A 72089-nucleotide genomic window follows, 5' to 3' on the forward strand; every position below is an offset into this window, starting at 1 on the left:
CATAATAAATAAATAAATATTTTAAAAAAAAAGAGGAAACAAATGCTTGAGAAGCACTTAAAGAAATATTCAATATGCTTAGTCATCAGTGAAATGCAAATCAAAACTACTTTGAAATTTCACCTTATACTAGTCAGAATGCCCAAGATCAATGAAACAAATATCAATTCATTCTGGTGAGGATGTGGGGTAGGAGGAACACTCATCAGTTACGAATGGGAGTGTAAACTTATACAGTCACTATGGAAGTCAACAGGATAATTCTTCAGGAAGCTTGGAGTAGAGCTGCCTCAAGATCCAGCTGTATCATTCCTGGGCACATGCCCACAGAGACACTTGTTCAAAGATGTTCATTGCTATTCTATTCACAATAGACAGAAACTGGAAACAGACTAGATGTCTGTCACTGAAAGAATGGAAAAAGAAAATGTGAATGGAATAATACACAGCTGTTTAAAAAGATAAATCATGAAATTCATAAGTACATGGTTAGAGCTAGAAAAAAAATCATCCTGAACAAAGTAAAACAGACCCAAAAACCACAGACATTAGGTGTACAGTAAGGGACAAAATGATTGAATAACCCCAAGGAGGGAAAATAGAATAGATAGTATAGATGAATTGGAGAGAGGCTAGAACAGGAGGACCAAATGAAGAGGGGCATGGAAGGAGGGGTAAGGGTAGGAATATGGGGAGGGACAGTTGAAACTAAGGGCCATTTGAGTTGCTTTATGGAACCCTAATAGAGTAGAAGTTTCCTAAAATATATACATATACATGCATAAAATTTATACAGAGAAATGTATAAATGGAAATCCCAAATAACAAGGGAGACAGAGCCCCAACCAACTGGACATATTTAGTTACCAAATAAAGCCTCCAGTTCCAAGAGTGGGTTACACATAAACAAGTTGTTGGCCAAAGGGGCCCCACAGGAAATTGCCAAGGCTGTAGGCTGCTTTCTATAAACTCACAGTAAGGTCCTATTGCTGAAGACAACACCTACATAACACACTGAACATGGAGACATTGGCCCGGTGCCTACCTAGAGCCATCACCCCTACTGACTAGTGTTCATGGTACTTGAAGGTACTTAGCATAGTACAAAGGAGAAACGAGAACACCAACTCAGCTACAAAACCTTCTGCCTGCAATGGAGAGTGACCTGCCTGCAAGATGCAATGGTCCAATAGTGATCAAAGCTTATATGACTAACCAAGCAATATCTGTGTGGACTTAAATCCGACCCCACAAGAGCGAACCCATCCCCAAATGTTGCTCAGACGTCCAAGAGCCTGAACTAGATAGCCCAGGGACCTAGGAGAAAATCAAACACTATTGTTCTGCTAAAGCAGTGGTTCTCAGCCTGTGGGTCACAAGTTCCATGGGGGTTGCATATCAGATAGCCTAAATGTCATATATTTACATATTTATTCATAGAAGTAGCAAAATTACAGTTATAAAGTAGTACAAAATAATATTACAGTTGGGGGTCACCACAACAAGAGGAACTCTGTTAGAGGATTATAGCATTAGAAATGTTGAGAACCACTGTGTTAAAGGAACACGGTTTTTAAAAAATGGCTCCTAATGACATTCTGCTATACCCATAGATCACTGAATTGCTTGGTCATTCTCATAGAGGCTTCCTCCTGCAGTTAATGGGAATAAATACAGAGACCCAGAACTGGATGATGTACAGAGAACAAGAGTCCTTAGAACACTTGGTCCTAAATGGGATGTCTCCATCAATTTTCTCCTCACAGCTTAAGGAACCCTGTGGAAGAGAAGGTGAAAAGATTGTAAGAGATAGAAGAGATGGAAGACACTAAGAAAAGAAGGTCTCGTAAGCCCAGCAGGACTGATGTACATATGAACTCCCAGAGACTGTGGCATGCACATGGCCCACACGGGTCTGGATCTGGTGGGTTCCACAAGCCCCCATCACCAACTCAGAAGCAATCTCTAGTTGATAACCACACGTGAGTGAAAAATCAGGTTTCTTCAACAGTCTCACTGGGTATACAGACTGCTTATAATAACATGTCTCGTGCCCAGCAGTAGATGGTCACCAGAAAATGAACACAGTGGTATTTCGGGAGACTTTTTTCTTTTGTCCCATAATATTTAGATTGGCTTCATTTTTCCTGTTTCTTCTTATAGTTTCTGATATTGTTTTGTGTTTCTAAGGGATTTCTATGTGTCCCAGTGTATGTGTCTCTATATCTATATGTTTTTCTTGTGTTTTTTCTTTGATTATGTTTTTTTTTCTATTCATTTGTTTTGCCCTATCAGGTTTGTTTATCTTTGTTTTATCTTATATTTTTTTCTTCTTTTAGATGTCTGTTGGTTTTCCATGAGATGAAGCAAGAAAGAATATGATTTGGGAGGATGGAGAGGTGAGGAGGATCTGGGAGAAATTTAAAAAAGAACTATCTTGTTTTCATAAGAAGTAGTCAAGAGCCAACTGGGGATCCCGAAATCCTTATTTCCCAGGCCAAAATCCTTTCAGGTTGAGGCAGATTATCTTTTCAGTCATGTTACATGGCCAATGGTAAAAGTAAACTTTTATTTATTTTATTTTTATTTTATGTGCATGTGTGTCCATGTAAGGGTGTAACATTCCCTGGAACTGGAGTTATAGACAGTTGTGAGCTGTCATGTGGATGCTGGGAATTGAACTCTGGTCCTGTAAAAAACAATTTGATCGATGGTTAGCAAATACCACTCATCTTAGGCTGCCTTTTCCTTTTTTTAATATTTATTTATTTATTTATTTATTATGTATACAATATTCTGTCTGTGTATGCCTGCAGGCCAGAAGAGGGCACCAGACCTCATTACAGATGGTTGTGAGCCACCATGTGGTTGCTGGGAATTGAACTCAGGACCTTTGGAAGAGCAGGCAATGCTCTTAACCACTGAGCCATCTCTCCAGCCCTAGACTGCCTTTTCTTATATTTGTTTAGATGAAATGTGTCTCTATTCAGAAAGACCAAGATCATTTTATCTTATAAAATAATGAAGATTACATTTATGGTATTGATGTGGAAGATTTCTGAGACCCCAAGGTACAGCAGAAAAACAAGAGACCCATCAGACAGGAAATCTTTCCTGCTAATCACCAACTATTTCACCCTTTCATTTCCTCCTAAAACCCTCGTCATTTGAAAGACTTTTGTCTACAAAGATAACACATTAAGAAATACCTCATTTTCCCTTGTCATTAATCTAACAAATACAGCTGCCAACTGTCAGATCTCTGAATAGATGAAGACAAATTTATTACAACAATGAACTTACATAATCCCAGCCCAAAGCAGACACTTGGTATTCTAGTCTATGTGACATTATTTTGAATGAATGTGTAATTTTCTTACAGTTTGTAAATCATCAAAAATAGCTCACAGGTCCACGTCAGCATCCTATGGACCACCTAAGTAAGAACAGAACCCCAGAAATCTCTCCCTGTACCTTCAAGCAATTCCCCCTGTTTTGGTGTTGGGTTCTAAAATAGTAACAGACCACACGGGTCCATCAAACTATTAAGGGTTATCGACTTCATTCCCTGTCTGTTCCCAACTGCTTCTTTCAATTATGCACTTGACCTTTCTAGCATGCTGATGCTCCCTCCTCTCATGAGCTCCTGATGCTTGCTTACTTCCAGATTATCTCATAAATAGTAATACCTGTCAAGCAGCCTCGACAGTGAATAAGTAAATCAGCCTTGGCTGTAGGTAAATGTACCAAGAATGCTCAGGTACTTCAATTTGATTAGCTTGCACTTTTGAATAATAAAACTTTATTAATTCAGTGAAGGAAATGTGATTGCTTCCAAGAATTAAGTGATTAGTTAAGGTTATATTTTCTCTTTTCTTTTAATGCTATTATATATCTGATTATTTGTTTGTTTGGGGCAGAAGAAGGAGCCAATGTATAAGCAAAACATCAGCTTATCAGCTTGTTAACTGTACCCAGATCTTTTCAAACTATTTAATCTGAATTGTTTTTCCTTTTTTTTTCTTTTTTTATTTCATTTTTTATTTTTTTTTATTTTTTTATTCTTTTTTAATTAAAATTTCCACCTTCTCCCCGTTTCCCATTTCCCTCCCCTCCTCCCAAATATTGCCCCCTCCCCCTAGTCCCCTCCCCTATCCCCACTCCTCTTCTCCTCCCCCCACACCATTCCCCCTCCCTCTCGATACTGAAGAGCAGTCCAAATTCTCTGCCCTGCGGGAAGACGAAGGTCTTCTATCTATGTCCAGGAAGGTGAGCGTCTAAACAGGCTAAGCACCCACAAAGCCAGTTCATGTATTAGGATCGAAACCTAGTGCCATTGTCCTTGGCTTCTCATCAGCCTTCATTGTCCGCCATGCTCAGAGAGTCCAGTTTCAACCCATGCTTATTCAGACCCAGACCAGCTGGCCTTGGTGGGCTCACAATAAATCAGTTCCACTGTCATAGTGGGTGGGTGCATCCCTCGTGGTCCTGGTTTCCTTGCTCATGTTCTCCCTCCTTCTGCTCCTCATTTGGACCTTAAGAGCTCAGACCGTTGCTCCAAACTGAGACTCTGTCTCTTCCTCGATCCATCGCCAGATGAAGTTTCTAAGGTGATATGCAAGATATTCATCAGTATAGGATAGGGTCATTTCAGGTTCCCTCTCCTTAGTTGCCCAAGGTACCAGCTGGGGACATCTCCCTGGACACCTGCTAACCCCTCTAGAGTCAAGTTTCTTGCCAACCCTAAGATGGCTCTCTTAGTTAGGATATATACTTCACTGCTCCCGTATCCTCCCTTCCTATATCCCAACCATCCTAATCCCCCAAGCTCCTCCCATCCTCCCCTTCTCATGTTTCTCATCCCATTTCCCCTTTGCCCCTTGCCACCTCACCCGCAAGTTCCCAGTTTTTGCCCTGCAATCTTGTCTACTTCCCCTCTCCAGGCGGATGACTATATGATTTTCTTTGAGAAATCTTCACCAACCCTGCAACAGACAAGGGTCTGATCTCCAAAATATATAAAGAACTCAAGAAACTAGACTTTAAAATGCTAATGAACCCAATAAAAAAATGAGGCACTGATCTGAACAGAGAATTCTCAACAGAAGAAATTCAAATGGCCAAAAGACACTTAAGGTCATGCTCAACCTCCTTAGCGATAAGGGAAATGCAAATTAAAACAACTTTGAGATACCATCTTACACCTGTCAGAATGGCTAAAATCAAAAACAGCAATGATAGCCTTTGCTGGAGAGGTTGTGGAGAAAGGGGCACACTCATTCATTGCCGGTGGGAATGCAAACTTGTGCAACCACTTTGGAAATCAGTGTGGCGATTTCTCAGGAAATTTGGGATCAACCTACCCCAAGATCCAGTAATACCACTATTGGGAATATACCCAAGAGATGCCCCATCAAATGACAAAAGTATCTGTTCAACTATGTTCATAGCAGCATTGTTTGTAATAGCCAAAACCTGGAAACAACCTAGATGCCCTTCAATGGAGGAATGGATGAAGAAAGTGTGGAATATATACATATTAGAGTACTACTCAGCGGTAAAAAACAATGACTTCTCGAATTTTGCGTGCAAATGGATGGAAATAGAAAACACTATCCTGAGTGAGGTATCCCAGACCCAAAAAGAGGAACATGGGATGTACTCACTCATAATCGGTTTCTAGCCATAAATAAAGGACATTGAGCATATAATTTATTTCATTTTTTTAAAGGAAAACAAACCATCTTTTTTTTTCATTTTACGTACCAATCCCAGTTCCCTCTCGCTCTCCTCCTCCCATTCTCTCCTCTTTCTCCCCCACCCCTAACCCCATCCACTCCTCAGAGAGGGTAAGGCACATTGCTCTGGGGAAAGTACCAGGCCCTCCCTACTATATCTAGGCTGAGCAAGGTATACATCTGAAGAGAATGGATTCCCAAAAAGCCAGTACATGCAGTAGGGATAAATCCTGGTCCTACTACCAGTGTGGCCCCACAGTCTGCCCCAGCCATACAACTATCATCCACATTCAGAGGGTCTAGTTTGGTCCTATGCTGGTTCCTTCCCTGTCTGGCTGGAGTTAGTGAGCTCCTGTTAGCTCAGGTAACTGTTTTAGTGGGTGTCCCCACCATGTTCTTGAACTCTGCTCATATTCTCACTCCTCCCACTCTTCACCAGGACTTTGGGAGCTCAGTCCAGTGCTCCACTTCAGATCTCTGCCTCTGTTTCCATCAGTTGCTAGATGAGGGTTCTATGGTGATATTTAAGATATTCATCAATCTCACTACATGACAAGGTCAGTTGAGGCACCTTCTCCTCTATTGCTTAGGGTCTTAGCTGGGGTCGTCCTTGTGGATTCCTGGGAATTTCTCTAGTGTCGGGTTTCTTGCTAGTCCCATAAGGGCTCCCTCAATCCAAGTATCTCTTTCCTTGCTCCCATCTCTGAGCTCTTCCATCTTGACTATCCTGTTCCCTCAAGTTCTCCTCCCCCCTCCCCTTATCCCTTCCTCCTCTGCTTCCACCCTCCCCCCCCCCACCCCTGTGCTCCCAATTTTGTCAGGCAATCTTGCCTATTTCCCCTTTCCAAGTCAATCTATATATGTTTTTCTTAGGGTTCATCTTGTTACTTAGCTCCTCTAGGGTCATGGACTATAGGCTCGTTATCCTTTGCTTTACAGTTAGTATCCACAAATGAGTGAGTACATATCATGAGCATCTTTCTGGGTCTGAGTTATATAACTCAGGATGGTTTTTTTTTCTAGTTCCATCCATTTGCATGCAAAATCCAAGATGTCATTGTTTTTTTACTGCTGAGTAGTACTCCATTGTGTAAACGTACCACATTTTTTTTATCCATTCTTCAATTGAGGGGCATCTGAGTTGTTTCCAACTTCTGGCTATTACAAATAATGCTACTATGAAAATAGTTGAAGAGACGTACTTGTAGTATGATTGATCATCCTTTGGGTATATGCCCAAGAATGGTGTTTCTGGGTCCTGAGGTAGGTTGATTCTGAATTTTCCAGTGTGGTTGTACAAGTTTGCTTCCAACAAGCAATGGTGAAATGTTCCCCTAGTCCACATCATCTCGAGCATAAGCTATCATTGCTGTTTTTGATTTTAGCCATTCTGACTGGTAATCTGCGTTGGTGGTATAGTGGTGAGCATAGCTGCCTTCCATTCTGACTGGTATAAGATGATATCTCAGAGTCGTTTTGATTTTCATTTGCCTGATGGCTAATTATATTGAACCTTTCCTTAAGTGTCTTTCAGCCATTTGAGATTCTTCTGTTGAGAATTCTCTGTTTAGCTCTGTATCCTATTTTCAAATTGGACTGTTTGGAATTTTGATGTCTAATTTCTTGAGTTCATTATATATTTTGGAGATCAATCCTCTGTTTGATGTGGGGTTGGTGAAAAATATGTGAGGTTGTTGAAAATCTTTTCCCATTCAGTAGGCCATCTTTTTGTCTTATTGACTGTGTCCTTTGCTTTACAGAAGCTTCTCAGTTTCAGGAGGCCCGATGTATTTATTGTTGCTCTCAGTGTCTGTACTACTGGTGTTACATTTAGGAAGTGCTCTCTTGTACCCGAGCATTGATGGTTCCTTCCCACTTTTTCTTCTATCAGGTTCAGTGTGATCAGATTTATATTGAGGTCTTTAATCCATTTGGACTTGAGTTTTGTGCTTGGGAATAGATATGAATCTTTTTCATTCTTTTACATGTTGACATCCAGTTATGCCAGCACCATTTGTTAAGGATGCTTTTTTTTTCTCCATTTTATAATTTTAGTTTAGTTCTTTGTCAAAAATCAGACATTCATAGGTGTATGGATTAATATCCGGGTCTTCAATTTGATTCCAATGGCCAACCTGTCTTGTTTTTATTCCAATACCAAGCTGTTTTTATTACTGTAGCTCTATAACGGAGCTTGATGTCAGAGATGGTGATGTCTCTGTAAGTTTCTTTATTGTACAGGATTATTTGGCTATCCTGGATTTTTTGCTTTTCCATATGAAGTTGAGTATTATCCTTTCAAGGTCTGTGAAGAGTTGTGCTGGGAATTTTATGGAGATTGCATTGAATCTACAGATTGCTTTTGGTATGATTGCCATTTTCATTATGTTGATCCTACCTTAGAAGAGCATTGGAGATCTTTCTATTTTCTGGTATCTTCTTCAATTTCTTTCTTCACATACTTAAAGTTCTTGATAAACTGGCCTTTCACTTCTTTGGTTAGTGTTACCCCAAGATATTTTTATGTTATTTGTGGCTAATGTGAAGGGTGATATTTCTCTGGTTTACATTCTCAGCTTCTTTATCATTTGTATATAGGAGGGTTACTGATGTTTGTGAGGTGATCTTGTATACTGCCACATTACTGAAGGTATTTATCAGCTCTAGGAATTCCCTGGTAGAATTTGTGGGGTCACTTATGTATACTATAGTATCATCTGCAAATAGCACAAGTTTATTTTCTTCCTTTCCGATTTGAATCCCCTTAGTGTCCTTTTGTTGTCTTATTGCTCTAACCAGAACTTTGAGAACTATCTTGAATAGATATGGTGAGAGAGGACAAACATGTCTTGTTCCTGATTTTAGTGGAATCGCTTTGAGTTTCTCTCCACTTAGTTTGATGTTGGCTGTTGGCTTGCTGTATATTGTTTTTATTATGTTTAGATATGTTTCTTGTATCCCTGATCTCTCCAAGACCTTTATCATGAAAGGGTGTTAGATTTTGTCGAATGCTTTTTCAGCATCTAATGAGATGATCAATGTTTTTTTTTCTTTCAGTTTATTTATATGATGAATGACATTGATAGATTTTCATATGTTGAACCATCCCTGCATCTTTGGGATGAAGCCGACTTAGATCATGGTGGATTATTTTGTTTTGTGTGTTCTTAATTTGGTTTGACAGTATGTTATTGAGTATTTTTGAATTTATGTTCACAAGTGGAATTGGTCTATAATCCTCTTTCTTGGTTGAGTCTGTGTGTGGTTTTGATATCAGGGTAATTGTAGCCTCATAGAAAGAGTTTTGGCAATGTTCCTTCTCTTTCTATTACATGGAACACTTTGAGGAGTATAGTTTTAGTTCTTCTTGGAAGTTCTGGTAGAATTCTGCACTGAAACCATCTGGCCCTGGACTTTTCTTGGTTGGGATACTTTTGCTGACTGCTTCTATTTTCTTGCAAGTTATAGGCCTATTTAAATTTTTGAAACTAGGGGGGCAAAGGCAGGTGGATCTCTGTGAGTTCGAGGCCAGCCTGGTCTACAGGAGCTCGTTCCAGGACAGACTCTTTTTAAAAAAAAAAAACTACAGTGAAACCCTGTCTCAAAAAACAAAACAAAAAAATTGTTCACCTGGTCTTTATTTAATTTTGGTATATGGTATCTATGCAGAAAATTGTCCATTTCTTCTACATTTTCCAGTTTTGTGGAGTACAGAATTTTGTAGTAGACCTAACTATTCTCTGGATTTCTTCAGTGTCTGTTGTTATGTTCCCCTTTTCATTTCTGATTTTGTTAATTTGGATGTTCTCTCTCTGCCTTTTGGTTAGTTTGTATAAGGGTTTGTCTATCTTGTTGATTTTCTCAAAGAATCAGCTCTTTGTTTCATTGATTCTTTGTATTGTTTTGTTTCTATTTAATTGATTTCAGCCCCCAATTTTATTATTTTCTGTCATCTACTTCTCCTGGCTGGGGCTGCTTCTTTTTGTTCTAGAGTTTTCAGGTGTGCTGTTAAGTCACCAGTGTGAGATTTCACCACTTTCTTTATGTGGGCACTTAGTGCTATGAACTTTCCTCCTAGCACTATTTCCATAGTGTCCCATAGGTATGGGTATGTTGTGCATTCATTTTCATTGAATTCTAGGAAGTCTTTAATTTCTTCCTTGGTCCAGGGGTGATTTTATTGAGCACTATTCAATTTCAGTGAGTTTGTAGGCTTTCTGCAATTAGTGTTGTTTTTTGTTTTGTTTTAAATCTGTTGAGGTTTGCTTTGTTGCCGAACATGTGGTCAATTTTAGAGAAGGTTCCATGAGGTGCTGAGAAGAAGGTATATTCTTTTGTGTTTGGGTGGAATGCTCTGTAGATGTCTATTAAGTCCATTTGACTCATGACATCCAATAGTTCTCTTATTTCTCTGTTAAGTTTCTGTCTGGTTGACCTGTCCATTGTGGAGAGTGGGGTGTTGAAATCTTCTACTATTAGGAGTTTGATGTGTGATTTAAGCTTTAGTAATGTTTCTTTTACAAATGTGGGTATTTGGGGCATAGATATTCAGGATTGAAACTTCATCTTGATGAATTGTTCTTGTTATGACTATAAAGTGTCTGCCATCTCTTCTGACTGGTTTTCGTTTAAAGTCTGTTTTGTTAGATATTAGGATAGCTATACCCACTTGTTTCTTATGTCCATTTGATTGGAGAATCTTTTCCCAACCTTTTACTCTGAGGTAATTTCTGTCTTTGAGGTTGAGATGTGTTTCTTATATACAACAGATGGCTGGATCCTGCTTTTGTATCCATTCTCTGCCTGTGTCTTTTTATAAGTGAATTGAACCATTGATATTAAGAGGTATTAATGATAAGTGATTGTTAATTCCTGTTATTTTTCAGTGGTAGTGTTTATGTGTTTCCTTTCTTTGTGGTTTGCTGGTGTGGAATTATCTGTTGCCTGTGTTTTTGTGGGTGCAGTTAGCTTCCTTGGGTTGGAGTTTTCCTTCTAGTACCTTCTGTAGAGCAGGATTTGTGGATAAGTATTGTTTGAAACTGGTTTTGTTATGGAGTATCTTGTTTTCTCCACTGATGGTGATTGAAAGCTTTGCTTGGTCTAGTAGTCTGTGCTTGCATCCGTGGTCTCTTAGTGTCTGCAGCACATCTGTCCAGGATCTTCTGGCTTTCATGGTTTCTATTGAGAAGTCGGATGTAATTCTGATAAGTCTGCCTTTATATGTTACTTGACCTCTTTTCTTTGCTGCTATTAATATTCTTTCTTTATTCTGTATGTTTTGCATTTTGATTATTATATGACAAGGGGACATTTTTGTTATTTTGTTTTGTTTTGCTTTGGTCTAGTCTATTTGGTATTCTGTTAGTTTCTTGTACCTTCATAGGGTTATCTCTTTTTAGGTTGGGAAAGTTTTTTCTGTGGTTTTGTTGAATATATTTTCTGTGCCTTTGAGCTGGAGTTCTTCTCCTTCTTCTATCTATTACCTATTGTTCTTAGACTTTGTCTTTTCATGGTATCCCAGATATCCTGGATGTTTTGTGTCAAGAATTTGTTGGCCTTAATGTTTTCTTTGATCGATGAATCTATTTCCTCTATAGTGTCTTCAACACCTGAGATTCTCTCTTCCATCTCTTATATTCTGTTGGTTATGCTTGCCTCTCTAGTTCCCATTCATTTACCCAGATTTTCCATATCCAGAATTCCCCCAGTTTGTGTTTTCTTTATTGCCTCTACTTCAGTGTTCATATTTTAAACCATTTGAACTGTTTGCTTCACCTCTTTGATTGTTTTTTCATATTTTTCTTGGGTTTCTTTGAAGGATTTTTTGATTTCATCCAATTTTTTGTTTGTCTTTTCCTACATTTCTTTAAGAGAATTTTTCACTCCTCTTTTAAGGTCTCCATCATTTTCATAAAGTTCCCTTTAAAATCGTCTTCTTCTGCTTCTTCTGGGTTAGAATGAACAAGTTTTCCTGTTGTATGACCACTGGATTCTGGTGCTACCATGTTGCTTTTTAGGTTCTTGAATAAATTTGTGCATTGGCGCCTACCCTTCTCTTCCTCCAGTTGGTGTCAGAAGTGTCTTAGCCTCTTGTTCCAATCCTTGCAGTGGCCGTCTGTGTCTTTAGGAACTGTTCTTGGTCTGCTCTGTACTGTCACTGTCTGTGACTCAGGGAGCCACTGAGGTCTCTCTTGGCCTGCTCTCTTGGTTCTCTCTCCTGGTCCACTCTCCGCAGTCCCAGCCTGTGCTTCAGAGTTTCTCTCTTGGTCTCTTTGTGTAGTCACAGCCTTGTGCTTAAGGATTCCTCTCTTGGTCTTCTCTCTTGGTCCTCTAGGCATAATTGCAGCCTGTGTTTCAGAGTTCCTCTCAGGTTTTGGGGGTATAGGAGGGCTTGGGGGGAGAGTGGAATTTGTAGCTTTCAGGGCCCAACTGATGGGATGGTGGTGTTGAAGCAGCCTATTTGCAGGTAACTTGCCTGCTGGCTGGCTAGAGGGGCTGAAGCAGGTTGGGGAGGGGCCCGGGGTTTTGCCCCCGGTATGGAGGGCCTAGAGAGTAGGATGTTCTGCCTGGTGGGTGGTCAATCACCTATTAGTTCTCTCTGTAGATTTGTAGCCTGTGTTTCAGAGCTCCTCTGAACTTGCGGAGGGGGGGGTGGGAGGGGGTAAGAGAGTTTGGGGGTAGAGTAGTACTTGTAGATTACAGGGTCCAATTGATGGGATGGGGGTGGTGCAGCAGCCTCAGTATTGATTTAACCTGAATTTAAGTGTTTGCAATCTGACAAAGTCATCCCACCAAGGGGCAGTGTAAATGTAACTCATCTGCCCTATAAACTCCAAAAATAAGCTAATTTTAAAAGACTCTTCTTAATTACACCTGGACATATGCTTGCAGTACAGATTTTAACATATTACTTTATTAAAATTTTATTATTTCAGGTTAAAGATTTAGCTATTGGTAGAGTGCTTGCCCAGCATTCAGAGAGCCCTGGTTGGTTCCCTGCTGTCACATAGAGACAGAGGCAGGAGCACCAAAAGTCATTGTCATCCTCAGATACATACTGAGTTTGAGGCCAACCTAAGCTGCATGAGACCCTGTTATAAACATGTGCATGTACGCATGTATATGTGTGTATTTGTATGTGTGTGTGTGTATGTATGTATGTATACCCATGTACATCATCATTTTCTATAAAATAAGGTAGGGGCTTGAACATTTGACCACTTTGGGACATATCTGCTTCCCTGAAGTCTCCTTTTAGAATGACTGTGCTTTGAACTGGAAATGGGCATTAAAGAGAGAACCCTTGTCTCTGCCGCACATAAAAAGGACTTGCCCATGTTATCTGCATGCCACCCACTAACAGGTCCTCTGGAAAGTCTTCCCCCTTTCCGGTGCACCTGTTTCCCCATATTCAGTGAGAGGAAAAACTGCTTCTTCTCTAACCTTCCTAAGGCTCTACCCAGACTAGCCAAAGAGTTAAAAAATCTCCTTCTCCAATACGCCAAATGAGTGAGGGCTATTGATTCCATCTCATGTATGGCCCTCAGGACTAAGCAAGTATCATAGAAGCAGAAAGAGGAAAGACAATGCAAATGAATTATTAACACTTCTATGATTCAGAGGAAGAGAAGGGCTCTTTGAGAATTAGTGAAAAAAACGCCCTGCATCAGCAACCAGACAGGGTTCTTTTCCAATGTTCAATATCCGTTACATCAGTTCCTTAAAGCCTATAAATCTAAGGGCAGTGTAATTTATGGTAAAACTCTAGCCAATACTTAAAGTAATTGCACTGAGGGTTGATGACACCGAGTCTTCTTTCCAAGACTTTTACACAGATTCATAACAGCAGACATGACAGGCAGATTTGTTTCCTCTGACAACAGAATAATACAGTGCCAGGAGGCCATTTTTCTTCGGGTACTACTGAACTCAGCACTTATCCCTCGGTTGCTGTGCTCTCCGTGCTGTGAAGCAGAGTTCAGGGTTTGCTTCCTGCTGCTGATTACCCTTGCTGGACATTGCAGGCACAACACTATTTTATAAAATGATCTGAGTGAGATAGTTATCGACAACCTCGCTAATTTAACCAATTAACAGCTTTGGGTTCTCTTATTCATGAGCCAGACAAAGAGCAGCCTCTTGCCTCTGAAAAGTCTCTTGGTGCCCAAATTCAGAAGTACAGGATATTTCTTTTTAATTTTAATTTATTTATTTATGTTTTTAAAGAGATCTTTTCTCATTTACATACCTATCCCAGTTCCCACTCCCTCTCCTCCTCACACTCCCCCCACCTCCCCCACACTGTTGTAGGAAGCCCTTTGTTCATTCCCAGCTGAACAGACCCAAAATAATCTCTCAGAAACTGTACTATTTAAATAACTACTTGATCACTAGCTCAAACATATTTCACTCTTACATCTTAATTTAATCCATTTCTATTAATCTGGGTATCACCACGTGGCTGTGACTTACCAGCAAGGTTCTGGCATGTCTGTTCCCAGCAGTGGCTACATGGCATCTCCTTGACTCCGCCTACTCTCTCTCTCTCTATATATATATATATATCTTTTTCAGCCTGTCTACACTCTGTTAAGCCATTGGCTGAAAACAGCTTCTTTATTCATTAACCAATAAAAGCAACACATAGACAGAAGGACTTCCCACATCACCCCCACTCCACCCCCATCCATTCCTCAGAGAGGGTAAGGCTTCCCATGGGGCATCAGCAAAGTCTGACACATCACTTTGAGGCAGGACCAAGGCCCTCCCCCTGTATGTAGGTTGACCAAGGCATCCCTCCAAAAAGAATGGGTTCCAAAAAGCCAATTCGAGCACCAGGGACAAATCCTGGTCCTACTGCCAGTGGCTCCACATACTACTCAGGCCACATGACCATCACCCATACTCAGAGGCCCCAGTCTGATTCTATGCAGGCTCCCCTATCCCCCCATTCCCCACCTCCTCCACCCCCCACCCCACTATCAGTCCTAGTCAGCTCCCACCAGCTGTTTCCGTGGGTATCCCCATCATGGTCTTGACCCCTTTACTCATATCATTGCTCCTCCCTCTCTTTGACTGGTCTCTAGGAGCTCTGCCCAGTGAATCTCTGCATCTGCCTCCATCAGTTGCTGGATGAAGGCTCCGTGGTGATATTTAAGATAGTCATCAATCTGACTATAGGGCAAGGCTAGTTCAGACACCCTCTTCACAACTGCTTAGGGTCTTAGCTAGGGTCATCCTTGTGGATTCCTGGGAATTTCTCTGGTGTCAGGTTTTATGCTAGCACCAAGATGGCTCCCTCAACCAAAATATCTCTTTTCTTGCTCTCCTTTTCTGTCCTTTTCCCATCTCAACATCCACTCCCTTGTGTTCTTCTCCTTTCTCCCCTCCACCTCTCATCTCCCTCCCCTTCCTCTCTTCTCCTCCACCCCACCCCTATACTCCCAATTTTCTCAGATCTTGTCTTCCCATGTATATCTCTCTTTTGGTTCTCCTTGCTACAAAGGTACATGGTTTTTAAAGACAAAACCACAATTACACCAGTGCTCAAGGTAGGGGAGGAGGGTCACATCAGTGAGGGATTTAGAGTGGCCTGCTAACATCTTATTTCTTGTGAAACTCGGCAGAATTTTCTATACAGTATATGACAATTATATTTGATTTATACTCTTAGTTATTTAGTTTCATATTTAAGTTTTCATAAACACCAATTATTTTGGTTTGAACCATAGTCAGGTCATGAGCAATCCCAAAGCAGATGCAGCTGTTGTAGGGGTGGAAGGCTAAGAAGTGTCTAGGCAGACATGCATTATCTTAGTCATTCCATTCAAGACATTCATGCCCAGGGATGGCAATAAAATTAAAGCAAGCAGGATGTGCTCAGCTGTTTCAAAACATGGGCTGCAGGTCAAAGCATCCTGTGTCAGCATTTAGTCTCTCTTAGAGCTGTCGTTCACTGTCAGGTTCCTGGTTTTCTATTTCTTGATGACCTCCAACCACCTTCCAAGAAACACTTTCTTACATTCATCCTTGCCTTTTATGTTACAAAATCTTACCCGATCACTGACATCCAGCAATCCCCGACGACCTGAGAGGACTGTAGGGACACCCTGTTCTTCTGACTCTAGCTCTCGGTCATTAACTCCCCCAAAGAAGTCCAGAACCATAAGGAAGCCCAATTGTCCTTTCTGAAAACTTAGGGTCATATTTGTGGAGGCTTGTCTATAGAAAACATAGCAATTCCCTGCCCCCGCATGGATTGGACTAATCAAATGGTTTTGCCAGATGTATCACCATGTATGTACCTGGTCCTTTCCAAATGAGAAATTCCCTTTAAGGGACACACCATGTCTTCATGTAGCTAGTCTCACCTAGAAGTACTTTTAGTAAACACAAGAGGAATGGTAGTCAAATCTAACTGAAACAAACATTTTAGATTTTTTTTAAGTGTAAAAAAATGGCTTTCACTACTCTAAGTGGAGCTGCTTTTGTGCAATGGGAATTGAAAGATTTAGCAGATTCCCCATGTGTGTGTACCAGCCATGGCAGGGAGGGAGAAAGCTTGCTGGGACCTCAGCAAACCACTTTGAAGCTCCACAGGCCTCCCCTCAGCGTCCAGATGTCCTTCCAGACTCCTTTGGAGAATCACTGCGTGCACAACATTACCAAAGGCTGCATGCAGCGATGCCCGTGTGCATTAGAGGAGACGTGCAGAAAGGGCTTCCCAACCACTCACTCTCTGATGGATTGTCTTAAAGGGATTTCAGAAATAACCATTTACCAGGAAATGTGATGCTGTGTGACAGGGAGATTTATCATCAGTCTGCAACTGATGACTTGAAAAGTAATGAAATGGGGAAATTGCGAAGGACTGAGAAATACCACGTAACCTGCCCACTACGGAAAGCTTAGCAGTCTGGCAGCCAGTCACCACAGCCCCTGCAGCATGGGTAAATCGCCAGCTGCAGAACCATAAAGGATGTGGGAGGATCTCTGCTCATGTTTGGAGGGAAGCACGAAATACAGGGACCTGCTCTCTGACACAGACAAAGAAAACCCCAAGAAAGTAACATTTCATACAACTTTTAGGACATGGAAAAAACTAACTGGCGAATATGCTCTGCCTTCCAATGTGCAGCCTAAATACTTGCACCTTAAGTCAAAGATTCTCTGCCTCATGCTCAAACATCCTTTAAGACCTCAGTGAACAGGGCTTATTCCCTCTAGGAATCTCCGTGTATGGGCACCCACACACACGTACATGCATGTAACACCACAGGCACACACACACACACATTTGTCTGTCTGTCTATATGTATGAATTTACAACTGAATTCACTACATTTATTTCTCTCTACATATGTAGTCTGTTCTGTGGAAATGTGTTAATTTCTGCAGGATGCATTATTTAGAACTCAAGTTTAACAAAAGATTAGAAACAGGGACCTTGGCATCAATAATACCTACTAATATAGAGAGTAGGAAAAATAATGAGATCCCTGGAATCATTTCATAGTATAGAGGGAAGTTGTTGCCCCCACCCCATGACATCCAAATCAAAGTCAAGAAGAAGCACAAAGAAACCAAGCATTAATTAATTGATTTTTAGACCTGGACCAGAAGCAAAGTGAGGGTGAACTTGAAACATCTTGTACCAGAAAGCAAAGTTCTAAAGGACAATAATTTACGTTAAAATAACAGTCGACCCAATTTAAAGGGGCACTCACAGGCCGTATTGGAAAGATTCAAGTATTAGAAGGAAAAATGACAAAAACTGAGAAACATGTGATCACGTATGACTTCAGTAATGAAAACAGGAGATGGAAGAGCATGAGGAGAGAGGAAGAAGGACAATGTAGACAACTGTCCCATCAGACTCCTGAAAATTCAAAACATAAAGAAAACAACTAGGCATTTCTCCTGATGTTTCAGGAGAAAAGAATCTGATTCAGTCCTGATTGTAAGCAAACTACTCCAGAAGAATATCAGCCCCTGTAATAAACAAGAAACAAATAATTAAAAACCACCTAACCTAGCAAATTGGTTGATGAAATTAAGAACCCCAGTGCATCCCAAGCCCTTATTAAAAGGATCACGGGACACTAGATTGCCCTCACATTCCCACAGTACTGTGGCACAAATTCCTAACCATAAACAGTAAGGCTCCATTAGAAGGGAGAAATTTTGCAGTCCACACTTTATCCAAGGGAGCAAACCTACTGTCAGAGACAATGGGACAACCTGGCATCTCCGTCCAACATATTTATCAAGTCTCCTCAGGCATCTAGCCCTAACTCTCAGTTTATAAGAAATGCAGAAATAGAGAAATAAGCTAAATGCCACTACAAAGAAACAACAAAATAAAGGTTCTGGTATGCTCTATGAGACCATTGCACTGGTATCTTTAAAAGCAATGTTAAGGGACAGAGTGATAATTTAGTCTAGATTTTTAACACATACAGAAGTCATATATCTCAGAAGGAAAAAAATTTAAATTCTCTATTTGTAAACAGCATAATAGACTACATAAGAAATGAAGAAAAAATCTTCAAATCAATGAATTTGGTAAGTTCATATAATAGAAAACCAATACACCAAACCAACCATATTTCTACATTAACACTGAAAGGCACATATTTGGGATTTAAAATATAATAGTCATTTGCAATGATCAAAAGCAAGAAGTATACTTCGATACACACATAGTAAGTCAGAAGAGCCTAATGTTGTAGGTTACAAAACCACTATAAAAAAAAAACACTATCTTTCATATAGACCAACAATGTATTCACATCAATTAGGAAACATATCCCATTCAAAATAATCCAAATAAAATTATCTAGAAATTCACTTTCTCCTCTACAATGAAAACTTCATGACTTTAAAAGGAGAAGTCAAAAAAGATACTCTACAATGGGAAGACCTTCCACACTTCCAGATTTGCAGTTAATATTGTGAAGATCATTATGCTGTCAAAATTAATCTATAGATTCAATGTAGTAGCTATCAAAACCTGATATTGATTTCACAGATTTCAAGAAACAATCCAAGAATTCATATGGAACCACAAAAGACCACAAATATCCAAAGCAACCATAAGGAGTAACAACACAGCTGGATGTATCATAAGATTGGTTCTCAAATTTATTGCAGAGCTATTGTGTTAAAGACAGCCTGGTACTAGCACAAAAGCAGACTTGTCGAACAGTGGAATAGAATAGATGACCCAGAAATTAACTGGCAAAGCTATGTCCACCTAATTTTTGACAAAGGAGATAAAACATTCAGTGAAAAAGAGAAAGCCTATTCAAGAAATGTTCTTGACAAAACTGAATATGAAATTAGATTTATATCTTTCACCTTAGGCAAAAATCAATTAAAACTAATCAAAGACCTTAATTTCAAAAACAAAGCATTGTAATTTCCAGATTAGAACCTAGGAAATACCCTTCAAGACAATGAGGTAGGCAAGGGTTTTCTGAACAAAACTTCTATAATATGGGAACTAGCCACAAGTATCAAAAGAATGGACCACAAGAAAGGAAATTTAAAAGTTTCTGCATGGGAGATAACACACAGTTCATAGGATCAAAAAGAAACTTTACCAGCTGTATTTCAGACAATTAGGCTAATAGCCAGAATTTATAAAGAGGATGCAAATCTATTTTTTTGATTTTAACTTTGCAAAGGAAATTTCATTTGGGGGAGGATGTTTTTTGTTGTTGTTCTGGGGTTTTTGGCGGGTAAAGATTATTTTTTGGATAGCAACATAAAAATGTAATTGATATGGAAAATATAAAATCCAAAGTGAAGCTCTAAACTTTCAGAATGGCTCTTCTAACTGTATAGAAATTCACTGAACTTAATAGATTTTGGGTCTCTGCAAGCAGTTATTTGAGTGGGTATTTTAATCTAGTTCTGTAATGTTTTTTTTAAATTGGAAGTTTTTATAATAAAGTGATTTTTATAAAAATAAAGATTGTTAAAGTAGTTGATGAGATTCTGTCCAATCCCAAACATTAAAAGAATATGGGTGATTCCTTATGGTGGGATGCCTTGCTCAGCCTTGATGCAGTGGGGAGGGGCTTGGTGCTGCCTCAACTGAATGTGCCAGGCTTTGTTGACTCCCCATGGGAGACATCACCTTTCTGAGGAGTGGATGGGGGTGGGTTGGGGGAGGACGATGTGGGGAGCAGGAGAAGAAGAGGGAGGGGAACTATAGTTGTTATGTAAAATAAATAAAAATTTTAAATAAAAAATAGAAGATCAGATTCTTTAATATACTTCCGGTGGAAAGGAACTGGCTGGAAAGATGGGAAAATAAGCGGATAAGCAGTCTACACTGCTGAAAGCAGCTGTATTCTCTGGTGTAAGATTATGGCTGGCTTGTTTTCTCATTGTGAAGTCAGATATTTTCTTAAGTGTCCTTTAAGGATTTATTGTTATGCATTTTCTTCCAGTTTTACCAGACAGGGTTTCTTTGTGTGGCTCTGACTGTCCTGGAACTCACCCTGTAGACCAGGATAGCCTCAAACTCACAGAGATCCACCTGCCTCTATCTCCCTGAGTGCTCGGATTAAAGGTGTGTGCTACCACCACCCAGCATGCTTTTAAATCAGAAAAAAATGCACTAGATTAAAATTGTATTATAAATGTTAAGATCTAGTGAGTGAAACTTGGAATCTTGCTTCTTCTAACATCATCAAACATGGAAAGCATCCTTGCACAGTTCTTTCTCCCATATAATGTGGATCTGGATCCCAAAAATAGACTTCCACGTGAACTCTCTATCTAACACTCCGGGGATCACCCTTTCCTAGGACAGTAAGTGAAGCTTCTACACCCTGTTGGGTTGTTTTAGCTTTCTTCAACAGTGATTCTGTGTAAACAGAAGATTCTTTTCTGCCTGGTCTTGTAGCCATTCAGTCTCAAAGAAACACATGGAGGCTTATATTAATTATAATCTGTTTGGACTATTAGCTCAGGTTTATTATTAACTAGCTTTTACAACTTAAATTAACCACATAATTCATATCTATGTTTAGCCACAAGGCTGGTATCTTTTCTCAGTGCTGGATTTTTATCTTGCTTTCTCTGCATCTGGGTGGTGACTGCAGACGGAGGCTTTCCTCTTCCCATAATTCTCTTAGACTGGTTGCCCTATACATACTGTTTGGCAACTGACCAATCAGAGTTTTATTAAACCAATATGAGTACAAGTACAATATGGGTACAAGACCATTGTTCCACAGCAGTCTTGTTCTCCAGACCTCTCCCCTGCCATTTTCACATGTGAGAAAACTAATTGCCTTACACTGAAGAACAGTGGGTACTCCTCCCAACATGCTATGCTTTGTAGGTTTAGTCTCCATGGAAACAATAATTTCCCACAATGATCCCAAGTTCCTCTATCACTATACAGATTGTCTTCCTTTTCAGGATTGTCTTTTGTGACCAGTTCTCTCTTTGTCTCCTTTCCTTTATTGAATTCCCTCAAATAATTCAAGCTATCATTAACTCTTTTTATGACACAACTTCAAGAAATACATGGGAAAAAACCTTATGTAAAAATCAAAATATTGCCTCAGTCTCGTCACAAAGCGCTCCACCCTATTATTTCACATGGCAAACATAAATTGGCCTTGGTTATAATATAGACCAGGGCCAGGAAGATTGCTAGGCCAGTAGAGCTTGCTATATAAGTGTTAAATATACACAGTTGAACTCAATCCCCAGAACCTATGTGGAGGGGAAAAGCTGGGTGCAGTAGTGTATAGAACATGCTTGCTATCACAGGGTCAACAAAGAGGGACAGGACCATTCCTGGGGTTCACTGACCATCAAGCTTAGGTGGCTTTCTGAGGTCCAACACAATGAGAGGAACTATCTCCAAAAAAATAATCTGAATGGAGCCTGATGCATAATATCAAATGTTGACATATGACTTCTACTTAAATGTGTGCACACATGCAAACACTGGAGCCTGCCTATACACACATAGGGAGAACAACGTGAACTAAATAATTCTCATTCATCTTGTACACATCTGACAGATAGGATTTAGGGCTAACATGAAATCAGCACTTCCCTAAGAAAAAATAATAAGTATGTGGAGAATTCAAACTACATTTTATTGGCTTATTAGAGTAGCTCAAGTCAAGAAATAGTTTGTGAAAAGAATTAAAATTTATCATATGAATCTGGATGCTGGGTAGGGAGATGATTGACATGTGAATATTTTATCCAGTAATTAGTTAGGAAGGCAGAAAATGGATCTCAGCTGAACAGAATATTGAGGTAAATACTCGGTGCAGAGAAGGTGAGGAAACACTATTCTCTGGAAGTTTATAAAACAGATAAATGTCGGGATACAGTAAGTTTCGGGGATGGAGTGATAACTGAAGTTATATCCACCAGCCTTTCACACTTTATCAGAAAGTCTTTCCCCAAGATTAGGTGGAAATTCAATCTGACGGACCATTATCTATTACATAAACCGGCCATTTGGTAAAAGAGAAGAGGAAAATCTTTGCAGAACAGATTAAATATAAAGTTATTAAGTTGCTGCCAATATATATAAGATGGTGTGATAAACAAACCTGAAGTTGCAAACCAATGTTATTTTTTTTTCTAGAACATTATTTGATATCGGGGACAGGCAGAAAAATGAGCTTTTTATCCTTGCAAACCCATGTCAAGAAACTTATCTTAGCTATTCACTCACCCAAGACAGCTCATATTGAAAAGAAGCCAGATCAGTCTTTAAATGTGGTGCCCCTGAGAGCAAGGTTCTGGCTCAGAATTCTCTTCAGAGTCCCACTGTGGATAGTGTCCTGACCGTTGCACACACCAGGGAACCAAGGCTCGGTAACTGTCTTGGTTAGGGCTTCTATTGCTGTAAAGAGACAATATGACCACAGTAACTCTTATAAAGGAAAGTGTTTAACTGGGGCTGACTTACAGTTCAGTGGTTTAGTTCACTGTTATCATGGCAGGACACAAGCAGACGTGGTGCTGGAGAGATAGCTGAGAGTTATATCTACATCTGGATTGGCAGACAGCAGGAGGAGAAAGTGATTCACTGGGCCTGGCTTCTGAAACCTCATAGCCTACTCCCAGTTGCATACTTCCTCCAACAAGGCCACACCTACTCCAATAAGGCCATACTCCCAATAGTGCCACTCCACCACATAACCAGTCAGAGCTGAGAAGACAAGCAGTGTGTGCTGCAGAGGGCAGAGTAAGAAGAAGTGACCCAAAGCCTTGAGAAGCCCAGAAGATTGTGAGTCAGTCCCAAACATTGGACCTTGGGGTTGTTTACACAGTTGGTTTTGCTTTGATTTGATTGTGACTGTGCCCTGGTTCTTCCCTCTTAAAGTAAAAAGGTATTTAATTTCATTTTGATTTTTACAGGAGCCCACAGTTCAAAGACTTTGAACTTTTAAAAGGCATTTTGGATTTTTTGAAAGATTGGACATTTTAAAGAGACTAAAATTGTAATATGTTTTAATTTGTAAAGACTCTGGGACTTTTAAAGTTACTTATTATTTTAATGTGAGATCTTGGAGACAAATTGGAACAGAAGGATTGTGGCTTAATAGTGTCATGTTTGTGTACCAAGTCGACAGGGGTCAGTTGTACTGTCTAATCTATGTCAAGTTGACACAATTTAGAGTTGTCTGAAAGGAGGGAACCTCAATTGAAAATGCCTCCATAAGATCCAGCTATAGGCATTTTTGTAATTAAGGGATTAAGAGGAAAAAAATCCAGCCTATTGTGGGTGGTACCATCCCTGGGCTGGTGATCCTGGGTTCTATTTAAAAAAAAAAGCATACTGAACAAGCCATGGGGAGCAAGCCTGTAAGCATCACCCCTCCATGGCCTCTGCATCAGCTCCTGCCTCCAGGTTTCTGCCCTGTTTGAGTTCCTGTCCTGACTTCCTTTGATACTGAAGAGCAATACAATAATGAACAGTGTAAGCAAAATAAACCTTCTCCTCGCTTGCTTTTGGTCCCGGTGTTTCACTGAAGCAATAGAAACCCTAAGACAGCAACATATGGATTCATATTCTGGCCCTTGATTCCCATAATAAGGAAGAATAATTTTACCCATCCCTGATTGGTGCTACATTTGACAAAATCATTATTCTTATGAGCTTGCATACTTCTCCAGTGGACATGAAAATAATTAACTACTTTTAACAATGTCATGTATTATTGCAGTTGTTTCCAAACAGATGGACAAGTGGTATTAGGTAACTATGGAACGAACGAAGGATTAGCTTTGTGCAGGTGAAAGGACCCACTTTTGGATTTCTTTTCTCCACTTACGTTAGCTACTTCTTTGATTGTATTTCTCAAAAGATAACTAATTGGGAACAATGAGGCAAGAAGATTTTTCACCTGTGAGAATGAGCATTTCAGAAACTCCAGCATCCCCAACCCCACCCACTGAACACTAACATTTCTCCCAGCCCCACTGACCATCTAAATGCCCTGAGTGGTCATTAATAGCCTCCGAAGGATACTATGCTCAGTGTTCCTTGAGCACTGCTAGTGACAAAATGGGCTTTCCTGGGATATTAATCAGCACTTAGGTTTTTGTACTTTTTTCCTGTATTAAAACAAACTTTGTTCAAAATACATTTAGAATCTGGATCAAGTAAAAAGGAAACACACAAACTCATTTTCTAACATGAATTGCTGAAGTTCAACATGCAAAATGTTTTTGATTAACTTTCTCTGGGAGAAAAGTACAATTGATTGGCTTTACCCCTTAAAAATTATCTTGAACATTCTATACGGACTCATGTCCCTAATGTCAGATGATTATAGCTGAATAGCTAAACAAGAAACACCAAAAGGGTCAACTGAGCTTCAACCATTACAAGGGAATCAAGTGCCAACTAACAATAGGAAAAAGAAAGCGTATAGCCTGTGAAACCACAGGCGGAAAAGAAATCCGGGTCTAAAGCTTGCAGTCCAGAATCTTCAGATCCCATAGATTGAACTATTCAGGCCTCAGATCAACAGGGATTAGTTTTGTCAACCTTTCCAGTCTAAAGGTTATTGCAGGTCATGGACCCGAGAGAGCTCTGACCCCATGGCTTTGGATTCTAGCTTTGCATTTGCTGACTGAATATTCTTGATCAAATTACTTACCCTCTTTTTGAGCCTCACTTTCTTCATGGGTGGGAAGAATATTGATGATGTTAAAGATAAAACAGTCTGAAAATTGTGTGAGTTTATGTATATGAATCATATAACAGAGATTGACTCACCATGAGTGACTCTACTTGATTTTTTTCTGAGCACACACTCCATTCCAAACAATAAACTTAGAACACTTCTTTTAATACAATCCAGGAACTAAGGTCATAAGCTGACCCAGACTGAATTGGTTTGGGGTGCATGCGTGGTGAGGCAAATTGTCCTTTCAATAAACTTTTAGGGAGAAACCCCTATTTGTCATCTTATGCTGCGCATAATTGGAGATGCATATAAACAAAATCAGATTCATTGTGGGAAACGACAAGCACATCAGAAAAGAGGTTATGTAATTTGACATAAAAAACCACCCACATTGTACTCCTAAGCAACCAAACTCCTCTTGAACCGTATAGAATGAAACTCCAGGCAATAACTGGGGTTCTTCAGTATCCTCACTCAGTGTCCCCATTGTCAATGTTAACGATTATTGAAAACTATGGGCAGACAAATGGACAACAGCACAATGTGGGACTCTGAAGAGAGTTTAGATCCCAGTGCCAGAGATAGAGAGTTTGGCAGGGACTCTAAATGGAAGGATCAGCCCATGTGGTAGAACCAGAGTCTTAGGCCTCTTGGGAAGATTTAGCAAAAGCCCATGACTAGATTCTCTGACTTCCCAGCAGGAAGCAGGGAAGGGGGTATAGGACAGGCTGTGTTGCCACCCCCTGGTACCCTTTGATGCAAACTCACTTTCACAGGAAAGAAGTCTAGGCACCTGGAAGTCTATTAGCTGGAGATCCACAGGCAGTGATCTCTGTAGGATGCCTGCTGGTATTATGAGAGGGGGGCAGGGGGGCTACTGAGTGTATTATGGCCTGAACAGCAGTCTGGTTGAATTCTAACAAATCTAGAATAACATTGATAGCAGGTTAAACAGTGCAAAGGAAAATTCAGGAAATTTAATGATGGGGAGCCGTCAGGTATAATGGCTCAGATCTATAATCTCAGCACTCAAAGGTATGAGGCAAGAGAATCATAAGTCTATAAGGCCATCCTGAGCTACATAGTGAGTTGCAGACATCCTGGGCTATAGTGTCTATAGCTTGAGACATTATCTTAAAAGAAGAAGAAAGTGGAGGATGAGGAAGACGGAATGGAGGAGGAAGAGAAGAAGAGGACGGTGTCCAAAAATGAAACATGGGGGGAAACAAAGACTTAAATGTTGACTGAGCAAGGCATCCCATCACAGGGAATGAGCTCCAACAAGCTAGCTCATGCACCAGGGATAGCTTCTGGTCCCACTTCCAGGGGCTCCCCAAACAGATCAAGCTACATAACTGTAGTGTGCCAGGCTTTGTTGACACCCCATGAGAGGCCTTACCCTTTCTGAGGAGTAAATGGGGAATGGGCTGGGTGAGAAAAAAGGAGGGAGGGGAACTATGGTTGGTATGTAAAGTGAATAAAATTTTAAAATATGTTGAACTGGGGGAAATATTAAACCATCTACCAGGTATGACTAGAGCTCCAGAAAGGAAACTATATAGAACTATTAATCACATTTTTCTAATTTTAATGGGCCCAAGAAGTTGATCAATCTAAAGTGAAGAAAGAATATCAAGTTAAGTCCTCCAGACCAACAAATAAATAAAAAGGAGTGATTGTAGTTGAAATTGAAGCTGGTGATTTAAAAGAAGCATTGAAAAAAAGGACAATAAAATGACATTTGTAGGAGCATAAGGGAACAGAACACACCCATATTTAAATTTTTTAATTTATTATGTATACAATATTCTGTCTGCGTGTCTGCCTGCAGGCCAGAAGAGGGCACCAAACCTCATTACAGATGGTTGTGAGCCACCATGTGGTTGCTGGGAATTGAACTCAGGACCTTTGGAAGAGCAGGCAATGCTCTTAACCGCTGAGCCATCTCTACAGCACCCTCATATTTAAATTTAGTAAATCAACAAATATCATCATACACATATAAGTTAGTGTTACAGAATGTTAATCTCAAATAATCCAAAACAGAAATCAAATGTGGGAATACGTACTGAGGAATGTAGTAAAGATTTTTATTTCAATTTTCATTTTCCTGTATTATTTGAATTTTATTGCCAGAAAAAAATATATTTCTTTTGTAACTGTGTATTTTTAAAATTCAAAGTTTAGTCATGGGGAGTGTGATGGCTGTTTTTGGTTGTCAACTTGACTATATCTAAAATGAACTACAATACAGAAATGGAGGGCACACCTGTGATCCAAATCTTAAGGCAGGAAGACTCAAGCTTTTGATCTGGATAATATTTAAATTAAAAGATCAAATACTATTAAAATTAAATGATCTTATAAATCAGTCTGCATTGAGACAACATATTTTAAAAATGCTATTTTTAAAAAGTGCTCAGGTATGAAATCTGGGCAAGATCTCCACTTCAGAGAGGATGAACTGTAAACATGAGATCATGTGTCTTTGGTTTAAATTAAAATACATGTCTGCATCATATTCCCACAGATATGCCGAAAAATAAAACATATTTACAATGACAGCAACAGAAACACACTGTTTCTTCTATGTGAGGCCTATGGGAATTACACTCAAAACAAGGAAGGCAGAATACTAAAAATGTATGTAGACATTTTTTTTTACTGAAAATTTCAGTAAATCCATAGAGGGTTTAATAAACTAAAATAAATAGTACGGTATTTTCAACAATCGTTTAAAAAACACCACAACTTGCAACAATATTTGTGAAATTTCTTTAGCTATAGGGTATTAGATTTAACACAGTACAAAATGGAAGCTTGAGAAAGTGTTCTGATAAAATATTCAAGGCAAATAACCATGAAGCAAAAATAATTTGTTCTGCTTTCCTATACAAATAGAAGCAGAAAACAGTGTCATATCAAACACCTGAATTATAACAAAACCAACATAGCCACAGGAAATTACTGGGCTCAGACGCTTAACAGTGACCCTCATTACTTATTTCTAAAACTGAATAGACTATCATGTATTCATTTTTTAATGAAAACTAATTTATAAAACAATTTCCAAAGACTCTAAATGAATAGCTCTGTAATACATACATACATACATGATACATACATACATAAATGTGAGCATGTGTGAGTGTGTGTGTGTACATATGACAAATCTTAAAGTTTGAATATACTCATTTTATGAGGATTTTTATGTCTGTGTTTATGTTTATATGTGTGTGCATATGTGTGTATGTGTGTGCATGTTTTGTGTGTGTATTCACGCACTTCACAGCACACACATGTGGAGAGGTCAAGCACAAATATCCAGATTTGATTCTCTCCTCCTACCCTATGAAATCCGGGAATCAGACTCAGATGATCAGGCTTAGAAGCAAGCAACCGTACCCACTCTGATCTTGCCAGTCTGAGCAAGGCGTTATCAAGGGAGTGATTCTCTCCTAAGGTTCAAGAAAATTTCTCCAAGAAGTTAATTAGAGTGCCACTAGCTTGGTGTCATGCTTTTAAACATATTAAAAATGATGTTACTTTCCCGAAAATCACTGATAACAATAAAAGGGCCAGAACACAATAGATGTCTGCAAGCATAAATACCTTAGAGTTTATGAAGAGCAAATAAAAAGTCCAACCACAAAAGAGACAACGTTGCAAAGGTAGGAAGAGAAAAGTTGACATTGTCACATGAATCTCCATGGTTCCATCCAACTACGGGTGAATTTAAGAACTTTTAAGAGAGAGTGGCTCAGCCAGTGTGGCCAGGAGTTGGCTCCTGCTCTGTCCAAGTCTGTCTAAGCATAACATTTTGTTTGTTATGAGCAAATTGCCCTTGACACACAATGAGTCTTCATCTTAATAACATTTTGTCACTTCGACATCATTCTTCCAACCATAAAGCTGTCCCCAGTGTAAGTCACGATTTATGCAATGGTGTTTGCACTGGTTGCTGTTCTCACTACTCAATACCAGACTCAAGGGGAAAAGGTCTCTTTTGGCTCATGGTGTGAGAGCATGGTTTATCATAGCAAACAAAGCATGGCAGTCCGGAATGTGAGATGGTTGGTTGCACTGCGCCTGCACTCAGGAAGCAGGGCATGATGAATGCTGGTGCTGAACTGACTTGTTCTGAGATCCTATCAGATGGCATGTACCACCCGCATACAGAGTGAGTTTCCCCCTCAGTAATTGCTTCTCTGTTGATGTAATAAACACAACAGGCAAAAACAACTTCAGGAAGAAAGGAATTGTTTTAGCCTATAGTTCTGGAGCGGTAAGTCCATTATGGTGCGTATGGTCTAACATAGCCTCAGGAACAGGAAACCAGCTGATCACTTTTCATCCACACAGAAGGCAGAGGCGGGGGGAGCAGGAAGGGGAGAGGGAAAGGAAAAGGAAGAGAACAGGAAGTAATTGAGGCTACTCTCAGAGTCCATCCCCACCTCCATGCTTCCTCTAGCAGGTTCTACCCCGTAAAGTTTCTAAACAATTCTCAACAGTATGCCACCAACAGGAGACCAAACGTTCAAATACATACACCCATTGCTGACATTTCTCATCCAAACCACTACATCCCCCAATCAATTTTCTCTCAAAAAGTTGTCGCAAGCATACCCAAAGATATGCCTTACTAATGTCAAAGTGTTTCTCATACCAGCCAAGTTGACAATCAGAATTAATCATCATAATCCCCAAATAAGATCCATTCTTTCATTTCTTTATTAAATTGATTGTGCAATAAATACATCCAGCACTTTGCCCTACACTGGATTCAAAGCACATTTTAGCGAAAAAAGGAAGCATTTGCATGTGGAGATAACAGGCAAGTGAACAGTTTGGTACAGAACAGGAAAAGACGACGTTCCCTTCCACTCGCCTCTAGCATCACATTTGAATGGCGCTGTCCCCAGTTTATTGATAGAGTGGTGATTAATGTCTAAGGAATACAAGACACATTCTTCATGTGGCTGACCATGAAGTCAACAAAACAAATCAATTGTCCTCTTCTTGCTGAAGATAGACAGCAGCTGCTCTGTTGGCACTTGTAATAAGCCACAGTGTACTGGGAAAGCTTAGGAATGATAGGCAAAGGAAGTCCCAAGATAGAGCCTAACATCATTTTCCACTTAATAAAGAAAAGTTACTAGAACACAATAAATAGCATTAGTTATGAGAAATATTTCTTCGGCTTTGTAAGTTAATTAAATGTGAAAGAGAGTTTTTTAGAAAAAAAAATAGCATAAATGTAGCTGAGGCATAAGTTATAATTTCAAAGAATATTAAAGATAAAATAAGTGACTTGGCTCCTGTACGGTTTAATCTTCCTTGTTAATTAAATTTGGAGTCACCTAGAAGGTTCACCTCTAGGCGTGTTTATGAGCATGTTTCCCAGGAGGGTTGTCTGAGAGAAGACCGAGCCTGAGTATGGGAATCACACGCCCAAGGTCTGGTGTTCTAGATGAAATAAAATGGGAGTGGGGGTCACCTGATCTTCAGGCTTGCCATTCACAGTTTCTTGACTGTGTATGCAATGTGACTAGCTGCCTTAGACACCCATGCTTCTCCATCACGGTGGGCTTTATTCTTTCCTAAAACATAAAAACCAGAACAAATCCTTCTCCCCATGAGCTGGTTCTGGCAGCCTTGGGGTGGGGGTGGGGGGTGAAGGTAAATAACACAGACTCAGACAGTCAAGCCACCTACTGAAGGTCTCAACTCAGCTCACAAACTAGATTTCAGTGGGAACTCGGCCTCCTAACATCCAACCACTACATTCATTGTTACTGGAAAATTTTTTGAGAAGGAGAAAGGGGCCCCTCAACATAACATGTAATAAAGGCTAAATTTATTTAAAGACAGGGGAATGGTGAATAGCTTTTTTTTTTTAGATTTTATCTACCTCTGCCAAAAATAATTTTTCTCTACATGAATCACCATTTAGTTGATTTACCTTTTTGCACAAAAGGAAAAAAATCAAGATTCTGTGTCTTACTTTAAAAAATAGCGGAGCTGAAAAGATATAGTTCAGGTGGTAGCGGACTTGTTTATGGGCATAAGGACAATCACTAGAACCCACATAAAAAGTTCTGAGTGTAGTGGTTAGTGTGTCTTTGTGATCCTAGCACTGGAGAGGTAGAGAGACAAAGATACTGATGATGGTGATGATGATGGTGGTGGTGATGATGATGAGGTGATGATGATGATGGTGGTAGTGGTGATGATGAGGTGATTATGATGGTGATGATGATGATGATAATGATGATGATGGTGATGAAGATGATGACGATGAGGTGATGATGATGATGATGGTGCTGAATGATGATGGTGGTGGTGGTGGTGGTAGTGGTGGTGGTGGTGATGGTGGTGATGATGATGATGATGAGGTGATGATGATGATGATGATGGTGATGAATGATGATGATGATGAGGTGATGATGATGCTGATGGTGCTGAATAATGATGATGGTCGTGGTGATGATGCGATGATGATGATGATGATGGTGATGATGATGATGGTCGTGGTGATGATGATGATGATGATGATGATGATGATGGTGATGAATGATGATGATGATGATGATGATGATGATGATGGTCCTGGTGATGATGATGATGGTTGATAAATGATGATGATGATGATAGTGATGATGATGATGGTACTGAATGATGATGATGGTCGTGGTGATGATGATGATGATGATGATGATGATGATGATGATGATGATGATGGTCATGGTGATGATGATGATGGTGGTGGTGGTGTTGAATGATGATGATGGTTGTGGTGATGATGATGATGATAATGATGATGGTCATGGTGATGATGATGTGATGATGGTGGTGGTGGTGGTGGTGATGATGATGATGGTGGTGGTGATGATGATGATGGTGGTGGTGATGATGATGATGGTGATGAATGATGATGGTGGTGGTGATGATGATGATGGTGATAAATGATGATGGTGGTGGTGATGTAATGATGGTGGTGGTGATGGTGATGATGGTATTCATGATGGTGATAATGAAGTGATGATAATGATGATGATGGTGATGATGATGATGTATCTCCCAGCAATTTGGATATTCTTACCCTTGAAAATCAGATGGTATGAAGAGCTTCTACACACTAAAACTTAGTGTTTGGTTCCCTCTGAACAGTTTTTGACAGAAAGCCTCTCATATTTATACGTATAGTCTGTAACTTCATCTAAGATGTTTCTTGGCACCTGGGCCTTCGTGATGGAGTCTACGGGTTTCTTTCTTCACTGGAGCTTCTCTTTGTGCAAGCTTACAGTCCTAAGGCTTTCCAGAAAGAAAACATCCTGGAATCAACCAGAAGAGTGCAAGTCAACGAAGTGTAGGGCTCATTTCAAAAGAAAAACAGACACTATTACATTATTATACAAGAACTAGGGGGTCCCATATTTTCTGTCTCAACATCCATCTAAGATACATGTTTGTGGTATTTTGAATTGTATACTCCAGGGGCAGGAGAGAAGCAAAGAAATATTTGCACATATTTAACAGATGATGACCTCAGAGCTACCACTATTCTTTCCTTTATTCAAAGACTATTTATTTAATATATAATGTCAGGTGAAGATCTAAAAGCATGGAGTACATCAATAAACAAAACCATCCCCTGATGAGCATGGAACAGATGAGGTAGGGGATGAGGTTCTTAGCATCATTTTTAACCATGAGACCATATTTTCTACTCAAAATACAATTTTAACTTTAAGAAAATCTTGTTTTCATGGAATTTCATTGTAAGTAAAAGGGAAAATACACACTCAACTCAATAAATATATCATCTGTGAGATCATGTGTTAAAAAAGTAAAGACTCAAGAAAGGTCAATCTCACCAGGAAGATGGGTCAGAGCCCTGAAGAAAAGTTGAGAAAGATACCCTGAGAAAGTGAGAAATGGGCAAAGATTTGCAGGAAGTGAGCAGCTATAGCAAGATGTCTGCCCCAGAAAGACAGCTGTTGGAACTTCTCACTGTTTCTTAGATTCTTTTTAATGATCATATAAAAATCAAGATATGGGTTACTAGAGACTAGGGAGGAAGGACTAGATAGGTATTGAATTGGGTACGTAAGTACAGTTGTGTAGAGAAGTCATACTAATGTTCTGTAGAGTAGTAGAAGAATTATATAAATGATAAACCAATTTACAGAGTTCAAAATCACTAGAGAAAAACTTGAAGATTCCCAGCACATAGGAGTTTCAATATTTCTGAAATTAAAAATGCTAATCACACTAATTTCTTTATTATGTATATACCAAATTACCATAAATAAATACAAATACTACATCAAGTCCTTATAAGAGGCTACAAGGAGGAAGCATATTCTGGGTAGAGCATGGGAGATACACTAAGTGACCACTGTGTTTCAAAGGAGGGAGAAGAGGAAGATGAAAGGGCAGGGACCCAGAGTCAACAGTGGGCAGGTTGTGTCAGATCTTGTGACTGCTTTTGCTCTGAGATGGGGATCTGAGAGGAGCAGTAATTAGACCTGACTTCTGTTTTAGCAAGGACACTCTGCAGATGGATTGAAAATAGCCTGTAGGGAAGCAAAGAAGAAGAAAGGTCCCTCAGAAGTTATTCCAGTAACTCGGGTGACGAGTGATGGTGTTCACTCTGGGGTTCAGTCCTCAAAGCAGACTGGGCAGAAAAACTTGGACCTGAAATAATTCACTGGTTTTCTGAGTTAATGCAGGACGTGAGAGAAAGAGGAAATTCTATACATCTACTAGGTACTATTACAAGGAGGATAACCAAACCTCCATCAGCTATATTTGAAAGGCTACAAAGAGAGCAGGGAGGAGGGAGAAATTATATAAAACTGAAGAGTTTGGTTTCTTCTATACAAGCTGAGTGTGAGATGCCCATTACATGCAAATAGAAATGCAGAGTAGATCATAGGATGTAAGGAAAGAGATCTAGCATAAAGGTACACATTTAAGAGTTATCACATAGGAGCATTATTTAAAGGCAAGAGTCGAAATAAAATTACCAAGGAAGTTTGTAAACAAAGAGACATGGGCCAAGTTCTGCGCCCCAGAACTATATAGAGTCAAAAATCTAGGTAGACAAAACAATGATGGAGAAAGATGACCTAAGAAATATCACTAAGAATTAAGCCCAGACTGGTCAAGGAGAGACAAGAAACAAGAAAAGATAAAAATCTTTCCCCACAGGAGGGGGGGCGGGTCTTCAGACTGCTAAGTAAGGTTGGCAAAGTGTAGGTCATTGGTGGCCTTAGAAGCACAGTTTTGGTGGCATTTACAGAAACAAAAGCCAATGAAATGGCTTAATAATTAATGGGAAGAGAAAATTGTGAGGAATTAGTTTTTTGCTATGGAAGAGAATAAAGAATTGTATTAGTAAATGGGGGAAGTGGAATCGGGGATCTTGTTTTAGTGTTGGAGTGAAGAACAGCATATTGAAATGTTGATGGCTTTCTCTAGCAAAGAAGGGAGGGGATAGTGCAGAGGTAACTTGTTCAATCGATAGCTGTGTAGCAAAGAGATGAAATCTTGTGAACCAGCTATGTTTAGGCCGAAGCAAAGATACTTTCCAGAGGAACAGACAAGGAAACAGAAGTGTGGCTGTTAAGTGTTGGTAGCGAAATGTAGGCTTCTAGAAATTCTACCCCGATTGCTTTTGCCATCTCTTTGAAATAAGTTTCTCACCTGAGAATGAGATCCCAGGAGTAAAACAGGGAATGTAGGACAGTCTCCTTCTAGGTGAGCATGGGAGGAAGGGCTCCAGAGATGGACTGGCTGACTGCCCGAGTGTGTGATCATGAATCTAAAGTGAAATAAGATAGCGCACTGTTATTTTCCTCTAGAGACATTCAGTTGTGTGGTGCAGACATAGAAAGGCAGAGATTCTGTTTATCTAGGTGGTGGCTTTGCCAGAAAGGAGGAAGAATTTTGTGGTAAACACAAGAATCATTATGATAATGGACCTAAAGCTGAATCTTAGGAGGTAGAGCAAACCTAAGTCCACAGCGCGGCCTCTGCCCTTCTATATCTGTCTTACCTTGCATGTGAAAGAGAGACCATATTTTCCACTCTTTCTAAAATGAAATACACTAACCAAGCCCATATTCATGACTACTCAGTTAATAAGCATTGATGGTCTAGTCACATAGGGGTGTGAAATATAGCAAGTCCCCCAATCTCCAAAAACCCTTCCAAAGACAAGCCCCACTGTCCTTGACAGATGGTCTATAATTTTTATATTTGAAACACCATATGTCGAGTGCCAAAGCACTCTACATACTTAGCTTCGAATTTTTAGGTTGGGGTGATAATGTATTTGGTAGCACCTGTGTTTTATAATGTGCCATCCAGAAGCTTCTATTTTCTCCTCCCCACACATTCATCACCTCGACCAGATGCTCCCAATTTCCTGCTTCCTCAGAGCACAGCCTGGCCAGCCTGGGATGGCCTCCCATCTCACCAGGTCTTATGTAAGAGCCCTGGTCCAGGAGCGCTGAGCTGCCATCTGTCTGTTGCCCTTCCTGTTTCCTAGAGATCACTGGATCCCTACCTGCTGTCTCAGAAACATCTGAGAGATGAACTCACTTGTTTTCCATCTCATTGATGGCTTTAGCTCTAACTCGCAGATGTCTCTGATCCTCTTTAGGACTGACGTCCCTGATCTGGTCTTACCTAGGTACCACTGATGGCATCAATAGAATATTGAATGCTGCAGCATATAGACACAGACATTGCCAACCTCATTCAAAAGATATGGATGTGTAAGCATCCTGACATTCTCATTCTGAGTCACTCAACACTGTTGTGATGACACAGATTTAAAGCTAGTCACCCTCTTACTTCAATACATTTGACAAAATAGCATTTTAAGATATTGCTATAAGATAGAGGCTTTCAAGTTGCTATCCTGGGAACAAGGTGTACCGCCAGGGACTCGGATGGGAACATACCTCATTATGAATGCCCTGCCACTTACATTGCTTAATTTTTATTTCAAGCACAGAATCAGAGTGTCCGCAAAGGTGTTCTTCACCTTTGTGACTTTGGCTTTGACTTTTGAAGCTAAAATCATTTCTGCTATAATTATTGTTTAAAGTTGGACACAGATATCATAAACTAGAGCAAGAAATTACAGCTCAAGACAAATGTATTTTTTATATAATTACTCATAATTGGTAATAATATAATTCTTAATGCAGATACAATGTACTAGGTTCTGGGCATACAGTGACAAAGAAATTAGACACAAGTTTTTCCCCAAGGATCGACAGTCTATGAGGGAAAAGAAATAGATATAGTTTAATTAATTCCATTTAATTTAAATGGAATTCGATCATAAAAGCATTTCTAGACCAGAAGTACATGATGATCCCCTGGATTTTGAAGAGTCAGTATTGATACATTTTTTTCAAAATTTAAAACAAAAAAAATCTACCAAATAGAAGGTTGAAAGGTATAATTCAGTAAAAAACAAAACAGGAATCCTTGTAATGAGTTCACTGGTCCATTTTTCCATGGACAGACAGATCCCAAGGATTAAGTTAAGACTCACCTCAAGCTGGGCGGTGGTGGCACACGCCTTTAATCCCAGCATTTGGGAGGCAGAGGCAGGCGGATCTCTGTGAGTTCGAGACCAGCCTGGTCTACAAGAGCTAGTTCCAGGACAGGCTCCAAAACCACAGAGAAACCCTGTCTCGAAAAACAAAAACAAACAAACAAACAACAAAAAAAATAGACCCACCTCAGAAGTCTTAATCCTCCTAGCAACTCAATGTCTTAATCCTGCTAGCTTGACATCCAAGCATATTTCTTTGCAATACTGAAATGATTTCCACTTTTTCTAGTTCTTTCTGTCTAAACATCTTTACTTGTCCATGCTTGTTTATTAAATGCTTGGCAAAAGTCATATTCATATATTTCATATGAATCATATATATATATATATATATATATATATATATATATAACAACAGGTTTCACACACACACAGTTATACAGTTGTACATCTGGAATAGTCTTTCCATACAGGAGGCAGACATCAGCTGAAGCTGTGCACATTTGAACGGAGCATGTTTGATACAGAGTAGACAACTGTCTACATTCAAAGTTGAAGATTGTTGGGGTGTCTTCTTCTCTACTATCCATTAATTTTGACATTTCTTAAACAGACGAAAGATGTATTTCTGTACAAATACAACAGTCCTTTCATTTTCAAAAAGTTTGTTTGTGAGATAGTGATATTTTTACCTTGAGGACTTTGACTTCCACTTTTGAAAGTAAAATCATTTACTATTACAATTGTTTATTTACTTATCTATTTATTTTTAAAACAATCTTTTCTCATTTTATGTACCAATTCTGATTTATTATGATTAATTTTAAAGCTGAATATGGATGCAATAAAATCACATAACAAACTACAGCAAGAAATTACGGCTAAAGGCAAATGCATTTTGTACACAATTACTTATAATTGAGAATATTATGATTCTTGGCTATATAGCCCTGTTAGCCTCAAACTCACAGTAATCCCCCTGCCTTGGCATCCTGAGTGCTAGAATTAGAGGCATGCACCATTTTATAGGCTCAACAAGTGTTAAGTCACCATTTTGCTTAGTGAGCCAACCCAAACATCTGAGTTTGGTTTTTATAATCATCTATTCAGTGCTTCATAAGTATAACATAGTGGTTAGCTACAAGTACCAAGGTGTGGGTGGTGACTGCTCATGTCTTCCCGGGAATTCCACAGCACCAAGGAAATCATTTCAGTGTACTTGTGCATTCTCCCTTCCAAGGAGAGAAATTGAGAACTAGAACTAATGTGGACGCTGAGAGAAATACCTCTGAAACTCAGATTCCACTTGGCTTGGGCTATGTACACATTCCTTTCCTAACAACGTACTCAACCACCTAAGACACTCACCTGCATGTACTATGAACACATACCTTTCTCCCAATCTGGCACCTAGAATCCAGGACACCCCCCCTCCTGCCTCAAACAATGAAAATGAGTTATTAGCCTTAGCAACCACTTCATCATGCCTCATTTCTATTCAAACATGTTCCTGGATATATCCAAGATTGGAAGACAGAGAACTGACCCATCCCAGACTGGTTTGGGTACATGGGCAATAAGGCAAACTATGTCCTCTAGGTAGCCTTACAGGAAAGATCCTTCATTTACCATCTTATATCTATGCATAATCAAGCATACGTATGATTAAAATCAGATGTATCTGTGGAAGAGACATGTAAAGTAGAGAAACTTACATAACCCAACTCTGTCACTCAAAACAGAGAGCCACCCTAGCTACACCCCTAACGAGCCACTCCCTCCTTAGGCACTTACAAAAGGAAGTCCCAAATGGTTGCAAAGGACCCCTAGTATCTCCACTCAGGTGACCTGCTACCTCTCTTGGGAATGTATCCAACACCTGTACTTCTATTTTACTTTTAACAGAACTGCTTGCTGGTTGACATTATGTGCGCACATCTTTTCCAGCTCTTTGGACAGAGCACTGAGAACTCCGAAACAACCAGGCAGTGACCACAGCCAAGTTCCCCTGGTGGAGCCTTATTTGTCTAACCCTAAAAACTATAATTTGATGTCTTTTTCATGATTATATATGCTTTTTCAGATCAGTATTTTGTGCCCCCAAAATACTAAGGTTTCCATCTAGATTAACTTCTTGGGTGGGAAGAAATCCAAATGCCATAAGTAGTAACACAGGAGAAGAGAGACTTAGCCAAACTTTAAAAATATACCAAGTCATGAGTACTTGGGGATTATTCCTCTCCCTGCTTTAAAAATGAAAACCCTGGCGTTTCGTTTCTAGGAGCCAGACTCCTGGTCTTTGCAATGACAAGCCCCCCTTAGGGAGATTAGACAACCGGGATTTGTGAGATCGCCTGTCCCACCTCACAAGTTCCAAAAACCATTTAATCATTCTACCCAGAGACAGAGGAAGAGCTGTTTGACTGTTGATAAATGGATCCTGTACGTTGCCCGGACTCCTTTGAAGTACACACCTAGTAATTAACCCTTCCATCTGGAAGCATCTTTTTCCACACTCCGAGTCAAGAGACATCACGATCCTAATAGCTGTGACTTCAGCAGGCTAATGATACTTTCTGCTTCCGTTCCTGTTTGCTGGAACGCTTCCCTCTAATTTAGTGACCTGAAGAGGGATATTAGGAAAAGTGGAAAACAATCACTCAGAAACTCATTAAAATATCTCAGTACAAAATGAGAATGGCCTGCATGAGGAGAATAGAGAGCGGAAAGGATTAATAAAGACTTCAGAGTCATTGCAGCAGCTGTCAGTCTGGCTCTAGTCAATCAGAGAGAGTGGAAAAAAGAAAGGGAGGGGAAAGAGAGTGAAGGTTACAAAAAAGAAAAAAAAAAAACAGGAGCTGCTGAGACAAAACAAAAATAAGCCTGCACCGCCATTACTGCTTTTTATGGAATTTTCTTTAAGAAGAAATCCAGTCTCTTCCTGAATTCAAGCACTACTTTTATAAAAACTTAAAAATGGTTTCTATCTTTTATGGCAATGTATTCTGATAGAGACTGACAAGTTCAATATTCCTTGGAAACAGGTTGGCCTGGAGTTGAAGACGTCCTGGTTATTGATACTCACAAGGGCAGATTGCTTTTTCAAGTATGATCAGAGAGCCTGAGACTTGAAAGACAGATTTTTATATCAGATAAACCGTTTACATTGTATTTGTATTTAATCTAAACAGTTGTCCTGTGGGAACTTTCATGCCCCCCATGCAAACCAGAGTCCTTAAGCACTTAGACGGCTAGAAATCTAATAAGAGACAATAAAGCCTGTCAGCTTTAAGATCTCAGGGCAACTATCATATAGTCCAAGCGACTTCTGCCTTCTTCCACACCCTCGCCAGCCAACATCAGTACACTTTACCTTCCTAGCTCCACATACAGTATGCATTTCTGCAGCTGCTGGGTTCCTCTAGTGCACACTTCAAGAGAGTAAAGACTGAACTCTGATCCCCACTGTATCATATCCAAATATAGTTAAGGATAATGAATTCAATAATTCCTTAAGTATAGGTCTAGAAAGAGGGGTACATTAAATCTAGATCATTGTTTGATCAAAATCCGATTATTTCTCTTCTTTTTCCAAGATTTTGATCTTGGATAAAATGGCCAATTCAATAAAACTTTCTTCAAAGCCTCATGGGTCACCCAACTGTGCCATGGCCTCCACACTGGGGATCACTTCCCACCCAGGACCTTTTAGGATTCACTGATTTTTTTATTTGGGGGAGAGGAAGTTTTGGCTGGGGATGATAGCTCGGTCAGTAAAGTGCTTGTTTTCCAGAGCAGGCAAGTTTCAACTCCAGAACAGCCATGGAGCCGGGAGGAAAGGAGAGGTACACAGGACGGTCAACCCTAGTAATTCCAATGCTGGGCAGGTGGGGGAGCCTCGGCTCACAAGGAGGCCAACCTAGCATACTTAGCAAGTCCAACACAGAGGAGAAACACTGCCTCAAAAGAAAAGGTAAAGAGCAGATTGTAGTTGGAGCTGCAGGCTGTGTTCCTGCTGCCCCAGCTCCCGGTCGCCTGGCTAGCTTATGCCCCAAAATAACAACACACAAACTGTATTCTTTTAAACACTGCCTGGCCCATTAGCTCTAGCCCTTACTGGATAATTCTCATATCCTGATCAACCCATCTCTAATAATCTGTGTAGCATCAGTCTTACCGGGAAAGATTCAGCATGTCTGACCTGGCGGCTTGCTTTATTGCATCTGCCCTGAGAGGAGCTGCATGACTTCTGAGCTCACTTCCTCTTCCTCCCAGCATTCTGTTCTGTTTACTCCACCCACCTATGTTCTAACATATGAGGGGCAAGCAGTTTTTTTATTTTTTAACCAATGACCTTCCTCCATCAGCAGATGGCTCCTGAAGAATGTTACACAATGAAGACACACACACATACACATACACACACATCATACACACACACCACACACACACAAACACATACACCACACACACGCAAACACACCACACACACACACAAACACACACACACACAAAGCTTAAATACTTTCTAAGGTGGCAAACTATAGCTGGGGTTCACCCCCTCCAATTCCGTTTTCATTCTTCCCTTGAGGAGCCAGCAGTCACCTCTGGCAGGCCCTCTCCCGCTTCAGTAGTAAAGATTATACTCACAGCCATGCAGACCTACTTTAAACCGTGGGGATTTCACAGATGCTGCTTGCATAAGAACTAAGCTCTGGTTAAAGGGGTCAGCTTTATTCAGCTATTGCGTATCAAAGCAGATCATCCATTTTCCAGCCTGTTCAAAACTGAGAAGATAATATAAATTTCTCAAAACTCTGTTCACGCCGCATAAACAAAACTGTTCAGATTATCAACTCCTCAATTTTCCATGAATACAATCAGCTTGATAGTTTTCCAGTCTTGTAATAGTGTTGATTCCATATGGGGAAAGTGGTGGGTGTTTCTCCCAAGCATCTTGTTTTATAGCATGGTTGTCCAAATATCTTGTTTACTTTAGTTGGCTATTTTGGCCCTGATAAAGCTTTACCCTGTCCATCTTTTAAAGAATGATTCAGCATCCAGTTCTTCATTGCAGCATGAAGGCCATAGTACTCGGGTAGAGATGGGAGAACAACTTTCAGGAATTGGTTTCCTCCTACAGTGTGGATTCCTGGGATCAAACTCAGGTCACCAGGCCTGGCAGCAGGCACCTTTACCCACTGAGTCATCTTGCTGGCCCCAACACTGTCCATCTTTAATCAGGAGATCCAACAATATTGATTACTGCTGAATCGATTATTTAATCATCCATCCAAGTTTTATTAATGAATGCAGTGTATCAAAAACACTGTTAGTGTTATGTCTGCTCTCGCAGCCCCTTCAGAGTAATGAAGACACTCCAATTATCTCCACTTTTGTCCTTTTACTGTGAAATCTGAGTGTTTCCAGACTGTCCTGCTTAAAGTTTGTCCCTTTCCTAATTGCTGAATGAAGTAAACCAAATGTCTCTCTTACGATAAGAAAGCTAGTCCCTTCCTAAACATTTCTGCAGAGTCCATGGGAGGGAGAGCGGGCATGGATCACTGGGCACTCGTCTCTTCTGACTCCACAGGGTTTGTGCCTTTTTCCCCTCAACGCCTCTCTGTACCTGCCTCTCTGTGAGTCATTCTCTCCTGCATGTCCCAAGGTGGCTGCCACCCTAAACAGGCTTAGGGTCATCAGCTAATCAGCTTTGTTAAGATCCAAGGCATCCTATGGGATGGCCAGTGCAGAGAGAAAAACAGACTCAAAATCATTCCCAGCATTCCTGGAGCTGGGGGTGGTGCCACAACTCCAAGAGCCCAGTTCTTCCAGAGGAGGAAGCTAACATCAGCTAATAAAGCTCTTGGGAGCTCCTCAAACCAAAGGCAAAAGCTATCATTTTAGTTCATTACCATCTTCTTTGCCCTTATTCCTTCACCCTTCCAATTGAGCTTAGGCCTTCCCTTCAGAAAAACCCACCCACCATTTTCCCAAACAGAATTCCTTTCTCCGGGATGAACTCTTGTACAAATATTAAGAAGTGTAAATACTTGCGGTCAACATTTTGCTTCAGTAAAATTTAGGGTTTCTCTCTCTGTATCCACATGCATCAGCTTTTACTATGATCTTTGTTTAAGTAAAGGATTTTTCATCCTGAAAAAATAATAATAAAATTTGAATAATTCAGCTGAAGTCATCATTGGAGGCTTTAGAATGTCCCTCAGGAAAATTAACCTGCATGCAGCATTTGGCCCTAAAAACAGGTTTACTTTTAAGACATGTCATTTTCTTTGGATACTTTCCTTTGCCTTTATTATCTGCCCTTTGCCCTTAAATTAGTAACAAATTATCTTAAAGCTAATACTTTCTAAATATGCATGATAACTATAGACAAAAATGAAAATAAAATATTTCCGTGATAAAGTAAATCAGCCATGATCTCGTCACTCTAGCAACCCTATATTTAACCACGTGTCTATATGTGAAAGTGTACACTGAAGTCCAACACCGAGAGCCCATTCACATTGCAATTTAAATTCTGCTGACTACAGGTCTTTAATATTTTAAAGGTGTCACATTAGCACAATAGCCACCCTGATGGTGAGAAGGTGCGCTGAAGATCACAATGACCACATGGGAAACTCCACCCAGACCAAGACTCAGCAGTTCTTTCCCATGGATACCTTCAGGATGCCAAGAGATGACCCATCAAAAGTCAAAAAAAGAAATGGATGCCAAGGTAGCTGACACAGAGACGGGGTTCAATCACGCTCTCTGAGATTCCAGTGGACAAGTACAATTCTGATTTCAGATTAGCATTCTCAGCTCGTATTCACTTTTCAGTGAATCAGTGTGTTCTGACTCCTAGGAACCAGGTGGCCCTGCAAGTCCAAAGCAATTAAGTTATAATCATGCATAGGTCTATAAGACACTGGCCAAAATGTAGCTTTGGGGGCTGTGAGAATTCTAGCAGAAAAGGCAGCAAGGCCCACTGCTACATAGACCTTGGAATGGCAGTGCTCACTCAGGTCCCTTGAGACATCCTGCATTCCAAGCACCCGGCCTCCTAGGTATCTCCGGCGGCATCACCTCAAAGCAGGGGCAGCTCACATGAAAACCATGCAAGGCAGTGACCCAAAGCAAGCAGCTGTTTGAAACCAACATTCTGCTATATTTCCAGATTAGGAAGGGAAGAAGAAAACAGATCCCAAGCAGTTTCTCATATACCAGAGTGAGATAACCCAGGAAACTGGTGTTAGTGGAGAAGGGGGGGAACTAGCAAATATAAATGACATATGGAAATAAGAAGCCTAGAGTATATGTTAAGAGGGAAAATTCCCAAGGTCAAAGAAGTACCTCTCCATATTTATTTTAGAGCAACTTCTGTATATTTTGTTCTTGATCACACATGAGTATAATCTGTTTGCCCTTGGTTGACCAAGAAATGGTTGCTTCATTCTCTCTATAACCATTATGTCTTAAAGATCATGTGGGGCTTTAATCCCTAATTAACTATTTACTTCATTTTGCCTTCTCAGAAGGCAACTTCAAAAAGCCATCTCCTGTGGAATGAATTTGAAGTGTTCTGACCCTCGAGTGGACCCCTCTGAGTCACTGAGAGAACAGGCTAAGTGAGGCTTCCTTCGATCCCACACAGCCAGGCTGCTCACAGCCTTATAAAGCTGGGGAGCAAAGCAGCCTACGTCTAAAATAAGGTCTTTTGTCAACTTCTTTAAAAGACAACTCCTACTTGTTTGGACCCTGCGCAAACAAGGAGACAGGCAGACTAATGTTCTGTGAGTCACTGGAGTCATCTATGAATTAAATGGATGCTAAAGGATAAATGAAAATGCATTAAATGGAGCAGCGTGAGCTGAACATTTGTGTGATGACTATACCCACAGGGTATGCTTATCTCATCATGAAGATTTTTGTTCAATTTCTCTGAAAGACAAATGATACAGGTTCATTCTTCAGCAGTGAAAGCTGAGCCATGTTTGGATCAGTCTAGCACAATAGAGCAATTATGGGGAGGAGGAAGAGAGGAGATGAGGAAGAGGAGAGAGGAAGAAGATGAGAGGGGAGGGGAGGAAAGAGAGGGAGGAGGAAGTGGAGGAGGAGAACCTGGTTACACTGTCCTTCTTGTTTTAACTCCCTCATTTAATCCTCACAATAATCCTAGGAAATAACTACTACTTCCATTTTTATTCTACAGATAGGGAAGGTAAGAAATGAAGAGGTTAAAAAAAGTTGTCAGAGCTGTAGTAAGGTGGGTAGGCAGGGTTCAAGCCAACATCAATGGCATAGTTAACATTATGTCAACATCTAGATATAAAGGAAGAAATAACATGATATGTCAACATTGTCGATTTTTCTGGATTTTGAAGTTGATTCAGTTGGGCAAATTGTTTGCTTCTCGTGTGAGTGACTTTGTCTTAAAAGAAATCTTTACCTAAAAGACTAAAACACAAAAATTGCTTAAATAGGTATTACAACTGGATACCTTTTAGGGTGTGTTTGTTTGTTTGCTTGCTTGCTTGCTTGCTTGCTTGCTTGCTTGCTTGCTTTGGCAATAAGGACTAAATTTAGGGAGCTTGGCATGCTAGGCAAACAACCTCCCTCTGGGCTATTTCTTCATTTCCTGATAACTGAAGTTGGGTTTTATAAGAAAAAAAAATATGTGTTCTATGACTGGAATAAGACCACATTGTAAGAAACCCCATCTGATAAACAAGTGCATAAGCTTGACTTAGACATATTTTGGTGGCAAGAAATCCACTTTCTTTCTTATTGAAAATTAAATCTCTGTATAGTCAAACAATAGTGTTTATATTTCTTGTTTCCCATGAGTCACTGGGGATCTGGGTTTTTAAGCAACAAGGTTTCCTTGAGTTCTGCTTTCCAGCAGTGGTTGCACAACACTCCTGAGGGTCACCCCCCTCATCCACCTTGAGACCTAGCTTCTGTGGTCAGCTCTTTGTATTATTTGCCTTGCCAATAACAAAAGAAGTAATCAGATATCTTCTTTCTCAAAATATTTTATTAACAATAATCATCATTGAAACTATTAATATGGATTCCATTTATTCAACAGGACAAAGTGCCCTATGGAAGCTGCTCAGTTGAGAAGATTTGGCAGTGGTAGCAGGCATGACCGCAGCATTACAAGCAACTGGGTATCTTTGGGGAGCAGAGAGCATGATGTGGGAGTGATTTCTTTCTAATCTGTTGCTTTCATTGGTTAATTAATAAAGAAACTGCCTTGGCCCATTTGATAGGCCAACCCTTAGGTGGGTAGAGTAAACAGAACAGAATGCTGGGAGAAAGAAGCCGAGTCAGGCAGTCGCCATGATTCTCCCACTTGACACAGATGCAGGTTAAGATCTTCCCTGGTAAGCCAGCTCGTGGTGCTACAGAGAATATTAGAAATGGGTTAGATCAATATGTAAGAGCTAGCCAATAAGAGGTTAAAACTAATGGGTCAAGCAGTGTTTGAAAGAATACAGTTTCCATGTAATTATTTCGGGTAAAGCTAGCTGGGTGGCGGGAAGCGGCCCGCCACTCCCACTACAACAAGAGCACATCTTGTAGCTGCTGTGGAATAATCCTTCTGCACACTGTAAATATGATGTTGTGATTGGTTTAATGAAGAAATAGATTGACCAATAGCTGAGAAGGATAAGGCAAGGTGGGAGAGCCAAAATGAGAATGCTGGGAGGAAGAGGGGAGGAGTCTGCAGTCATGAGGAGCTACAGATAGAAGCAAAATAGGCACACCATACTCAGAAAAGGCACCAAACCAAGTGGCAAAGCATAGATAAGAAATATGGATTAATTTAAATGTCAGAGTTAGCGAATAACAAGCCTGAGCTATTGACTGAGCATTTATAATTAATGATAAACTCTTGCAGTTATTTGGGAAGCAACTGCTGGGATGGGAAAACTCCAGCTATATTTATTGCCATTCCTAGGATCTATAAATTGTTATTTCCAGTATACACAGCTTTTAAATTGGTTAGTAGACTTAGAATGTGAACAATAAGGCTAAACCATTGATGAGGATCTTCACAGGATATAGTAAGCCCCTCTTATCTTTGAAGGATCTACCCCAAAATCCCTAGTGACTGCCTGAAAACTGTATAAAGTACTGAACTCTAGCATAATATATGTTGAATTTATAACTTGAGTGCAATAAGAGATTGTCAACAGTAGCAACAAGTAGAAACATTTTAATAATACTCTGTGATAAAAGTTATCTAAAACTTGATGAGTTGTTTTTATTAGATGCATCTCTCCAATTAATATTATTGGAACACAGATGATCCTAGGAACTGAGACAACAGAGAGTGAAGCCATAGATGGGTGTGTGATGTTGACAGAGGGAGAAGAGGGAGGGAAGAAGGGAGGGAGAGAGGGAGGAATGAAGGGGAGGGAGAGAAGAAGGGAAGGAGAGAGGGAGGGAGAGAGGGAGGGAAAAAGGGAGGGAGAAAGGGAAGAAAAGAGGGGAAAGGAAAGAAGACAGGTTAGGATGGATCCCACACTGCTGATAAACATGAAAAGAGAAGAAGCAAGGCAGATGCTAAGATAAACACAGAGCATCTCAAGGACAAGAGAGGCAGCGCCATCAAGACTAATTAGTGTAAGATGTAACTTTTCCGTTACTTTTCCAGTCTAATTCTCGAGCTAAAGAGAAAGACAGAGTCACCAGACTTTCGCCCCACATCTCAGCACTGCCCTGTCCTTTACACTCTGCTCCCCAGCTGACATCTCTATTAGATTCCTATCTCTCAGTCATTAAGAACTTGGATATAAAATTTCCCATTTAATCTATTTTCATGAAGCTGTGTACCCACAGATCAGGTTTCGCAAGAAAGCGTCTAGTCATCCATTATGTAACCAGCTCAATGAATGCACATCTTAAAAGAAGCTAATAAAGCAGCACGGAGCAAGGAGCTGTGCTTGTCTGTGGAATGGACATAACCCATAAGCAGACGCTCAGTGACAGCAGAAGGCTTGCTCCTCATCACCAGGGTTTGAGGGGACTTCAACAGCTCTGTAGACAGCAAGAGCTTGTGTAAATAAACTGTCGGAGCGTGTTTCTGTGGGACTGTCCCCATAACAACCATCATTGCCTCCATGATGTTCATGTATGTCTGGCATGAACTTTGTATGAACACCCATCATTAATTCAAGCAACAACGAGTCACAACATACAGGCTTTGCTCTTCCCTTCTTTCTAAAGACATCCGTTCTCATCCTCTGTCTGTATGTTGACATCTTTATTGTGGAATATTGACACACTGTTTAGAAACTAGAGACATGTCTGGATACCTAGGCTTTTTTTCTTCCTTTTCTTTCAACAGATATTTTTCAAACATCTTGTGGGTTCCTTGGGAAATAATAAAAACATTAAGTCCAGATGTGTGTGTGTGTGTGTGTGTGTGTGTTCCATCCCTCTAGAAATAAACTGAGAAAAATCCTAAGATTTTGAAGAAAGTTTCTTTTTCTTTAAGTTGGAAAAATAGCTTTACTGTGACTGTCATGTGACTCCAGGACAAGCGTGAAGACAAAGCCCATTTCCAGCTGTTCTAGCGTGGTGTCTTAGCACAGGAAGTATAACCTAAGGCAAGACCACAGTCACTTTTCACCATTCCAAGCCCCGTAGAACTCCCGCCCTGCTTCTGTCTAACCCTCGGGTACACTGAGTCACTGGGAACTTGGACCTGAGTTGCCTGACTACTTTTGTCACTGTGAAAGTTAATATTCATATCACACACATAGATAAAGAGGAGAAAGAGAGAGAGAGAGAGAGAGAGAGAGAGAGAGAGAGAGAGAGAGAGAGACCATCATCATCCCCATCATCTTTCCTTACACAGAAGAGTGCTCTATACCTGCAGTGTTAGTTTGCTTTTCTTTCTTTCTTTTTTCTTTTTCTTTATTCTCTCTCAAAAAAAAAAAAAATCACATCCTGACCACAACCTCCCCTCCCTCCCTCTCTTTTCCCTCCCTCCCTCCCTCCCTCCCTCCCTCCCTCCCTCCCTCCCTTTTTTCCCTCTCCCCCAGATCCACAGTCAGAAAAGAGCAGGCCTCCCAGGGTACCAACCCAACATGGCAAAACAAGCTACAGTAAGACTAGGCACAAACCCTCATGTCAAAGCTGGACAAGGCAACCCAGTGGGTGAAGAAGAGTCAAAGGTAGCCCCACTCCTACTGTTACTGTCCTACAAACACCCCAAACTAAATAACCACAGCATATATGCAGAGGATCTACCACAGACCCATGTAGGCTCCATAATTGCCACTGCAGTGACTGTGAGATCCTATGAGCCCTGCTTAGTGGATTCTGTAGGCCATGTTCTCCTGGTGTCCTCAACCCCTCTGGCTCCTACAATACTTCCTCTTCCTTTCCTACAGGGTCCTCAGAGATCCGGTTGATACTTAAGCATGTCTGTCTCTGCTCCATCAACTGCCGGAAGAAGCCTCTCTGAGGACGACTGGTGTCCCTGTGTGCCCAGCACATCTCTAGAACCAAACAAGTTTGGATTGCGTCCATGCCTGCCAGATTCTGAGAGAACAATGCTTCCACTTTGCTGATTAGAAAACCAAATCTCAGAGCAGTTACAAAAGAGCCGATGAAGAGGAAGCCAGGATTTGGTTCCAGAAAGTACTCCTACTGATTTAAATGTATAAATAAATGGCATGCTGCCTCATAAAATAGGTATTGTGCATTTTTCTTGAACCTAGACCTGATCCATTTACAATACTGTCCTTTATTTTGTTATGTGACTCCTATTTAACAATATAAAGACCCTTTCTTTTATTAAAAAATAGTGGCATATATGGTTATTACTTAATAAAACTATATATTTTGGAATTTATTTTGTAGGTGAACGTGCAGGCTAGAAAGCACTTTCTCACAATGTCTGCATTCTCAGGACTTTGGATGGAAGTTCAATTGTTCTCAAGCTTCTTCTGCAAGATCTGGTTTCCTTAGAAATAAGGTATGGAGAAGTGGGAGGACCAGTGGGAAAAAGGAATGTCCAATATTTATTATTAACAGTGTTCAATTAATATTTTTAAATATCTATTTTTAAATGTTGCATGTTCCTGTGTGTCTGTGTAGGTCTGTGCACACACAAGTACCCATAGAAGCCAGCTGAGGGCACGGGGTCCCCTGGAACTTGAGTCACAAGTAGCTCTGATTCACCCTATCTGTGTTCCGGGAACCTAACTCTGGTCCTCTGCTTGAGTAGTTCATGCTTTTAAGCACTGAGCCATCTCTCCAGTCCTAAGACTCTTTTAATTACAATTAGATGATTTAAATTTTTTTATGATCATACAGATAACACATCTGAAAACTCTATCAAAGAACTCCTACAGCTGATAAACACTTTGGTAATGTAGCAGGATACAAGATCAACTCCAAAAAATCAGTTGTCTTCCTATACACTAAGGATAAGGAAGCAGAGAGGGAAATCAGAGAAGCATCACCTTTCACGATAGCCACAAATAGCATAAAATATCTTGGGGTAACTCTGACCAAGGAAGTGAAAGATCTATTTGACAAGAATTTTAAGTCTTTGAAGAAAGAAATTGAAGAGGACACCAGAAAATGGAAGGATCTCCATTGCTCTTGGATTGGGAGGATCAACATAGTAAAAATGGCAATTCTACCAAAAGCAATCTATAGATTCAATGCAATCCCCATCAAAATCCCATTAAAATTCTTCACAGATCTGGAGAAGACAATAATCAACTTTATATGGAAAAACAAAAAACCCAGGAGAGCCAAAGCAATCTTATACAATAGCTTTTTAAAAGTCCCTGATTTTTGCAAAATCCCACCCTTCTTTTTCCCATAGGCTGGTGCTCCAGAAAGTTATGATCCCACTCTTCTAGTATAGAACCTCCCCAAACTCCCCATCCTGCTGGATCATGATGCAAAGTCTTATCTAATGGCTATCCCAGGTCTTAAGATTGCTTTCATTTCTAGTCATGGGCTCAAGAAAATAGTAAACTATCCATAAATATTCAGTCCTCAGAGTTCTGAGACCAGCAGGTACCAACTGCCAGCTAGGGAAGAGAGGGCTCTGCACCTAGCTTGTTCTTGATTTGTTGATAAGTTCTAATGCTGAAAATAGACCATAACAATTTACTCTTACACCTGTGTACTTCCATCATGACTTGACGGGGAAATCAGCATCCTCTAGCCAGCCCCCGTGACCACTGATCGCTTTCCCTCTCCCATTCTCCCTAGAATTAAGACTTGCTCTTAAATATCCATTCCTGCTCTCACCACGGCAATTGAAAGATCCGAGGTTAAAGATGCTAATTATGTCTCTGCTAATCCAGAACTACTCCAAAGGGATGGCAACCAGATAGAGAAATGATTTTATCCCGGAGGGATTCAAAATCCTGCAAAACGGGCATCTGCACCCCAACAGAACCTGCCCTTTGGCCTAAGACAGCTGCTTGTCTGACTAAGTACGCAAGTGTGTGCTGAGAGATGAGATCTGCCTCACTGACATATGCAAGGACAGCTTTTTTATTTACTCTGTAGCCAACACAGTAATCACAATTACAATCCTACAGTCATCCCAGAAAACCCTTCTCTGAAACAGTAAATCTGTCCAATCAAAATTAAGTGTTTGGGGCTGTAAACAGTACTCAAAGCTTCTCTCAAAATCTAAAATAAGACTGTCATTTGCAGCCCCAGATACCACTAGGCACCAGACTTTGGCAGTAAATAAGACTGCTTTAATAAAATATAAAGCTGTGGCTGAATTTAATATGGAAGAGATCTGAGATCATTAATCTCCAGACTTAATGTGAGAAATGATTTTCATTATTTCCCAAAGAAAATGTTCATATTTGGGGAAAATAATAGTCATAAAATAAAAATAATTTAAGTCTCTCATGTTAATGTCAAAGCACACTAGTCAAGTTCAATCTGGTCTGTCACCTAACACTAGGTGGAATAGTATACGGCTTCGATGGACAAATGTCATCAGAGATGATGTCTTTCTCAGTCCTCAATCCAACTACCATCTTCTCCTGACTCCAAATAGCATTTGTGTCCACCAATCCCTCCTTCTCAACCCTCCTCCCAGCTCCTAATCTCTAAGCAGACACTGCAGCTACTAGACATGATGATTCTTCTTCCAAAGCTGCCACTAACCTAAACCTGGGAAGATGTTTATCACTTTCTTATTGCTGTGCCAAAACATAATTACCAAGGCAACTTAGAGAAGAAAGTGTTTATTTGGGGCTTACAGTCATACAAGGTGAGAGTCCGTAATGGCTGAGCAAAGGCAGGAAGCAGGAACAAGAAACTGAGCCGGCGCCATAGCATGAAGCAGCAGGAAGCGCAGACTAGAAGTGTCACAAGCCCTTTTAACTCCCAAACTTCCTCCACCGAGGCTACACCTCCTAAACCTGCCCACACATCACCACTAACTGGGGACCAAATATTCCAACATCTAAGCCTACGAGAGACATTCTTGTCCAACCACCACAGAAAGGAATATCGATGCAGTCACAGTTTCAAGAAGGAAGTCCCAAATATGCCTCCTCTAAGCCACGGCTAACAAACCAATGGGTGATCTAGAAAAACCAAATTGTGGAAAGAAAGATCTAGAGGTCTTGGAGAAATGGCCCTATTACGTGAAAATAAGAAGTAACTAGCCACTACAATTTTGATCTAGTTTTAAAATTCAATAAAACTAAATAGTTGTGTCTCTTCAGAGTCCTCTACACGGACAATGGAGGTCACATCTGCTAAGACACAGAGAAGCGGAAAGAATGGCAGTTTCTAGCAATAGAGGCAAGGAGAGTGAGCTGTGGGATCCAGTAGATTTCCAAGATGCTTTGTCACACATTGAAATTAGACTTTGGTTTGTTTACATGCTAAGTTCAGTTGCAGTTCATGATATAGAACAACCACACGCAAAAACCTCAGGCTAATGCCCCTTGCTTATTGAACACTTCCAACTAATTGCAAAGTAGATTTATTCCCACAAGCTTATCATAGTTAGCTATATAATAAAAGAATCTTGTTTTTGACAATAACTTAATATTTAGCAACAATAGGAAGAACGTGCACACAAACAATAATGTGACTCATCACCGTCCCCTTCCATTTTCTTCTTAATAATCTAATTTCAGAGACTGAGAAATTGACACGGCTTTTCCAACTTGCGCAAATGGAGTCAAAAGCATCACCTGAGACGCCAGAGAAGTTGAAGCTACTCCCTAACTCTGCAGAGAATAATACATTTTTATTTCCCAAATAAAAGTTTCAAGATAGCTTTTTCAATGGCATTTCTTACTAACTTTACCCAAAGGTTTTTGGAAGAAATCCAGTCTTGATCTATAAACCAGAAAGAAATTCCATGCTAATGCTAAGCCTGCTACATTTTGGACATTAGGATAAGTGGCTATTTGTTAAGTAACAGTTCATCACCCAGGTTATGGCGCTCTTCCCCGGAACAGTCTTTCATTTTAAATATATCATCTTTGGGAACTTTATATCCCAGCATAACCTGGCACACAATAAAGTATGCAAGTGCTTAAAATATTTCAGGCACCAACTTGGTTACAAACACAAAATAGGCCTGTTTTTATTTATCTAAAAATAAACATTAAAAGATCAGAAGCTTTTATTTATCTATAGCAAATAATTTTCTTAGCTTTTCTGACACACTTGTAGCCATTGTGCTGTAAATCTACAATTAGAACATGATTCACTTGCCGTTGAGTATGACAGTCCTGTGAGAGCCCCTACTTGCGTTTTTCTTAGAGACCTCCTAGGGTGGTGGGGGAAATCTAGACTCCAAATTAGAATATAAACCCTCCTCCTTGGAAGATGCTTTTATAAGCTCCAATAATTTGTTTTACAAATTGTGCATGAATAAAGGCAACTCCCAGTAAGACTTCCATGCCTACCATAGCAAAGCCAGCCTGATACCAGAGAGTTCCAGAACCCACCTGAATGCAGAAAGGCTGTTCTGGGATATCTATAATTCCAGCACTTGGAAGGCAGAGGCAAGAGATGCCCAGAGCAACCTGGCTAGCTAACCTAGTCAGCTGGCAAGCTCTGGCTGGGTTCAGTGGGGAGACATTGCCTCAAGGAAAAAGTGGAGAGCCATCTCGGACTGCATAAAAGTGAAGCTCAGGGAAGTGAAGCTCAGAGATAAAGTTGCAAGGAAGATTGGGCCCTCGACTGGAAGTCAGAGAATACCAGAGTAGATCAGTGACTTTGCTCTGTAGTCACTGGGGACTCACTGAAGGTCTGGGTGCAGTGATGCGGCAAGAGGACATTTTATAAAAATCCATCTGCTAACAACAATGGAATCCAAGAGAACAATAAAGGAGCAATTAGGGTAGTCCAGGACAGAGACAGCAAGGGCTAGAGCAGCAATGAGATTGGAAAAAAAAAAAAAAAAAAAAAAAACCTGGAACCCTTCCCTCTTAAAGGAGCAATGTGGGAATTGACAGGTAAGGATTCAAGCTAAGGCAACAAGAAATAGGAAATCAGGAAGAGAAAGAACTTGAAAGCAGGAAAAAAAAGTTTTGAAAATGTTTATTTGAGAACTGTCTAGTAAAAAACAAATTGCTATGTAGTCAGAAATATGAATCTGGGGACCAGCAGGCAGATTGGGTCATTCTGAAGCCTTCCCTGTTCTCAGAATACAGAAAGATTTAAAAGGAAGTCAGTGGTCAGCACACACAGGTCTGAGGAGTTACATGTTAATCATCTTCTTGACTACCAACACTCAGCAAGGTTCCTGGTACATAATAAATGTTCGATAAATATTGAGTCAAACTAAATAGTCAGGAGCAAATTAAGAAGAAATACTTGGAGAGACTGAAAAGAATTTTGACCAGTATCATAGACTTGCTGAGTGAGCATTTGTCCTGCCTGCCTGACTTCAATAATATAAAGACAAATATAGGAGCAAGCATATGAATCCATAAAAAAGAATTCTGATTTACCAGTGGGAGCCACAGGACCACCATAGCCAATGCAGATGCTGGAAGGAAGGAGCAAGGAAAGGCCAGATGCCCTAATGTCCTGGCTGTGTAGTCAGGAAAGGAAAGAGCACCTGTGGTCCAGCAGCCAGCCCTTCCCAGGCCTTGACTCCTAAGGAGCTGGTAAAGGAAGCTCTATGGATAGAATGAACGAGACCAAACATTGAGCAGAAGATTTATGTGTTGCATAGAACTTCAAATATAAATCCAAAATGAAAAACAGCTGATACATATTGAAAGAGAAGACTAGTTGACATCTCAAGGGAAAAGGCTCTTCATCTGTCAACTTCTTCTGTTAAGAAATGAAGTCTGAGAAACCGCCACACTGCTTTCCAAAGTGGTTGCACAAGTTTGCATTCCCACCAGCAATGGATGAGTGTGCCCCTTTCTCCACAACCTCTCCAGCAGAGGCTATCATTGGTGTTTTTGATTTTAGCCATTCTGACAGGTGTAAGATGGTATCTTAATGTTGTCTTGATTTGCATTTCCCTGATTGCTAAGGAAGTTGAGCATGATCTTAAGTGTCTTTTGGCCATTTGAACTTCTTCTGTTGAAAAGTCTCTGTTCAGCTCAGTGCCCCATTTTATAATTGGATTGATTAACCTTTTACGGTCTAATTTCTTGAGTTCTTTATATATTTTGGAGATCAGACCTTTGTCAGTTGCGGGGTTGGTGAAGATCTTCTCCCAGTCAGTGGGTTGCCTTTCTGTCTTAGTGACAGTGTCCTTTGCTTTACAGAAGCTTCTCAGTCTCAGGAGGTCCCATTTATTCAATGATGTCCTTAGTGTTTGTGCTGCTGGGGTTATACGTAGGAAGTGTTCTCCTGTGCCCATGTGTTGTAGAATACTTCCCACTTTCTCTTCTATCAGGTTCAGTGTGTTTGGACTGATATTGAGGTCTTTAATCCATTTGGACTTGAGTTTTGTGCATGGTGATAGATATGGATCTATTTTCATTCTTCTACAGATTGACATCCAGTTTTGCCAGCACAATTTGTTGAAGATGCTCTCTTTTTTCCATTGTATACTTTTAGCTCCTTTATCGAAAATCAGGTGTTCATAGGTTTGAGGGCTAAAGTCAGGGTCTTCTATTAGATTCCATTGGTCGACTTCTCTGTTTTTATGCCAATACCAAGCTGTTTTCAATACTGTAGCTCTGTAATAAAGTTTGAAGTCGGGGATGGTAATGCCTCCAGACGATCCTTTATTGTATAAGATTGTTTTGGCTATCCTGGGTTTTTTGTTTTTCCATATAAAGTTGATTATTGTCTTCTCCAGATCTGTGAAGAATTTTAATGGGATTTTGATGGGGATTGCATTGAATCTATAGATTGCTTTTGGTACACTTGCCATTTTTACTATGTTGATCCTCCCAATCCAAGAGCAATGGAGATCCTTCCATTTTCTGGTGTCCTCTTCGATTTCTTTCTTCAAAGACTTAAAGTTCTTGCCAAATAGATCTTTCACTTCCTTGGTCAGAGTTACCCCAAGATATTTTATGGTATTTGTGGCTATCGTGAAAGGTGATGCTTCTCTGCAATACCACTATTGGGAATATACCCAAGAGATGCCCTAACATACAACAAAAGTATATGCTCAACTATGTTCATAGCAGCATTGTTTGTAATAGCCAGAACCTGGAAACAACCTAGATGCCCTTCAATGGAAGAATGGATGAAGAAAGTATGGAATATATACATATTAGAGTACTACTCAGCAGTAAAAAACAATGACTTCTTGAATTTTGAATACAAATGGACGGAAATTGAAAACACTATCCTGAGTGAGTTAAGCCAGACCCAAAAAGAGGAACATGGGATGTACTCACTCATATTTGGTTTCTAGCCATAAATAAAGGACATTGAGACTATAATTCGTGATTCTAGAGAAGCTAAATAAGAAGGTGAACCCAAAGAAAAACATATAAGCATCCTCCTGAATATTAACCTTCATCAGGCGATGAAAGAAGACAGAGACAGAGACAGAGACCAACATTGGAGCACTGGACTGAAGTCTCACGATCCAAAGGAGGAGCAAAAGGAGAGAGAGCACGAGCAAGGAACTCAGGACGGCGAGGGGTGCACCCACACACTGAGGCAATGGGGATGTTCTATCGGGAACTCACCAAGGCCAGCTGGCTGGGGTCTGAAAAAGCATGGGACAAAACCAGACTCGCTGAACATAGCGGACAATGAGGACTATCGAGAACTGAAGAACAATGGCAATGGGTTTTTGATCCTATTGCATGTAATGGCTTTGTGGGAGCCTAGGTAGTTTGGATGCTCACCTTAATAGACCTGGATGGAGGGGGTGGTCCTTGAACCTCCCACAGGGCAGGGAAACCTGATTGTTCTTTGTGCTGAGGAGGGAGGAAGACTTGATTGGGGGGGGGAATGGGAGGTGGTGGCGGGGAAGAGGCAGAAATCTTTAATAATTTAATTAATTAATTAATAAAAAATAAATAAATAAAAGTGGTGCTTTAGAAGCCTACAAAATGCACCTTTCCTAAAAAGCAATAAAGAGGAGGAGCCGAGGAAAGGGAAAAAAAAAAAGAAAATGAAGTCTGACTTCCTACAACAATACCACTGTACTAATCAGCTTTCTGTTGCTATGATGAATGCCTGAAATAAATCATCTTATAAAAAGATAAGAGTCTGGAGAGAGAGGCTGTTGGTACAGCACTTGCTGAATGAGGCAGTTTACCTATAATTCCAGCACTCGGAAGATCCCCTAAGCAAGCTAGCTAACTGGACGAGCTGACTGGCGAACGCTAGGTTCCACTGAGAGACTACTTCAGTGAATAAGGCAGAATGGTTGAGGAAGGCTCTCTCATCAACCTTAGAGGCTCCACAAACACAGTGTGTATGTGCACGTGCATACGTGTGTGAACCACACACATGTGAACATACATACAAGCACACATACCACATATACATGCAAAAAAATAAAAAGAAAGAAAAAGGGGGCTCACATTGGTTCTATTTCAGATGTCTCCATTCATAACCAAATTGGCCCTGTTACTCCAAGCCCATGAGGCAGCCATTATAGTAAAAGTAAAAGAAGAGCTGCTTTCCTCATGACTAGAGATCGGGGGATGGGGAACAGAATAAATAAAGGGACTAGAGTTATAGTAAGTCCTATAGGGGTTTGCCTCTGTGAACTGGCCCCAGTAGGGCCCATCTCTTAAGGCCTCTATCACCTCTCAAGATAGCCAGCTGGGGATAGAGGCAGGCGCGAGAGGTCTTTAGGGACCATTTCAAATCACCAACTTTATTATGCAGATGATGCTAGATTTAGCCATTCCAGTTGTAATGTTTAAATTAGTCATCAGCCTGGCGAGATGGAGCAGTGGCTGTTCTTCCAGAGGATCCTTGTTTAATTCTCAACGCTCACATGGTGGCTCACAATTGGATATAACTCCAAATTCATGGGGTCTGATGCCATGCCATTTTCTGGCCTCTGGGGGTACCAGGCATGTACATAGTGTATACGCATACGCACAGGCAAAACACACATAGACATAAAATAATAATGAGACTTTCAAAATTAAAAATAAAATGAATCCTCACACTAAAGCATTTGCAGGCAATCATTTAGAGCTTTGTATAATCCAGTTTATTGGTTTTCATAAAACATTGTTTCCAGAAAGGTTTAATGAGCAGGGAAGACTTGGATGTGTGCAATACTATCCCATGAGCTGAAATCCAGAAAGGAACAGAAAGGAGAAGGCAAGCTGAACACCAGCTTCCCTGGCTCTGTTTGCTAACCACAGAGTCAATGAGAGCAGTGGGGCTATGCTCCTTCTACTGCTTCTACAACTACTATTACCTACACGCCTTCCCCACCATGATGGACGGTACCCTCAAAGGATGAGCCGAAATGAGCCAACCCCTCCTTAGGTTTGCTTCTGTCAGGCATGAATTCTCAATGAGGAAAGTAACTGACACAGGCGTGTATAAACCCACCATGTTGTCTGTAGGCCTTTGGGACAGGTTTGTGGGAAGAATAAGGAAGAGTTAGGATCTGCAGGCTGCAAAAGCTCAGACTGTTGTAAGCAGAATTTAGCGAGCCATTCCGGTGGGAGGTCGGAAACCAGAATGCTGAGAGAAACAATGAAGGCCTGGCTCAGGAGGATTCAGAGAGGAACAAGGACTTCATTGAGAACTGGGCCGGAGGTCATTCATTTGTTATCATAGCGTTTCAGAATCTTCTTCTTTCTTCCTATGCCCTAAGAACTTGAATAAGGCTGAATTCAGAAGTAATGGGCTAATTTATTCGGCAGGGGGTATTTCGACACAGGACAGTAATCACGCGGTGGCATGGCCAACACGCTCTGCACTTAGTAAGATTTACAGTGAGACAGTGGAGAAAAATAGGCAAATCTGAAGTTTGATGGGGAAAGGACAGTAAGAGAGTTGGAAATTGTGGACAAAGTATATGTGAATAAACCAATTCTGATTTGTAAAGAGATTAGCACCATTCAAGAGAAACCTGGGGCTCTGTATTGAGGCAGTAGACAAAGTGCCCTGAGGATAAGACTTACCTGTTGTAGGGGTGGCGGGCCTGCTTTTGGTCCCAGCCACCCTGGTAGCTTACACCTGAAATAATCACACAGAAACTGTATTCATTTAAACACTGCCTGGCCCATTATCTCTAGCCTCTTATTGGCCAACTCTCACATATTAGTTTAACCCATCTCCATTAATATGTATCGCCACTTGACTGTGGCCTACGTGCATGAGTCTAAGCAACATCCATCTTGGGCAGGAGAACCATGGTATCTGTTACTCTGCCCTTCTTCCCAGAATTATGTTCTGTCTTCCCTGCCTACCTGAACTCCACCCTATCAACTAGGCCAAGGCAGTTTCTTTAATAACCAATGAAAGCAACACAAATACAGAAGGACCTCCTACACCACTTACCCATAAAGGCTCTAGCTTGTAACAATGCAACTATGATTGAAAGGACAGGGCCTGGGTTGAGAATGCTGTTGCTCCAGAATGGCCACCAGGGGAGATGTTTTTTTCTAGGATCAGTCTCAAAGACACACAGAGGCAGATGCAGCTGTGATACAAAGGGCCAGGCTATATCTCAAGCAGGCAGTAGAACTTGCAGAATCATTCACATGGTATTGGTTTGGCAGACATAGACAACTCAACTATGAGGAACTTGAAAGCTTATACCACCATTCCTAAAAGCCCCTGATGCTAGGCACTGTGTGGCAAGGTCAAATTCCATTCAAGAGACCCTAAGCAACACTATATGAAGACAGGAAAGTACAGGATCAGTTTGAATAGAGCCCCTGTTAAGGAGCAACTGACTTCATTTTCTTTTTAATTAAACAACGATAGCCTTAGCTAGAGACCAACTATTTTTTTAATTTGTTCTGCCTCAATAATTTTGTGAATTACACATCATAAATTATTTTCATTGTTTCAAGAATTGACTGAGCATAAAATGTTTCATGTTATGTTAACTGTCTAACCATAAACCCATAACATACTCCTTTCCCGTGATCAGAAAGGTAACTACAAAATCCTGATTTTAATCACTTGCACGATTGTTATATAGGGGCTATTCTGCCTTTAATCTGGCCATTCTTTATTCTCCTACTATGGCAGACTGAAAATAAGGCCCATCCATTAACAAATGTTATCCTGTAACATCTGGTTGTTAGCTCATGGTTTTCCACACTATAACACCCCCAGAATATTGGTAATAATGGGAACATGGGATGCTCACCAAAGAAAACTGTCGGCAGGGTAGAGATGGCCAATGAGAAAGGTGTTGGCCCGGCTAGGTTTCAATCTTACTTTGGTCAAGTATTTCCTTGCCATCATCCCATTTCTCCCCTCTGAAACTGGAATCTTTATTCTGCAACGTTGTATATTAGAAGCATGTAACTCTTTTTTTCATAAAAGAGCGCAGTCAGAAGAGACTTTGGACTTTTGAACATGATTGGAACTATTAATGACTATGGGGACTTTTAGACATAATCTAAATTCATTTTGTATTATCAGATAAAAAAAGAATCTTTAGAAGCCAAGTGTAGAATGTCATGATTTCAAGTGATGTGTTTGACTGACAAAGTGTGGGTTTGATCTTCATCATCAACTGGACTGTGTATGGAAACACACACTTGGGTATGTCTGCTAGGGTGTTTCCAGAAATTTCAGCTGATGAATTCAGAGGATACCGCAAATAGCACCAGGATTTATCTCTTTGCACAGACGACATGTGATAAGCTACATCACAGCCCTGCCACCAGGTTTACCTCCACACCTTCCCCATCACTGCAGCGCATGCTCTCAAACTATGAGCCAAGCTAACACCTTCCTTGAATTGCTGTTCTCAAGTATTCTATCACAACCACACAATACGGCATGTTAAAACTATTATATAATCCCTATTTTTTTCTAATGCTTGAAGCAACATTAAGCTATATGGGTCCAACTTTGTCTTTTATACTCAATTAATTTTTTTAAATTTAGCCCTCTTTCCCCAACATAATATTTTTATTAATTTCTTGGGAATTTAACACAATGCACCCCAAATATACTTGCTTCACCTTTCTCCCAGGTTCACCCTTCCATCCTTGTGCCCCCCCAATAAAAAAGACCCCAAGTCTAATTTCTGTTTTCCATATAATCATTGGAACAAACTCCAAATGGCCAGTCCCTAAGAAAAAAATTGAGTCCACCCCGTCCCACATACACACCCACACCTACTAGAAGCCATCAACTGTGAAGAGCTACCCCTCCAGTGTTGCCTTTAACCAGGGAGGCACAGGCAGGCAGATCTCTGAGTTCAAGGATAGCCTGGTCTACAGAGTGAGTTCCAGGACAGTCAGACTACACAGAGAAACCCTATTTCCGGCAGGCAGGAGGGTTGAAGAATTTAGTTATCTTTCAACTAATGTGTAGCACTTAGTACCTACAGGCTATTAACCCATCTTTTGACTGATTGTTACTTATATTGTTATCTATAATTATGCTGTGTGTGTTACACACGTGTGTGGGGGGGTGCACATGTAGGTACATGTGCAGGATTGTGCACACATGTATGAAGGACAGAAGACAACCTTGGATGTCATTCCTCTCAAGTACCACCCACTTTGTTTACCGAGACAGGGTCTCTCCTTCACCTGGAGCTCACTAATTTAGGCTCAGCAGACTGGACAGCAAGCCCCAGGGATCTGCCTGGCTCCTCCTATTCACTGCTAGGATTACAAGTATGTACTCCTGTCCCCAGCCTTTTATATGTGGATTCTTGGGCTTGGACTCAGATCCTTATGCCTCTCAGCAAGTGTGCCACTGAGTAAATTACCCCCCTACACACACGCGCGCACGCAATTGTTTTTTTTTATCTTGTAGATGTTGCAATAAAGTTCCCTCCATGTGTCTTCAGTGCATTCTTTAAAAATTTCTGAAAACTGAACCACAACAGAAGAAAGTGTGCACATTTTTTTTTTTTTTTTTTTTTTTTTTTTTTTTTTTTTTTGGTTTTTCGAGATAGGGTTTCTCTGTGGTTTTGGAGCCTGTCCTGGAACTAGCTCTTGTAGACCAGGCTGGTTTCGAACTCACAGAGATCCGCCTGCCTCTGCCTCCCAAGTGCTGGGATTAAAGGCGTGTGCCACCACCGCCCAGCGAAAGTGTGCGCATTTAACAGGCATTGAACTCAGAACTTTGGTTGAGGTGCTAACATCAAAGTGAGATGTCAAACCTTGGATAAAAATGTATCATGATTTATGTATATATATATATGTATGTATATGTTTGATATTATATATAATATTAAATATAAGATAAAATATGTCATGATTCTATGCAAAACAAGATTTCACTACACTTCTACCTACAAGAAATATCCAAGGGTCAGACTGCTGAGGATGGAGAGAACAACAATGAGAATTCTAGCAGAGAATCTTTCTCCAGTCCCGTTCTGCCGTAGTCCCTGTCAATGAAAGAATAGATATGGAACTCCTCACTTCTCATCTTAATTGCCGAGACTAACTTAATGAGCTTAATTCATTACTCTGGCAGTATAAAGACGGGTGAAATGGGGCCAAATCCCATCCAAATAACAAGAAGGGTTGAAACAAATTTTTGGTTAATGGTCGAACCAAAGACAAGACGGCTTCCTTAGGCTGACTTGTTCTAACTCAGTGGCTCTTCAATGAGACACTGTGGGGCCATGATCCATCATCATGCCTGCAGAAGGTTTGTCAGCCATCCTGTGACTGGTTATCTATGTAACATCACTTTCAGACAATGGTTAGGGGATAGGGAGGTAGCTCTCTGTTCACTGGAGCTGGCCTTCACTTGGCGCCTTATGGCCACAGGATCTCTGCTACTGTCATCATCTGAGGACAGGTCTCCTCCATCTGTCATCAGCTCCCTGGAAACCACCCACACCCCAACAATAAGGAACTTATGTTCACAGTGATTTTGTCAGTGGGCCTATGTTGACTTGCAAAATGCTCAAGAAAGGCTGATTTGCCAGCTTGGGTTCAACGTCTGTGAAATTAATCGCTCATGCCAAGAACAAAGTATATGTCCCGATTCAACAAGTTACATATCCTGTTTTCCCAATGACTGACAGTACACTCACAGGCTGATAGAGTGCCCTGCTAACCACAAGAAAAACAGTCTAAAACCATAATCAGAGAGCAGAATGTTTAAATATCCTCCTCTCTCCATCACAGCAAAACCCAGTAGAAGAACTTGACTTCAAAATTTGGATGCTGAAATGCTTAGGCACTGGCTTTCCTGGAGAGGGAGAAGAGGACAGAGGACAACCAGTACGATACATATTGAACTGAAAGTTTCAGAGACCACTTGCTAATGAACCCCTTAGCACCCAGGAGGCAAAGAAGTAAGCTAAAAGGCAGAAGTACCTGAGTCTCATATCCATGAAGAACTCAGGTTGGCACTTGACAACAGGAACATAAATGAATGTGTCTGAACAATATTCAAAATTGGCACCCCCTGGTTTAACTGTCCTTGTGCAGTTACAGCAACTGGTGGGGTACAGCAAATGTATCTTAATCTGGGCCCCTAGACACAAACTCCAGCAAGTATCTAAGCACAAGTAGTTTATTTGTGAGTAAGTGGGATGAGAAGCAAGTAGGGAAAGCCAGGATTGTCAACAAATTCATTGCCCTGGAAACTGGTGCTCAGTTCTATAGGGCAAGTGCAGGAATCAGTATAGGACAGTGGATGCCAGCACATGAGGAAGCTGAAGCAATTATTCTCCATCTCCAGGTCAATCGGTTGTTGGGGCTGCTTCAGAGAACTCATTTCTGGTACTTAAATCCTGGGTTGTTCCTTTAAAGTGTATGCTACATCCATAAACCAGCTTCCAGTCCCAGAGTTTGCAGATGCTCACAGGATGTGTTCTCTGGCACGCAGAGGTAACTGCTTCAGGAATGTAAAGAAAAACACCAAAACCATATGCTACAATCTGCAACCTGACAAGGGCAGGACACTCAGAAGAGCTGATGAAGGTCTGGGTTACTGCGCCCGCTTTATTCCTAACCAAGATAGAGGGAGTTCAGAATGGCTGATGCTAACGGCAGGTGGAGGCTGTAAGTAAAGGAACAAGAACAGCTACAGTGCCTGGAATATCACACTGTGTTCATCTAGCTGGGATAATCTGTCTCCTCTCTGCAAAGGGATTGATACACCTTAAGCATCGTGTCAAAGCTAAAACAAGTGAAGACCATAATTAAATCAGATGGCCGCTACAGGGAGATTGTGCCTGTATACAATCTTTTCTTGTCACCTACAGTCAACAACCTAACAGAAGTGGTTCTGGAGGTGCAGTCTATCATAACTGGGAAGTCATGGAGGCTGAGGCAGCTGCATCTGTGGCAGAGAAAGTGTATCGCATAGCCCGTTCACATCCACAGCTGTGCCAGTCTACACCCACTAGCTGGATCAGTCCATAACCCTCAAATCCCACCCCATGAGTCTATGATCACCAGATAGAGTCCATGTTTGGGAAGTTCTATAACCTCCTGGAATAGCACTAACAACTGGCAAGCAAGTACTCAGACACATGAGCCTATGGGGCGTTCCACATTCATACCATAACAGTAAATCTATTTATACCTTCTAGATCCTCTTATCAGCTTTCTGGATCATTTTCACAGTCCTGAGGGTTGACTAGTACTTGCCCAGTGTATATGTGGTCCTTGCCTTTACCTTTATCACACAGGCCAGACCAGCAACCTTATATGTGTGTCTCCTGACTTCTTTTCCACTTCCAGATTCAAACACTGATTCTGGCATCCCAAACAGCTGCTGGTGGTAGCCAGATGATGTATCCCAGAAGTATGATAAAGCTTCCGGTCCAAGGACAAAGTTTGACTAACAAGAAGTAGGAGGAACCAGGTGGATAGATCTTTGTTCCTTCGTCTCTCCTCTTTATGTCTCTAGCTCTGATTCTGTCCAGGCTCATTGGAGACATCCTGCATCCTTAACACCCACTAGGGATTCCACCTCTCAACAGGCAAACAAAGCCAGGGTACGAGTTTTGTCTTAGGGTTTGTATTTTAGAAAGCCTCACAGAAGATTTAACACTTACCAGTGTTGAATCTAAGCAGCACACTCAACTACAAATTCTTCCAATCACTCAAGTACTGTGCATTCTAGCCTCAACTCTTCAGTGGAGGATGGACAATGGATGAAGAATTCTCAAAAGATCCTCCGCTTCACACCTTTCCTAGAGGAAGGAGAGGGGGTGAGGAGTACCAACTGTCTGTTCCCTCTACCATATAATCATCCACCATCAAGCCTTTTCTCACTGTGAGGGACAGTCTCCTCTCAAACTGTGAGTCAAAATACTTCTCTGTATACACCTCCTAAAAAAGAGAGTTCTCAAGAGAATCAAGAGAATTGTAAAAGACTGCTTCACGACTGAGAATATGAAGGTCTAATCAGTAGAAAGAACACATCCAACTCTCTAATCAGACCTCTGAGCTGTTCTCTTTCCTATGAGTCCTATGGCTGCTCTCTCTCTCTCTCTCTCTCTCTCTCTCTCTCTCTCTCTCTCTCTCTCTCAATGCAAACCATCCAAGCCTGCTGTCTCCAGGGAACTGTGCCTTCTTGACATTCTAGTCTCTGCTGGCTTCTCTTATTATTGTCTGCTCACCCATGCTTTTATTTTATAGTCAGCATTTTAAGAATTTTGTACTGGGTTTTCTTGGGACATTTTGTCCACAATATTGCCAGAGGGGAAAAAAATGGAGAATATGTGCTTTTAACTTTGAAAACAGTGTTAAATCTAGAGAAAAGTTGAGAGGCTAATACAGAGAATTTTCCCCAACTACTTCAGATTAATTTGCCAGGCATGATGCCCATGAACTACCTACCTCTGCATATCTCCATGTTTCTTGTCAAATAATAATCCTAGAAAATCTCATATGACCATCAAAATCAAGAAATTAGCACACATTTTCTAATTTCCACTCTTGCTTCAGCTTTGCTATCTGCCCTAATCTCCTTCATAACAAAAAGACACAGTTCAAAATGATGTCCTTATCTTGTCAGCAAACCGCTGTCATGAGTCAGCAAAACATGGCTGACACCAGACATCTGTTGAACTATGAGTCAGCATAAAATGGCAGAGCCTTGTGTTTGCCTGGGTAACAGTGAAATGGCTGACGTAAGATATCTAGATATCTCTAGAGTAAATGTGATGTGATCTGTTATATAACTACTCCTGAAAGAATTTCATTTTGTGTGATGATGTAAAAATATGGGCTGGAGGTCAGGGCCTCCACCTATGTTTGTCTGGAAGCCTGTGTTCCTACCTTTCTGAGGCCTGTTGTATATGTCTTCATGCCTGCTGGCAACTACCAACCTACCATCTTTCCTCAGAAGTGAATAAAGTATAAAGTATCAGTCTGTGACTCCTTGAATTCTCTTCAACCTTTCAGCCTCCTGTGACTCTCTTCCTTCCCAGGCATCACTGGAACATGGACCTAACAGTCTGTCCATTCTTTTAGTCAAAAAAAGTTCTCTGTCTTGCCTTAGCCATTACAACCTGGACAATGTCAAAAATTAAAGGGCTATTTTTGAATGTTCTTCCTCATTTGGATTGTCTAATGTCTCCTTGTGAATATACTAAGACATTCAGTCTGATATTCAAATTGTTCCCTGTTCAACTCCTGAGCTACTTCAGTGGGTGAGCTAAAAATTGCAAGTATGAAGCCAGAAAGATGGCTCAGCAGTCAAGAGCAAGTACTTCTCTTCCAGAAGACCTGAGTTTGGTTCCCAGAACCCAAATTTGATGGTTCAAAATGTTGTGTAACTTATTTCCAGGATGATACAATGCCTCTAGTTTCTACAGACACCTACAAGTGCCTACCACACAGAGACACATACATTAAAAATGAGTCTTTACAAAAGAAGTATACCTAAGCAGATAATTATGTGTGCATGTACATAGTACAAGTATATAGACACATATATACATAAATGTAGGCACATACACATACATGCACAAATAGACATTCATATGTTTATACAAGCATACATATATTCATATATAAATGCATACATATATTATGTATAGGTAAATGTCCATGTAGGCATATATGTATACAAAACATTCATGCACATACCACACACAAAGATACATACACATAACTTAAATCTTTAAAAAGGAAGTATACCTATGCATGTAGATACATGTATATATAAATAAGTATGTGTATATACATATATTGAAATATATTTTCTTGATATGTATGTCCAACTATATTTAAAACCTCAAGTTTACAAAAATACTGCCAATTCCTATCAAACACTAAGATTTATCCCTCCCTTCTCCCTGAATAAATTTATTTAGTTCAATGAAAATCATACACACATTTTCCAGTCTTCTCTGACGTCTTCATCTTCATATGGACATGGTTCTGTTACCTGCTCAACTCTGTACATGATGCCAGCTGGTTATCATCACCATTCAAGCGGACCCCCTCCTGCCCCAAACTGAGCTTTTGGAAGTCTATGTGGAGAGTCTTCCTGCATCATGTCTCACAGACACCCTTGTCATCATGCCAGAGCATCACCTTCCTGTACCAAGGCACTTACTTGTGTTCATATTTGCCTTAATCAACTTGACGTCTCATACACCATGCTGGACAGTTCTCCCATGCAAATGTTCTCCACATACTCTTGATCTGGCCTGTGCCAGCCTTACCTCTGCATAGAATGAGTTCCTCAGAGTGCCAACCCTCCATCATCTCACTAGAGGCCACCATGGCGAGCACCTGTCCACCTCATGATTGCCTATCAAAAGTCCCAATGGCTGTCAACTGAATGACCTCAGAAGTCATGCCCAGGATCTTGACTTGAGCATCCTTCCAGACTCACAACTCTAACTACCAATATTCCCATTTGAGTATCAGACTTTCGTACCATTTCCGGTTTTAGTCTGTGTCCCAGATTCTAATTTGACCTTACTCCAAGTAATTACATCATAGCCATTTGCTCTCATAGATTTGTTCTAACTGGTTCCCCTGATGTCCCTGAAATTTCTAGTGACCACAAAGGACCCCGTCTCCTCCAACTCTACTGCAATAACTTCCAAAATGATGTTCTGTCTCTCTTATTTAGCCCCTCTTCCCTGCTACAGACACTTCTCAAACAGCTCTCAGAGGGCCTCTCTGTGATACGAAATATTAAGCCAAGGGTAAGCATTAAAAGTTATTAGTCTAGTTTTTTGTATTCTTTGTGCTGTTTTCTACAAGTAAGTCCTGCTTTCTAATCTAGCAATTTGTTTATGCTGAGAACCTTGGGAAAACAGGATGTGGAGGTGCAGACCTGTAATCCCAGCATCCAGGAGGCAGAAGCAGGAGGATAACTGAGAGTAAGCAGCTAACATAGACTCTACGGGAAGCTGCTGGCCTGACAGGACACATAGTAAGGCCCTGACTCAAAAAGAAAATGTATAAATAAGCCAGATTGTAACTACTGCACACTTTGTGCCTCTGTAGCTTCAACTGGTCTTCACGCTAGCCGGAAGTCATCGACACCACACAAACAAATGCAGGTGAGTGTGTTCAGTTACAAATGCAACTGGCTGACTCCAGGGTGTACTGATTGTAGTGGTTTCAATAAAAGTGGTCCCCATAAGCCCATAGGGAAAGGCACTAGTAGGAAGTGTGGCCTTGTTGGAGTAGGAGTGATGTTGTTGGAGGAAGTGTGTCACCAGGGGTTTGGCTTTGAGGTCTCAGAAGCTCAAGTCAGGCCCAGTGTCTCATTGTCACTTCCTGCTGCCTGTGGATCCAGATGGAGAACTCTCGGCTACTTCTTCAGCACTAAGTCTGCCAGTGCACAACCATGCTTCTCGTCATGATGATAGTGGATAAACCTCCAAACTGTAAGCCAGCTCCAACGAAATGTGTTCCTTTGTAAGAGTTGGCGTGGTCGTGGTGTCTCTTCACAGCAACAGAAACCCTAACTAAGACACTGACCTCTGACCTACATGCTGTGTTTTCCATTTGTTTTCTATACAATGTTCCATAATGTTGGGCAGCACTGTGCATTAGCATTAACATCCCAGGGAAGAGTTCCTGTCTGTCCTAGCTCTAGCCAAAAGCCTCGTCCAATTTAATTTGAAATTCCCATACCAAATTCATTAGCATTTCAGTAGTTACTGTGATGATTCTAAAGTCTAGGAGCTGTTCCCTTATCCTCAGCTCTTAGCATTAATTGGACATTTCAAGGTGCTTTTCAATCTATTAATTCATTTGGTCCAGTACAATATTTTTCAGAGAAGGAACTTAAGTACACAAAAGCACAAATGGCCACTCACAAGGGAAATAAGCCAGCTAGTCCAGCACATTAAAACAACCATCATACCATTCTCCTGGAAGGATCTTTTTTGTTTCTTCTATCTATATATTATCAGCTTGCATCTTTTCCTTGCTGCCCTAAAACCATTACTTTTAGAACATATAGGTTATAATTAAATGGAAATATAAGTATCCAAAACCATGGAAATAACTATCCTTGGATGTGTATTTTCTACTATAAGTAAGTATGTTTGTATTTTGGGTTTATTTTTTAATTAGAAGCTAGGTCTGAGTCAGGCTACACAATTCTGAGACAATATAGCCATCGGGATCCTGCAACTATAGCTCTCAAACAAATGTAACCAAAGATCTTCTAGACTGACAAACAACCGTCCCTGACAAGGCACCATTAAACACACATCTGTTTCTACATCAGTAACTAATAAGTATCGAATTCAAGGAGCAGCTGAAGGCTGGCACCGGGAAAAGCCAACAGGGATGCCTTTTCAATCCTTTATCCTGTGTTCTAGTTTGCTTTCCTGTTGCTATTATTAAACACTTTGACCAAAGGAACTCAGGAAGGAAAGAGTTTATTTGGCTTACAGGTTATAGTCCACCAAGGAAGGAAACCAAGACAGGAACTGAAGCAGAGACCATAAGTGAGTGCTGTTTACTAGCCTGCTAAACTACTTATACAGCCTGGACCACCTGCCTGAGGATGCTGCGGTCCACAGTGGCCTTGGTTCTCCTACATCATTTAGCAATCAAGAAAATGCCCTGTAGTCTTGCCCACAGGCCAGTCTGATGGAGGCAAGTCCTCTCAGATGACTGGTTTATATCAAGTTGACAGCAACTAACCACTACATCAAGCCTATCCAATCTACTCTGGAGTCCTCTGTCAGTTTAACTCAACATGGAAACAGTTGTCATATAAAAGGGGGGTGCGGAGGTGAAGATGTCAACCGCTATTGAAGAAAGCTGTGTGAGAGTTCAGGGAATTTGCATAGTTGCATAATCAATAGAACCTTTATTTTTAAAATGTTAACAACAAAACAAATTTAAATCTCTAAAAACGCTCAGGTCAGGATCCATTTTTAGACAAAACAAAACTTTATTCTTATGAAGTCTCCCAGCACTGGTACAAAGTAAACATAATGACCAGAATACATACACACACACACACACACACACACACACACACACACACTGTGTGTGTGTATGTGAGAGAGAGAGAGAGAGACAGAGAGAGAGAGAGAGAGAGAGAGAGAGAGAGAGAGAGAGAGAATCCTGTGTCCTGTATACCTCAACCATCTTTTTCTTACTTCAGTTGGGAAGCTGCCTGCTTCCACTCTCCATGCTGTTACAGATGGGTTTTTACTACAGCATATTTTTATCCCAGACATTTAGAAAGCATTAGATGCTCTATAAACAAAAGTCAGGATGAGAACGAGAGCTTCTGGGGCAGTGCTGGCTAAGGGCAGAACCTCTTAAGTATAAACGTGCACAGGCTGAAGACCTGAACACTATTTTTCTCACTCAAGAAGACAACAGAAACAAGGATGAAAAGAACAAAGCATCCAGTAAATTCTCCAAAATTAAAAGCTATTTCAAGTTTCCTGAATAAACAAATTGCTTATGATCTGAATCCAATAGGAAAAGTCACTTTTACTAAAAAACTAAAATTTACAAAAGGCACTGGAGCAACTGTATCTTGTAACTTTTGACAAAACTAACCTGCATAAATCTTGTCAAAACTAAAGACAAGCTAACAAACAAAAGAAATCAAGCAACCAAAACATGTAGACTAGTACAACATTATTGTAACGGAAAAGGAATATTCTTTTGAACAACTAAAGGAAGACTACATATTGAATATTATTTTCTACAGGAAACATAACGTTTTTGCTATATATATATTACAAAAATGGGTCATTTTGGCCAAGGGCCTTGTCTTAGCTGGGGTTTCAATTGCTGTGAAGAGACAACATGACCATAGCAACTCTTAAAAATATTTCATTGGGGCTGGCTTACAGCTCAGAGATTCAGTCCATTATCATCATGTCAGAGAGCATGGAAGCATGCAAGCAGACCCAGTGCTGGAGAAGTAGTTGAGAGTTCTACATCTGGATCCACAAGCAGCAGGAAGTGACAATGAAACACTGGGCCTGACTTGAGCTGAGACCTCAAAGTCAATCCCCTGGTAACACACTTCCTCCAACAACATCACTCCTACTCCAACAAGGCCACACCTTCTAAAAGTGCTATTTCCTATGGGCCTATGGGGACCATTTTCATTCAAACTACCACAGGCCATAAGTACATTTTTACATTATTGTGCAGCCCAGAACTAACTTTTTAAATCATTTGCCATATTAACACAAAATACAAAGAACTAGCTTTGAAATGGCAAGAAAAGAGGGGGGGGGGGCGGATCAAGAAGCTAAGAGGAGAAACAAGAACAGATTAAAATAAAAGCATATTTTTCAAAAAAGGGAAAATTATTAAAATACAATGTAAGTTTTAATAAATTCACATTAAAATAATATTAGAGGCTATAAAAAGGCAACTGTTGGAAACAACATTCAGCACTGTGAAGGACACATTATTTAATAAAATTTCCCAGAGAAAAATGGAAAGATATGAGAAACAGAACAATGAAGAGAGAACAGAAAAAGGAGAAAATTTTCTGGTCTATGCACAAAAGGGCCCCTGTCCCCATCAGTTTGATTGGTTCCTAATGGTC

The sequence above is a fragment of the Chionomys nivalis genome, chromosome 1 (genome assembly GCF_950005125.1).
Source record: "Chionomys nivalis chromosome 1, mChiNiv1.1, whole genome shotgun sequence".
NCBI classification, from domain to species: domain Eukaryota; kingdom Metazoa; phylum Chordata; class Mammalia; order Rodentia; family Cricetidae; genus Chionomys; species Chionomys nivalis.